This window comes from Hevea brasiliensis, chromosome 9 (assembly GCF_030052815.1).
Source record: "Hevea brasiliensis isolate MT/VB/25A 57/8 chromosome 9, ASM3005281v1, whole genome shotgun sequence".
Lineage (NCBI taxonomy): Eukaryota > Viridiplantae > Streptophyta > Magnoliopsida > Malpighiales > Euphorbiaceae > Hevea > Hevea brasiliensis.
The window spans coordinates 14,864,181-14,935,414 of NC_079501.1; the positions used below are offsets into that span (position 1 = coordinate 14,864,181).

The 71,234-nt window shown below is 33.0% G+C and overlaps 7 protein-coding genes across 15 annotated transcripts; 1 reads left to right on the forward strand and 6 right to left on the reverse strand.

The window, feature by feature from the left end:
* Positions 1–9,862: 9,862 nt before the first annotated feature.
* LOC110672819 (WUSCHEL-related homeobox 13) lies at positions 9,863–12,991 on the reverse strand. The gene is made up of 3 exons (XM_021835708.2): positions 12,523–12,991; positions 11,029–11,463; positions 9,863–10,231 (listed from the first exon to the last, which is right to left on the reverse strand). The coding sequence occupies exons 1-3, from the start codon at positions 12,761–12,763 to the stop codon at positions 10,146–10,148; spliced, it is 762 nt and encodes a 253-aa protein (XP_021691400.2). The 5' UTR covers positions 12,764–12,991; the 3' UTR covers positions 9,863–10,145.
* Positions 12,992–15,233: 2,242 nt separating this feature from the next.
* On the reverse strand, positions 15,234–19,950 carry LOC110672821 (disease resistance-like protein DSC1). 4 transcript variants are annotated; one of them, XM_058153089.1, is made up of 5 exons: positions 19,860–19,950; positions 19,249–19,754; positions 17,703–18,793; positions 17,274–17,570; positions 15,234–17,183 (listed from the first exon to the last, which is right to left on the reverse strand). In XM_058153089.1, exon 5 carries the CDS (start codon positions 16,410–16,412, stop codon positions 15,384–15,386), a length of 1,029 nt encoding a protein of 342 aa, XP_058009072.1. In that variant the 5' UTR covers positions 16,413–17,183; positions 17,274–17,570; positions 17,703–18,793; positions 19,249–19,754; positions 19,860–19,950; the 3' UTR covers positions 15,234–15,383. The 4 variants fall into 4 exon arrangements, with proteins under 4 accessions (XP_058009072.1, XP_058009071.1, XP_058009073.1 ...); XM_058153088.1 differs by having other exon boundaries at positions 19,249–19,936; XM_058153090.1 differs by having other exon boundaries at positions 15,234–17,570; positions 19,249–19,936.
* On the reverse strand, positions 16,692–18,148 carry LOC131182814 (disease resistance protein RUN1-like). The gene is made up of 2 exons (XM_058152128.1): positions 17,899–18,148; positions 16,692–16,801 (listed from the first exon to the last, which is right to left on the reverse strand). The coding sequence occupies exons 1-2, from the start codon at positions 18,146–18,148 to the stop codon at positions 16,692–16,694; spliced, it is 360 nt and encodes a 119-aa protein (XP_058008111.1).
* Positions 19,951–21,260: 1,310 nt separating the features above from the next.
* LOC110672858 (uncharacterized) lies at positions 21,261–27,191 on the reverse strand. Of its 2 annotated transcripts, XM_021835759.2 has the most exons (7): positions 26,595–26,957; positions 26,327–26,483; positions 25,204–25,407; positions 24,537–24,613; positions 22,728–24,443; positions 22,479–22,647; positions 21,261–22,101 (listed from the first exon to the last, which is right to left on the reverse strand). In XM_021835759.2, the coding sequence occupies exons 3-7, from the start codon at positions 25,283–25,285 to the stop codon at positions 21,467–21,469; spliced, it is 2,679 nt and encodes an 892-aa protein (XP_021691451.2). In that variant the 5' UTR covers positions 25,286–25,407; positions 26,327–26,483; positions 26,595–26,957; the 3' UTR covers positions 21,261–21,466. The 2 variants fall into 2 exon arrangements, with proteins under 2 accessions (XP_021691451.2, XP_058009074.1); XM_058153091.1 differs by having other exon boundaries at positions 26,327–27,191.
* A 3,789-nt stretch (positions 27,192–30,980) lies between these two features.
* LOC110672875 (uncharacterized) lies at positions 30,981–33,472 on the reverse strand. The gene is made up of 6 exons (XM_021835787.2): positions 33,317–33,472; positions 33,154–33,241; positions 32,979–33,069; positions 31,978–32,062; positions 31,738–31,894; positions 30,981–31,396 (listed from the first exon to the last, which is right to left on the reverse strand). The coding sequence occupies exons 1-6, from the start codon at positions 33,374–33,376 to the stop codon at positions 31,281–31,283; spliced, it is 597 nt and encodes a 198-aa protein (XP_021691479.2). The 5' UTR covers positions 33,377–33,472; the 3' UTR covers positions 30,981–31,280.
* An 18,995-nt stretch (positions 33,473–52,467) lies between these two features.
* On the reverse strand, positions 52,468–53,932 carry LOC110672815 (HMG1/2-like protein). 2 transcript variants are annotated; one of them, XM_021835702.2, is made up of 7 exons: positions 53,784–53,932; positions 53,628–53,682; positions 53,434–53,535; positions 53,289–53,346; positions 53,140–53,184; positions 52,938–53,018; positions 52,468–52,778 (listed from the first exon to the last, which is right to left on the reverse strand). In XM_021835702.2, the coding sequence occupies exons 2-7, from the start codon at positions 53,672–53,674 to the stop codon at positions 52,695–52,697; spliced, it is 417 nt and encodes a 138-aa protein (XP_021691394.1). In that variant the 5' UTR covers positions 53,675–53,682; positions 53,784–53,932; the 3' UTR covers positions 52,468–52,694. The 2 variants fall into 2 exon arrangements, with proteins under 2 accessions (XP_021691394.1, XP_058009075.1); XM_058153092.1 differs by having other exon boundaries at positions 53,789–53,878.
* Positions 53,933–55,924: 1,992 nt separating this feature from the next.
* LOC110672859 (protein GET1) lies at positions 55,925–61,698 on the forward strand. Of its 4 annotated transcripts, XR_002498383.2 has the most exons (10): positions 55,925–56,059; positions 56,222–56,280; positions 57,456–57,638; positions 58,400–58,479; positions 58,773–58,843; positions 59,782–59,852; positions 59,934–60,015; positions 60,265–60,314; positions 61,298–61,424; positions 61,590–61,698. XR_002498383.2 is itself a non-coding variant. In XM_021835763.2 (9 exons), the coding sequence occupies exons 3-9, from the start codon at positions 57,522–57,524 to the stop codon at positions 61,370–61,372; spliced, it is 546 nt and encodes a 181-aa protein (XP_021691455.2). In that variant the 5' UTR covers positions 55,925–56,059; positions 56,222–56,280; positions 57,456–57,521; the 3' UTR covers positions 61,373–61,486. The 4 variants fall into 4 exon arrangements, 3 of the variants coding, with proteins under 3 accessions (XP_021691455.2, XP_021691452.2, XP_021691454.2); XM_021835763.2 differs by lacking the exon at positions 61,590–61,698 and having other exon boundaries at positions 61,298–61,486; XM_021835760.2 differs by lacking the exons at positions 61,298–61,424; positions 61,590–61,698 and adding an exon at positions 60,896–61,166.
* Positions 61,699–71,234: the final 9,536 nt, after the last annotated feature.

Genomic DNA, 71,234 nt, shown 5'->3' on the forward strand with positions numbered 1-71,234 from the left:
TCTTGTTTTTATAATAAAAAAATATAATAATTGTGATATAACATTCTCATGATCAATTGTTTGTTATGTAAGAGTTTAGAGGATTCAAACCTAATTTTTCATTTCCATTTCAAATATTATGATTAAAAAAAATCAACTACCTCTCTTTTAATAACAACATTATGGTATAACTAATTTTAAAATAAAATAAAATAAAGTAATATATAATATCCAATGACATTATAGATAATTAGGATAGTAACTAGTAAGGTATTCACAAAAATCACCCTATCTAAACTCAAATTCAATTAATACTTTCAAAACTTGAACCAGCCCTAGATTCAATTAAAATTTATTTTAAACTATAAGAATTCATCTCAAATTTGATTATTATTATTTGAAAAATACTCGAATTCGTTTAATTTTGTCACGACCCAACCTATGGGCCGGACCAGCACTAAAACCTGTGCCAGCCTAAAATCCCCGAAGCCCGTAGTAAGCCTAATTATTCCTCAATCTAACTCTAAGGCCCATTTGGGCCCAATTTCAAGAATTCAACCGGACAGAGTCTGGCTATAAAATGAACCATTTAACGAAGAGTTTTTGACTCACCCGACCTGTAAACATAATATATAATCAACTGGGGAGCTCAGCTCATCCTCCATATAATCAAATGTCATAAAAATAAATGGGAGCTTGGCTCCCTCATCCAATCCAACCATACATGCTTTTAATAAGTTTACAGGTCCAACATGATAATTATATTATAGACCCAATCAAATAAATATTTCTAACGCATGCGGAATTCTAGGAGTTAACAGAATTATACAAACACTACTGACATTAATAGACGACCTGCGAGGGAGAGAGTGTAATACCCCTATGTTCGGTAGTGCGTTTTACTGTTCCGGTGACCAGTGTCAATCCGGACAGCTAGGATGCCTAGAACTACATTTAATTGTTAGTGAGGAGACATAAAATAATGAAATACAAGAAAAATAAAGGAAAATAATAGCAATGAAATGAAACTAAGTTAAACGAGCCAGCACCGCAGCGATGGGTGACCGCACAGGGAAGTTACAGCGCTGGCAATAGCCGACCCAGGACTGCAGGGAACCCTCGAATTTTAGTTTTGAGACATAATTAAAGACTTATTAAAGTATAAATTTCATTAGAAATATCAAAAAAAAAATTAATTAATTAATTAATACAAAGAAAAACGAGAAATCGAGAAAACGACAAAACTCGGTATTACCAAAAATTGGGAATATAAATTGAATAGGGGCATTTTGGTCATTTGACACCCCAAGTTGCCTTTTGACCTAAATGTCCATTAAAAATAAGTAGTATTAAATTTTAAAAATGCCATGAAAATGAGAAACTTGACACATAATGTAAATAGTGAAAAATTTGGGTGTTAATTGCAAATTAGAAAACTTAGGGTTATTTAAATGTTAATTAAGGTAAGTGGAGCACTAAGTGGATTATTTAAATGTTAGTGGACATGGAGGGCAGTACTAACCATCATCTTCAACTTTCATCTTCAACATAGCCGAATGGTTCTCTCAAGCTCTCCATCAATGGCCATTTCATGCAACCTCCCTAAACTCCACCATTTTCAACTTAAAATCCAATGCTTGCTTCACTAACTTTGCTCCCCACATCATAAGGAAGAGTTAGATAGTAATTTTAAGAAGTTTAGTGAAGTTTTGGTCAAGCTTTAAAAGTGGTAAGTGTGTATTTTTAATTCTTGTTTCATTAAACTTTGAGTGGATGTTGTGGTGAGTTGTTTTGTGGAAGAAGTTTTGAAGTTTGATGATTTAATGGTGATACACCATTTCGGCAGCCATGGGAATTCAGCATATTTAGCTTGTTTTCACCTGTAAATGGTTGTTTAAGATGTTGATGTAAGTGTTTATGTGTATAGGAATGATTTAGATAATGTATACTAAGTGTATGTGTAATGGTGCAATTGGTTTTGGAAGCTTGAAAGCAATTTGAAGGAGATGTGTTCAATGAGGTAATTCGACAACTTTAAAGTGTAGTTAAAATGTGTTGTTTCGTGGTTTGGTTTATTGAATTATGATGCTTATGGTGGCAACATGTGCATGTGTATAATTGTTTGGATTTAGACATGTAAATGAGGTATGTTCATGTGATTAAATTGTGTAAATGGACTTTGAAAAATTCTGAATTATAATGTGTATATTGAGAATGGTTACAAGCTGTCCAAAATGACCAAAATGTGTTGTTAAGTATGTTAATGGTATGGTACAAACCAGAATTGGCATGAAAGGGTTAGCTTGGTAAGTATAGAATGTATAATTGGTATATGATGAAGAATGTGTAGCAGGGCGGTGTATATTTTAGCTTAGAACCTTAAGTGTGTGACACCAATTGGTATGAGACCAATTGGAGGTAGAACTAGGCACAAAATGTGCCAACTTCCATGAAGGAAGCTTACCTAAATTCTGCTTAAAAGGTGACTTGAAAAATGAACAAATCCGGATTAGTGACTTGAAAGTGTGAAAATTGATCATTTGGGCAATAATTAGTGTTTTGACCATAACTTACTCAAAATAAGTCCAAATGACCTGAAATTTTTACCATGAATAGTTTAGACATAGATCTACAATTCTTATGGAGACACCAAAGCCCAGAAATGGCCAGAACCAAGCCAAATAGCTTGCACAAATTCAGGTATCAAAACTGGCCGAACCAAAAGTGACCTAAAAATGACCTAAGCCTTCCATTTTAGTGCATTCTGTCTAGCATTGGTAAATTAACCATATCTTGGTCTACACAACTCAGAATGACCTGCAATTTTGCCCCGCGTGCAATAAGACATAGACCTACAAGTTTATAGTTTGGAGCGAAACCCGAAAATCGAGGGAACTAGGTCGTCCGACTAGGTCAAAATAGTACACCGAAATCCGATAAATTGCAATAAAATGCAATACACTTGGAAATGAAATTGGAAACATATACCAACACTAAATGGCTATAAAATGTGATATATTGGTAATATTGGAATTGACTCACTTATAGTGCATCAAGGGTCAACATTATAAGTTGACTAATTAAATGAATTGAAGGGAATAGTACCAAGAAAATTTAGATATTGGATTTTATGGTTGGAAACAAATTCATTGAGTACTGAAACACTTTAAATTATGTGTTTCAGTTGATAAAGATATTGAGAAGCATAAAGAATATTGAGTCAAGACCTAGGAGCGACTAGGAGCGACTCAAATCAGGTTTGTGCACAACTAGTTTTTAACTGATTTTGTTCTGAATATTTCATATGATTAAATGACATGTTTTTCTTATGTATTATGTTTAACAAGCATTGGATGTAATTCAATGATTATTGAAATTGTTATAGTATGTATGAATTTAGCTTTGTAAAATGGTGTTTTCACAAGTATTAAGCATTGTTGTGGATTGAATAAATTATGTTTTAGAAAATTGTGATAGAACATGTTTTGAATTGTGATGGGCAATTTGCATGGAAAAATGCAAATTTATGATTTGAATTGTGATGAGCATAAAAATTATTGGATATTAGAATTGACTTTGAATCGAATTGTATTATGATTTATGCTCACTAAAAGGATTGTGATATTGTTTTATATCTCACTATAGATGCTTGACTAGGTTATTACCCGTCTCTCTTATTTGTTGAGAATACAATGGAGTTAGTTGTGTTTTGATTACCATGATACATGCACAGGCTTAGATTCTCCTCTTATTAGAGGTTAGATCTAAGTTTATATGTTATTGCCCTTTCGGAAGTTTCATTATTGTGATGTATACTGTGCACGATGATTCGACCTTCCTGACCATAGGGAGTTAGAATCTGATTCGACCTCTCGGACCATAGGGAGTTAGAATCACCCCGAAGATGGCCCTTTCGGATTAGTCTTGCATAGTTAGTGAGATAAAGAATGGTTTTTGAGATAAAGAATGATTTTTGAGATAAAGAATAATTTTTGAATAGTAAAGAATTTTGATTTCAAATGGAATTTATGTATAATTGATTTTATTGGAATTAATCTTTATTTCCATAAATTGTTGGAATTACCTTAAATGTTTAGTTGTGATTTGATAAATTGAAATTCGTGATCAAAGTCATTTTATACAAATGATGTATATTATTGGCAATGAATATTTTGAGTTTTGGAATTTGATGAGTATTCAGATTTCTAAATTATTTGCTGTAAATTTTATCAATGTTTATTGTACTATGTTTTAAATTATAGTTGTGCACCACTGAGTTCACCACTCAGCGATAGCTTTATATGTTGTCGCAGGTGAAAAGAGCGTAGAGCAGTTGAGTAAGCTTCTTTGAAGACACATTCAGATCAGCTCCAGGTATATCATAGGTATACCCATGTACATAGGTTTTGATGTATGCATATGATAATATGTATGAAAATTATTTGAATAGTTGTATAAAAACTCTTGTAAAATATTTTGGTATATAATTAAATGTAAATTATTATAAATGTAAATTTGAGATTTCGTTTACCTGAATAATTTTGTAATATTAATTTTGAGTCTTGTAATCAATGAAATATTTCTTTTATGATGAGATTGGTTTGAAAATAAATTGATTTGATTATTGAGATTTGAATGGGAGATAAAATGAAGTTTATTGGAGTTGTATTTGAGAAAACATATTGGGAGTGTTTTCCTTTTCAGGTTTGAAGAACTGTTTTCTCAAAATACAGCCTGCCACTCTGCCAAAATTTTGAAAAATTTTTATAATACCAGATTTTAATCGATGATTTAAATTTCACAAAAATTAATTTAAAATCCCTTGTAGTATATTTAATGGGTTATTGATAGGCGAAGTACAGTAATTCATTAGGTGTACTACGGGATCATGTTACATCTTACAAAGGAGTAGGGTGTGACAGAGAGACAGGTTAGAACTCAACAAAAAATCTCCTGTAGCCTGGAAAATAGATGAACAGGAGTGAGTGTTCGATACAGAGAGTAAAATATCAATTTTAACCATAATCTCTATAGCTATCTAAAGCTAATGCACCCTGTGGAGTGAAATGCAACATCGTCATAATTTTCATATCATAACAGCAAAAAGGTAATTTGGAGCACTCACACATTCGATAATGTCAAACAATACATATATGGGAGCTGATCCCCTATACAACCCTCTTGATCCAACCTCTGCCAGCGAAGATCTCAAGCTGGACTTTCGCTTAATAAACCAAATACGGGGTCCCAGTGAATCTCTCAAGCCGTGTCTACCTCGAAGGACCGGGTCCCAGTGAAGATCTCAAGCCGTGTCTACCCGTCCTATCCATATCCAACACCATACCACACGTACGCCAACGCACACACACTGCTTCAAATTACCACAAACAACATCCATGGCAATCCATCAATTAAGAATACAATATAAAATGTGCCTAGTATTTAACTACATAGATATATACATATAAGTGATGCATGAGCATACCTGAACATCTAATAATATTGAAATTATAATTAAAATTAATATTCTACTCACAGACTCAACCGAAGTCACTGTGGTGGCTGAGCGGAGGAGGAAGGCTGTCCCGACTCACCTGATAATTTTATTACAATTATTTAATACATTTTACTCAATACAAACTGAGAAAATACCAAAGATGTCCTAAGTCGTATCGAAAATCTGGCAGTCTCTCCTACACCTAGGACCTACCTAACCTGCAAAAGGGCTTAAAACACACTTCAATATCCACAAATCATACACCCATAACTCAATCACATCACACAGCCCCTCCTTGGCCCATCCAAACAGTCATCAATCATAATATGAAAAATTATAATTTAGTTCTTATAATTGACCCTTTTGCAAAAACTACCCAAATAAATTCTAAAAATTCTAAAACTTTGCTCTGCAGTCCTTAACAATATTACTAAGCTAATGCAAAAAGAATCATAATTTTCTGAGCTACCACGAATATTTTATGGATTTTTAATCCAATTCAAGCACTAGACAATTAAGAAAAAGTAAGGTTCGGGTTTACCTATGCCGATTCCGATCTCGGGAACGCGCTCAGGACGTCTGACAACGGTGGGGTAGCTAAAATCTCGACCCAATTCCTAGACTTTTTCGGTAGCCTGTCTGTCTGGTCGGAAATTCATAGACAGGGCAACTATCGAATTTCTGCGAATTGAAGGTACCTACACGAAGCCCACAACACGGGGGTTAGTATATAATTTTTACGAAATTTTCTAAGCTCATTTAGTGCTCGGAAAAACACTACAAAGTTTCGTGGGACCTATCGAAAAACGATGTAGGAAAATTTTGAAATTTATATTGCTGCGAAGCTCTCGACGAGTGGAGCGCTCTGGTATTCTCGGTTTTCTCGTGGGGTTCACGGTTTGCGAGAAATCTAGCCCAAAAGTCAAAATGGGCTAAAACTTCCCGGATTAAAATTGAGCAAACCGCTTGATGGATTTTGGTGTTCTTGGTGTCTATGGAAAGCTTTCGAGGTGTAGATGTGTTTTGACACAAGACCCGATCCGATCGGTGGCTGGATCGGCCGGATTTTGGCCGAGAAGGTGAAGCGTTGCAATTGCGCAGGGGAGGACTTTGCACGTTGTTTCCGACCGCCTAGAGCGCCGGTCAGCGATGAGGAATGGCTGGGGCGGTGCGCCGGCGAGGTGGGAAGGCGGCGGCAACGGCGGCGGCGGCGTGGAGAGGAGGGAGGAGAGAGAAAATGGGAGAGAGAGGAAGAGCGACAGGAACGTGCGGGGAGAAGAAAAAAGAAGAAGAAGACCGGTCCGATTCAATCGGTTCGATCCGGTTCGGTCCGGTTCGATTCGTTCGGTCTGATTCATGATACAAAATTTTAAATTTTTACTCTGCCTTGGGATAAAAAACGAGGCTAAAAAATTTTTCGAAAAAATTCTAGAAAACTCAGAAAAATTCGTAGAGTCCAAATATATTTTTAGTTTCGCCTCGTGGTCTTTAAATTAATTTTTTAAAAATAATCAAATTTTTATATTTTTGAAAAATCGAGTCCGATTTCTAAGATCCGAAAAATTTTAAATAATTTTCTAAAATTTAAATAAAATAAAATATTAATATTTATCCACAAGAAAATAAATTTAAAAATTAGGAGTGTTACAAATTTCATATATTTTAATTAAAATTTTACATTTATTAATAATTTATATTTTAAAAATTTATTAATTTTATAAAATATTTCAATTTTATTTTATATAAAAATTTATAAATATTATTATAAAAAATATATTTTATATTTAATTAAATATTTATATAAATGAATTCGAATAATATATACTTGTAAAACTTAAACTCAACTTGAGCCCGTTACGAGTATTAAATTTCAAATTCAAATCCGTCTTAAACATGATTATATACTATCCAAATCCATCATATTAAAGATCAATCAAATCGAGCACCTGTAAATATTGAACTGTTGACATTTCTCTTTATAATATTATATTTCATTTTATATCACAATAAATATATATATATATATATATATATTACCGCATATTATTAATTTAATTCCAAATAATGTAGTTTACATAAAATAAATGCATTAATATTAATTATCGAGAAAAATGTGTTAAGTGTCATTCACTTTTCTAGCTAACATTCACGCTCTGCCTCGTCACTCTCACTGTACGTGTATACTGGATCCCAAATCCACCTAGGACCCGCCATTTTTTATTCTTTGTCAGGTTTTGAAAAGAAAGAGAAGTTGAGCGTCTGCGGATTCTGAGGAAAACGTTGACGTTCTAGACGATATTCCCCTTCTCAGGCTAGCAATGGCAATGTAGTTTCATTATTCGTTTGCATTTTTTTGGAGAGCAATTTTTTTCAATAATTAAGCATTTGCGGGTAAATGTACGGCAAGTGCTTCAATTGTTTTTAGCCACTTAATGGGATTTATTAAGCCCTTGCCGGTGGCTGTTAGTAATTTGATGCTTTCCGGGATTATTCTACTCGACAAGAGTGGTCGAACAGCTAATCTTTAACAGCTTGGATCCTGGTGCTACCATGGTAATAAATAATTCTACGTCATATAAGGCAGAGCAGTTTCCTCTTTATTTCTAAGTATTGGGTACATTTTGGTCCTGGAAATATCGTCTGCATTTGCCACCAAGTAGTTGTTTTATGAGAATGACGATTATTTGTTGCCTCAGGTGTCAGTCTATGTGGTTGTTTGTCACCTGCTCTGTTAAAGTAGTGGATGATGGTCAGTAGTGATTCTTTCCGAGGTTAAAGCAGCATTGTGTGTATCTACTATGGTTAGTAATTGATGCTGTGACTCGTATGCTGTTGGTCCACGTTGGTTGGTTTGGATAAGGAATCTGTGCTAAATATTTGGCACCCGCGGATGTGTTTAACTGCCTCCAAACTTCCATCTGGGCGTCTGGGCGTAAGGGTTGTGTTGTCCTACGCTAGTTTGAGTTTGAGATAAAGTATTTGGTATCTCTCGCAGATGTGCTTGCAGGATGTGGTATCTCTCGGAATGGATTGGTGTTGTTGGAAGAAAGACATGGTACTCGCTTTGTCACTCGTTTATTTGTCAGTGTTTTGTCCTCGTTGATACATATAGATTAATTTTCAAACATTTATTTATGTACATTATGGAGCACGGCTATGTGTTGCCATTTTAAGAATTTAATTTCATAAATATACCTGTGAGAAAACATGCTTAATGCTTGGAATATCCTCAAATACGAATTGCAAATTATTTTTGTAAATTGAAATGTTGAACTTAGTAAGATGTGTTTAGACTCATAAAATCTTCAAAAATACTGATTGTAAAAAAAAGAGGTCAAAGTATTTATGTCCTCCATGATCCACATAATTCACAAAGGACTAGAGGATTTGCTGAAATAATGTTAGATTCATAGGTTGCTCATGAAAAATAGGAAAGGAGTTTACCTTTGGAGTTCAGGCAAAAGATCCTACTTTTTTAGTTGTGCAACATTTCCTTAAAAATGCTTCAAATTTTGATCCATTTTACTTGGCAAATTGTATTACTAAATATAAGCATATTTGAAGCTCATTTTCAGTAACAAAATTATGCTCCTCAACATAAATATATTAAACACAAACCAAATAAGATTATAATACACTACAGGTCTGTCTAGGGCTACGCACGGTTCTTGGGAAACCGAACCAAATAGAAAAATCATACCGAACCGACAGGAACCGCACTGAACAGAATTTATTTTGATAGTTTAATTCGATTTTGATTTTTCACTAAAAACCCAATCAGAATCATATCGAAACAAGAACCGAATTTATATATATACTTTTCTATATTTTTTTAGATGTATTATATGTTTTCAATATAATTATATATACTTATGTATGTCTATATAATTATGAACTAAATACAACATAATATTATATTTCATTTTTCTATATTTTCTTAATAATTGTAGTCATAAATATATTAAATTACATTATCATTTTTAATTATAAATAAACTATTATCTTATATTAATATATACATATATATTAATTCTTAATTATATTTATATTTTATAGTTAAATATTATATAATTAATAAACAGTTAAAATGTATATTATATGATATAATTATATTATTATATTATATAATATATTTAAACATAAATTATATATGCATCTTATAATTAAATATTATATAACTTAGGTATAGCTAAAAGATATATTATATGATATATTATATATTAATAACTCAATTCAAAACTTAAATGTTAATTCAAGTATGACTTTTTAAAGAAACAATTATATAAAATTATTTTAAGATTCGAGAACTGAACTAAAATCGTACCGAACCGAATCAGAATCGAAGAACCTAGAACTTTACCGATCGGAATCGAAACAACGAAGAACTGAATTGAAATCGTACTGAAATTTCCATTCTATTCCGGTTCTTAGGCAAACTCCAAATCGAACCGGAACCGAACACCCTTAGGTCTGTCCATTCTCCAACTTACAACAATCATCAAAACTATAACCGACTCTGCTACACTTTAACATGGTATAATCTAATAAAGAGTATAAATTGTCTTTTGTTCTCATTGTTAAGAGAACAAACTATCTTAGAAAGCCATGACTTCCCAGTAAGATAAAAATTTGTCAAACAAATTATTAGAATCAGCAGAGAAAATAAGTGTTATCCTGCCATGCCATAGTCCTCTGCCTGATCGTAATGAATGTAGCTTCCCAGCACTTCCATCTTTCCTGGTAGATGGTCATCTCCTGCATCAATTGATTTGGTAACAAACAAAAGCAACAATTCAGAATTAATATTTACCATATTCACAACCAGACCAAGTCAATTTAAAAGAACATGCAGTATTCATCCAAATCTAATAACTAAATCTCGTAGATGTCATTATACATCATTATCAATGACTTCTTTTAAAATGTAAAGGACATTTAAAAAGAATGTAGCTCTGTGTATTTTTCTACAAATAATTAACACACCAGTACTATTCAAGCGTAGTCTAATTGTTGTTGAATATACAGCATTACTCCATCAAGAAGTCATTGAACTTTCAAAAAGCAATTGTATACACTATACAATAAAAAGTTCAGATATGGTGAGGGCGCTAAAATAATAAGAGAAAGGCCCGAAGTAGAGGCAACAGGGAAGGATAAGCCATCCATGGTTTCAGCAGAAAGAATATTTTATGAAAGCAGAAGAGGATTGCAGAAAGTCAACCTAAGCTGGCCTAGGTTACTATAGTCAGTAAAAGAAAATGGAAATTTTGGTATCCGTATGGTTTACAGGTATCATTCATTGTTAGCCAAAAAAGATATGACCTGAATGCGTCAGAACTTAATCAAAAGGCAACTATATTATTCTTTCACAATGCATTAATGGTGTTCTGAAACTGCTAACTTTCCAATTTTATTTGTTAAAGTTTCACTGATTTTTCTTATCTGTTTTTATGACCATGTCTATATTGTTCCATAACATTAAAAAAGTATGTTGCTAGGTTGTATGCATGTTCAACAAAAAAAAAAATGAACAAGTTAAAAAAAATACATACTTTGATTTGGTAAAACACCCAAGAAATGCAGTTCAGAGTTTATCTCGGTGCTCTGGAAACACGAATCATCAGGCCTTGGATGGATTTGTTGAGAGTGAAATATTTCTGGTTTTGTCTTTTCATTCAGTGAGTCAACTTCTGTTTCCACTTCTGATTCAGCATTGTTAGATGACGCAACCAATTGTTTTCTTTTTGATCGTGCACGCCTGTTTTGGAACCAATTATACACATTTGATTCAGAGATTTGTCCATGTTGGCTTAGTTTGGTGGTTATCTCTTTAATCTTTTGCTTGCTTGGAGTTCCATTCCCCATATCAAAGATTCGCTCCAGAATTTGAAGCTGCAAAGGTGTCGGAGTCCACCTCTGTCTTGCAGTAATTTTGTGTCCACCAGAAGCCATTAATGGATCACAGTACAGATTTCCCAGCCTGCCTCCTGCATTCGTGAGGGTAATAAAGTCAAGATGATCTTTAACATATATCCTAGAAACATAATCACTCGTCTCTTCCACTAAATTAAACTAGCAAAGGATCATGGAGTGATATATGTTGGGATTCCAACTTTCAGCATCATCCCATACATTCATCAATCTGGATTTAAAGCATTTGGTGAGACTGGGAAAACAACTGATGTTAAAACCATGTTAGCTTGAAAAATATATAGCACATGACATTTTGGTGAAATGGAGTTTAGATTTCATAAATAATTTCCTTCCATCCACGTGGAAAAGATTTGACATTGTGTTCTAGCATGAATTGAATGCTGAAAACAGAATAGGGCTGATCTTCATTGTTCCCATTGACCTTTCAATGGGAAAAGCCATGAAAGAAGTTTAAAACAGCTAGAATTAGGAATACCAAAAACTGTAAGCAAAATTTTTCAAACATAAAATATAGTCTAATCTTCTTTGACAAACACAATTACAGAGCACTTTGCGGTTCAACGCTGAGACTGCAGCTCAACTCCCATAAGAAGTGATAAAATAAAATCAAACAAAATATATATCCAAATCTCAATTGTACAGCTACAGCATGTAGAGGTCACTTCTAGTAAATTGATAACAAATCCCAGCAAATGGAGGCAAACAAACTATCCAAATGCTAAGATTGAGGAAGCTTGGCCAGTTTTTAAGGTCTACCTGAACCCAATTGCACAAAAAAAGAACATAATTCAAATGGTACGCAAGTACACTGAAGCAACAAATCAGAGAGGCAGCTCAAAAGTTTCCAACTATATACAGACATGTACAAATTCAAAAGTAAAGATGAAATGAAACCCTAAAATGTAGAGTATTACTTCAGTGGAAAATGACAAACCCTTACACAAAAAAACCCATAAATGAACCAAAGAAAGCTGATCAAACCTTAAATTCCCCAACAGAGTCAACAGAGAGACACACAGAGAGGCACACATGAGTTTGTTATTTACATTTGTACCAAAATTAAACTACCATGACAGAGACAGAGATATATAGAGAGCGAGAGGGGTTAAGACCTGCAAGATCTTGCTGGGCAGAGAGGGTCTTGTGCATCTCAACGAGCTGCTCACAAATGGTGGCATAAACAACAATTTGCTTCCTAAGAGTTTCAAGTTGCTCATCAGTCATGACCTTAATGTACAGCATTCCATTATTTCCATTGACACTCGTGATATTATTCCCATTTCTATTTTCTCTCTGATTCTGATTTTCTTGCTGTTGATATTGATTTTCTTGATTATTTTCCCAGTCCATCATTCTTCCTCACTCAAACAACCATTAGACAAGAACCCGCTTCTCCTCTCTCTCTTTCTCACACACACAAGCACACAGAAACAAAGAAAGCAAGAGAAAAGAAAAAGAAAAGAAAATAATGAGCAGTAGAGAATGCGAAAGAACAGACAAAAGCTATGGAGAAAGAACGTGAGAATTGCACTGCTGATGGTGGTCTGGTCAAAAATATCCTCCTCGGCGTACTTTAGCATCTCCGTGCATCTCGTTTTCGTTTCTCAATGTCTAGCGGCGATAATTGTGTAAATGATTTTATTTTTTTTTTTTTTGAAAGGGTTGAAAATAAAATAAAAATAAAAATATTTTTAATAAATTTCTACTTTGAAAAAATAAAATAAAATTTTTTTAAAAAAATAAAACTAGTTTAATAGAAATGTCTGACATTTTGTTGATTCCAACTTATTTTTATATTTTATGTTTTTCTTGCAATTCTATTGTTAATTTATTTTTTAAATTAAAAAGAAAAAAAATGGAGCAGTGTATAGCAGATCCCAAAAAATACAGTAGCTGAGACAGTCGACACCAAAGCCAATGAAAACATTCTCCAACTGAAGAGAAAAATAATAAAATAATAAAACATTCTCATTTTTTTATAATCGCTTAAAGCTTAATTATGCTTATATATTTATTAAAAAATTTTAATTTAATTTATTTTTATTTTTTTAATTTAATTCTTAATTTTTAATTTTAATTTAATTTAATTTAAAAATTAAAAAATTTAAGAAATTAAACTTCATAATTTTTAAGTTTAAATCCAAAAATCAAAAAAATTTATCACAATTATAAAATTTAACTTCTCATTTTTTTTATTTAAATTAAAAAATTATAAAATTTAGCTTATAAATTTTAATTTTTTAATTAAATTAAATTTAAATTTAAATTTTTAAACTAAATTAGATAAAAGGTTAAAAATTGATTAAATTTAATTCATAAGGGTTAAATTAAAGATTTTGCCTCTATAATTATAAAAATTAGAATTTTTTAAATACACAATTACATAAATGTTACACAATTATAATTCCATATTTTTTTTTTGTAAATTTATAAACTAAATACATTAATTACATGCACATTTCACTAAATTTATCACATAATCACACAAATTCAAACATAGCTCACTTCATAAAAACTTATATATAAACATATAATTTTTTTATTGCACAAGTATCTTAATTTAATAGATTTCTGTTTATACTAAATCGACTTGTTGAGGGATAAAATATTTTTAATTAGTATCTACTTTATTAAAATAATTGATCTCATTTAATAAATAATAGTGTCAAACCACTCATTAGTAAGAGATAAAATCATCTTCATCAAGAGCTTGAAAATGTATGATCTAGGAAGAGCAAGGAAGGCCGACACCAAATATATTTATAAATTACATGCATGCGTGTAGATGAGATTAACTGTACTTGAAGCATGATCCATGACTATGGTGGGTATTGTCTTGTCTGCATTCACACCTTCAAGGTTAATTGCATATATCTTTATTCATTGTTTAGCTTTGTTAATATCTTGTTTATCTTTTATTTTTAGATGGACATTAATTTGAAAGGGCTATGTGTAACTTTACCATCGCCATCACCATTTGGCTCAAAGATGTGAGGCGACAACAAATGCAGGTCATTTTTATTTCATTAATTTCAACATTTTCTTTTTAATTTAGAATTTCATTTCTATTTTAAGTTTCTATTTTTTATTGTGTTTATTAGTCATATATCTACTCCGGAAAATGTTGAATTTAAGGAGTCTTAGAGTAAACTGTTCATTAACACAAGTCCAATCTTCTTTTTCAATGTCAATAATAATGCTAATCATGTGTAATTGGATATCACTTCCTCTTAAGACTGAAGCGGCCGAGGAAATAGTCCAAAACATGCAAATCCAGGCTTCAATATCACTATCCTTGTGGGAGTCGAACATTTATCTAGTTTCTTATCTGGAATTATGGAGTTCTGATTGTTTCATGATTGAAATTATTGAATTAGAATGTAATTTTATAAAAATTTTGCAATTTAATTTTTTGTTTTCTTTCTATTTATACTTCTTTTTCTTGAAGAAAAGATTCTTTCCGTTCAATTAGGAATAGTTCCACCTTTGTGTCTATGACGCAAGCCTGCTCTTTCTTTCATCGTTTCTACAGGATTATCACTTGTCAATGGTATTGATTACTAATTTTTGCTTCTTCAGTTCTCTTGGGCAAGCACCAGACCAAGATTACAACCTTTCAACATTCCTTGAGCTTGGCAGCTTATTGCCACGCTTCAAATTCTTTTTTGAGCTTCTGCATTTCCTCCTCTTGAGGATGTTCTGAGGGCCTTGATTTTCCAAACAAGCTATTTTACAAGGAAGAAGCTTTTCTAAACATACTTTTCATTCGGCCAAACAAGTATAGATTTTATTTTAGAGGATGATCTAGAGCTCCTATTCAAGCTCACTATAAATCCAACAACTTGAATATATAATAATTTACGATTGCCAGAGGCAAATGAGAATCCATTCGCTTTGGTTAGGTTTAAGCAACAATAAGACAGCCAGAAATTTTGAATGCCTAGATTGGCCTTGAAAGCAAATAGGCAAAATTTCAGCAAATGATATCACACACAAAGGCGTTGCACTGTAATCTTTTAAGTGCTGGTTCCCGCACTCCTTCCTGCAGATTTTCATATCCGGCAAACAGTAAGTGGATACCACACTTAATCACATCACATCTGTGTATGCGCCTTTCATTCCTATGAATAGGGTGGAATTCAAATAAGGCCTTGTAAGAAGGGCTTGCAGACCTGTACATACTTGAATCATAACACAGAAATGTATGTTCTGATTGAAGGGGCAGTTCGACCTCTTTCATGTTAACTCGATTAAACCCGCAGTAAGAATTGCGCACACACCTACGTCCAGACTTGGTTATGAAATGACAGCGACATTTAATGTCGAAAACACAAGAATCACAACCATAGCACACAACAACTGCACAGAAAGCAAAACCCATGAACATCCTTCTGTCGCAATGTCGCAAATCTGTCAACAATAATGACGACCCAATATTTTGGCAACTGAACCAAAGTGGGATTTCCTCTCCAGGGATACAGAAATTAGCTAGATTTCCAAATGAAACTTGTTCATCAGATATCTCCTCATCGTACTTGCAGAACTCTTCTGATTCCAGAGTTTCATCTGATTCCTCACCATAAGTTCCTGTAGCATGAAAAATAAGGTTTTGTAGTACCTGAAAGAGAGAAAAACAGCGAGGGGTAAAGCCACAGACCTGACCAACCAGAGATGTAGCCATGCATTGAATTCTTAGCCGAGCGTCATCCATAATCTTACTGCACGCACTCTGATCCAATTTCATGCAATTACAAAAATCAAACCACTCCAGAACAGCTCTATACTTTTTCTGACCTTCTGTGAATAACCCAGCTAGTGATCTCAGAGATATGCAGCCCCGCACATCTAAATGTTCCAGACCTGGTGGAAGTTCTGGTAAATGTTGAATTCTCTTGCAATCTCTTAGAACAAGTACAGCCAACTTAGGAAGTTGTTTGATACTTGCAGGTAGGATCTCAAAATTATTCCCACTTAAATGCCCACTTAAATGCAACTCTATCATTGATGCTAAAGAGCCCAGGTCATCGGGAATTTGAAATATACCACAATTATTCAGAACTAATTTACTCAGAGAGGTCAAACCTGTGAAAGAACACAATTCCAATTCCTGGCATCCACTACAATCAACATATTCAAGTTGGCTCAACTGACTGATGGAGGATGGCAGTCTTCTAATACCACTTTTAACTGCATAAAATCTCTTCAAACATTTAAGGTTCCCAAAGTTCTCTGGAAAGCCAATGAGGTTTACACAACTACTGATTATCAGGACTTCAAGAGACTACAGCTTGCAGATACTGTCTGGAAGCGTTACCAGTTGTGAGCATCCCTCAAGGTAAAGCAGCTGGAGATGTTTCAATTCACCAATGCTGTCTGGGAGACTCTCAAGCCCTGTGCAAGAATCCAACCACAGTTATTGAAGCTGAGAGCAAAATCCGATTGATGAGGGCACTAGATCTATTCTAGTTCCACTTAATACTAGCCGTTTTAAATTCCGTGATATCTCTGGAAAGTCTCTGATTTTTGAGCAATTCCTGCGACACAAAACTTCAAGATTTGTGGAAGGAATGCTTGGAAGACTACGGAGTTCTTTGCAGTCATTTAAATTCAAAAAAGTAAGCTTCCTCAGATATTGAATAGATTGCGGAACCTTAACCAAACTTATACAACTTTCGAGATTTAGAACCTCAAGATTTGGGGCTCTAGATAAGTCTGGAAATTCAATTAGATCCAAGCAATAGCTTAAGTTAATGAATTTCAACTTATCAAGAGGCTGTAATTAAAAGAAAATGTAAGAAAAAAATTAGTACACGTGAGAATTAAGAGGTACCCTATGTTTTATTATTAAGAGAATAAGATATACCTCAACTCCACTCCAAAGTTGTTTTATTCGACTATTAGGCATATGTAGTTGAACAAGATTTCGAGGACAAAAATTCGATGGCAAAGATTGCAATGGTTATTCATCCCAATGGAGAATTCTTAAGCTTCCAGGAAGATAATCAAGGCCCTCAGGAATGTCTATTATGCTTTTTTCTGTCCAATGATTATAAAATTTAAGAAGTTGAAGATTATGCATCCTTGCAAAGGTCGCAGAACTTAATTCCAAATCTTTAATTCTGGACATATCTAGTGAAATGCCTTTAATTTTTGGGGTCCCCTGAGATCCAAGGAAAAAAAAAAAAAAACATAAACAATAGAAACCAACAAAAGAAAAAGAATGTACGATATGTGAAGAGCAAAATAAAAAAAAATAATAAAAAAAAAGAAAGAAGATGAGTTTAGCTCTTACCAAATTATTTTTCAACACATGACATATATCTTCATGATTCCACAATCTAGTGCGTTCTTCAAGGAGTTGACTTTCCTGACAAACAATATTTTTACCCATTTGCTCCATCAAATCATGCATCTCTAACCTGCCATCCTCAACATTTATGATAGATTTATCATGAGACTATCTATTCCAGCTTTTGTAAAAAACCCACAAGCATCCAACACATCATCTACATAATTGCTATCTTCACCAGTGAAAAAACATGCAATGTGAAGAAAGATTTTCTTTTTGGTTTCATCTAGACCATCATAACTTATCCTTAAAACTTTCTGAATTTCATTGTTACCAGTATTTTGTAGTTCTCCCAATGCACTTTCCCATACTTCTGTTTTCTTTCCAAATAGATGGGAACCTAAAACTCTAAGAGCTAATGGAAGTCCTTGAGCATAGCTTACCACCATTTTTGATAGCTCCAATTACCCTTTCATAGGATGAATTTGCTTGAAGGCATGCAGGCTAAAGAGCTTGAGAGCTTCACAATCAGTCAACTTCTTGACCTCACATATGCATCCCTCAGTACAACCATTCTTAAGCACTTGTCTATCCCTGCTTGTTACAATGATTTGACTTCCTGGACCAAGAAGATTACACCCTCTTACAAAATAATCTGATTGCTCTGAACTTCTTATGTCATCAAGCACAATAAGCACTTTTTTTCCTCTGAAGCCTTCTCCTAATAGAAGAGTTTATCGAGTAGGGTGTACCTACATTTAACTTTTCTTCCCCCAATATATTACAAATAATTTCATCTCGTAAATAGAATGGCTGACAAGTTTCTAATCTTTTGCCAACATTGGAACAAAACATCGACCATCAAATTCAGCAGAGATGTGACAAAATACTTCGTCAACAAGAGTTGTTTTACCAATACCAACCATTCCCCAAATGCCTATCACATTGGATGATTCTTTACCTAACAACGACACAATTTCCTTAACTTTTGAATCAATTCCAATAAATCCATTGTCATGAGAATCACTTGGATGCAAATCATTTAATTTCTTCCAAATGTCATTCACAATTCATCAACTAATTCGGCTTCAGATCTGATAGATAGATAGATAGATAAATAAATAAAAGCAAAAGTCAAGTTAAAAACTTAAAAAAAAAAAATTTAATGATAATATGCTTGTTTTATGTTAAAGCTTTTACAATATCAACTACAAATATTATAAAATCCATCACAATTGAAACCCGCATTCAAATTTTCTTTTCTCAAATTCTAATTTATATGTCCAAGAAATCTCGAGAATTATGGTTAGGGGCCCCAAAGACATCTCTTATCAAATAACAAAATTTTATGAGATAAATTTTTGCAAACAAATTATAATTTAATAATTAAACCTTAAATTTAAAACTTTTCTCTAGGATTTTTCACTTATAATATTTAATTATCTCTATTTTTTAAAAAAATGTATAAGCTTAAACCATTAAATCAACATTATAACATGTTAAACTATGAGTGAAAAGAATTGAATTCAGAAATTCAAAACAAACTTACCTATTCCGCGAATCCCACGCTCCAATCTGGGCTATTTCCGTTAAAGCTTTGCTCCAGCCCTCAACCATGGCTAAGTAGTTCCTGAATTTTTCTCTATGCTTATCAAAAGCTACTCTACAGCTCCCTCTCTGCTCTCGAACGTCTGTTGGATCCACTTCGTAAAAAACCGGTAAAACTATCTGTCTCCTCGCTTGATAGCATTCCGATATCTTTGCAAGCTCTTCCAAACACGATGAAGAATCAGCATAGTATTCCGAGAAAATGGGCACTAAAATTCTTGATTGTTCAATAATTTCCAAAAGGGTTGGTGACATCTCGACTACTCTGTCAAGATATCTACCCATGAAGGTACGGATTCTTTTCTTGTCAAGGCAGTATAAAGATGATCTACGAATTTGTTTCGGATGTTGCCTCTAAAACTAATGAAAACATCATCCTTATACTCAGGAGCAGTCACCTGACGAGGGGCGGAAGAAGTGGAAGCCATAGAAAGTGATAACAAAAGGCTTCCGTAAACAGATTATAGACTGTGAATAGCAGAATTGCAGGACTATCAAAGGAAACAATTAATATAAATAAAAGAAATTAGGGAATCCAAAACGGGCACTTACAAACACAAGGTTTTCTTTCGCTCGTAGCAGATGATCATTTCGCAGAGGAACAAAAGCGAGACCCAAGACATGAATGGTTGGCCCAAAAAGTAAGCTTCATCCCTTTCGACAGAGTATAAGCTTTAACTTGTGCTTCAAGCTTGAGACCGCTGGGCCTCTTGACTTGAGAGCTCCAGGCCCCAGGTCTTAAGGTTTGGGCTTCTAGTTTTAAATGACCAAAGCCTTTAATTTTGGACATGTTTTATTTATTTTAAATTAAAAAAATATAACTATTTTATTTATATAAAATAAATATCAAAAATTGAAAATATTATTCATATAAAAATATTAATATTAATTTTAAATTTAGTATTAATATTAATTTTATAAATAAAAATAATCATTAATTAATAAAAACTATTATATCTTCTGGTCATATTTTTCAAAGAGTTATATGTTAAATACAATAAAATGTTATAATTTTAACTTTTAAAAATTAACAGAATTATTCTTTGTAAATTAATAAATAAAAAATTAAAATTAAATTTTTTAAAAAATAAATTTTAGTACATTTTAACAAATAATATAAGCATGGATGTGGTAGATAATGACATTATGAATTATTAACTATTAAATAATAATAAATCTCTTATTTAAAAATAAATATAAAATAAATTATGTATTCTATGAAAAAAAATTATAGGTTTTTAATGCAAAAGTTAAAAAAAAAAAATTTAAAACAAGCTAAGAATTTTAATCTCGAATATGGTAAATTTATGTTGTTAATAATAATAATAATAATAATAATAATAATAATAATAATAATAACAATAAAAGTACTTCAAAATTATGCCCAATAATATCTAATGGATAAGTATAAAATTTACATTAATTATGGTATAAAATTATTATGAAAAAAAAGTATAGATAAAATTAAAAACTAACTAATTGATAGAAAAAGAATAAGAATTACCCACAATTATTTTTACATCAATTTACCTATGATTATTAAACGTGCTTTTAATTGTTACCAGATATCTTTTAAGGTAAAAATTACACAAAGATTAGATTTAATTAAAAACAAATTCTTACTTAATTATAAAAGAAAAATGCGTTTAATAATTACAGTCATTTATCTTGAATTATTATTTAACCCATCAAATATTTAGGCTTTATTTAAACAAAATCATTTAAAAAAATTTAATTCAATTCTCACACAATTATATATTATTTTGGCGTTATTTCTATTTCTTTCAAGATAATTTTTTTAATTAAAAAATAAATATATTTTTTCACTTATTAAATTTTCAAACATGAGAATAGAAATAAAATTTAGACTCCGTTTATTTCACGAAAAATAATTTTATAGAAAATATTTTTCATATATTTGGGACACTTAACAAAATTGGCGAATAGAAAATATTTTCTAATCCGGCAATCACCTATAGAGCAAGAAAACCTGGCAATTCCCAAGTTTAGGATATAGCCATGTCAATCATTCCTACACTTGCCTCCATATTTACTCCCACTCACCAAATAATTTCATTGCTTTCAGTCTATTATGTCTAACAAGCGACCTGCTGATCATAAAAATGGCCAGTGAGAAAAATTTACTAATTCAACCACAATTACAAATGAATATCGTTCACCATTTCCTCTATTAGATCTCCCACGATCAGACATTCCATCTGTCTTCCCAATGCATTTACCTCGTCGTCGATCAAGCCGGACCAAGGAGTGGATCCCACATTCCTGGCCACCAAACCATCTAGTGAGTGGTAGGATTTGTCATCTGGGGGATATAAATACATGCGGATCATCTCCCATACACAATCCAATAGTTTCCTTCCTCGTAGAGGTGGCAGCGTGGAGGAACTTATAATCTTTCTTCTGAATCTAGACAAGGTCACAGGAGGTCCAAGTACCGTTGAAAGTGCTTCATTCAATAAGTCATATAACATTTTGTGATTTACCTCCTTCTCATTGTCATCTCTATTACTATTTTGATTATCCCTGGCCAAATTTTTACGAGATTCTTCAACTTTTTCGAACACTGAGTTAGTGATAGGCTTTGCAAGTGGATCCCATCTTGAAAAACATTTATCACATGATCCATCATACAATCCGGAAGCAACAAGCAAATTCCTTATGTATGCTTCTAGCTTATCCTCCAAATCAACCGCTATGAACTCACTAGGCTCCTGTTCAATTGTCGAGTCTTCTGGCTCATTTGACTCGAGTCGACTTAGTTGCCTCCTCAACTCTGCATAATCAACAAATAGGAACAGCTAGCTATCAGGAAAAATATGTTTCATTTCAGCTTAGCAATTTACTGAGTTGTAAATCAAGTGTACTAATTTTCAAAATAAATAAACTTAGTGTCTCAGTCTGAACATACTAATTACAAGAACTTCAAATGAATCCAAAAACTATGACAAGCAGCTAAGACTCTACAGTATGTTATTGAGGCATAACATGAGTATAAAACACGGGACAAAACAATGTAAATTATGTGCAAAACAGATAGTTCATCAAAGTCTACAATTGTTTGCCAAAATCAAGTCACAGAAAACTCAGGAGTTTATAATAAATTCATGCATACACCATCAATTGAAAGGAAGAAATCAGTTGTTTCGATACCATTCAGATTAGAGCTGATCTCTTTAAAAACCTGTGGCATTGCACTATCTTCCCTGGGAGTGACATCAGATGTTGATACTGGGCTAAGATAATCCAATGGCCTCCAGAACTCTTCTTGACCACTGCTGCACACAGATGCAGGGCTTGGAGGCACCTCAGTTGAGTTCTCCTAAGACCACACAATCGAAGATAAGTCGACTGGACAACAAAAGGAGATAGAAAATAATGAAATAAAGAATTGAATAGTACCATAACATGTTTTTCACCAAAATTCCTAATAACCGTTGGTCCGCTCATGATATCCTTTACATAATCCTGTTCAGAACCTTGTGATTCCACCATTGATTGAAGCTTTTTCCCAAATAGCCTTCCCCTAAGAGATAAACTGTACCTGAAGTTAGAAACTTTTTCTTTGATGTTAAATCTTTCTTTCTTCAGTTTTTTCAACTCCATTGTCACATTTTCAAGAGATTCATGCTTCCTCCTGATATGAGCACCAGTTAAAATGTGGCGGTCCTCAAGAAGAAGCTTACCAAATGATGTTCCTGATGCAGGAGCCGATAAAGACCTAATTAGGTTCCTAGGAGACAATTCTCTATGAAGCACTCCATCATCATCTCCATGCCTGAAAGATCTAGTTTGCATTTCTTGGTCATCTTTCACAATTTCCCAGTAGCTCGGCAAAATTCCAGCTTGTGAGTTATCTCCTAATTCTTCTAGCCTGATTTTCTCATTATCTAAAAGAGATGACCCAGAGCTGCCACTAACAACTAAAGGAACATCCAGAGAATGTGTTTCTCTCTTGAGAACATTCCTCAGTCTCTCTGACAAGAATCTCCTGGTATCCCTGTTGATGAACTCAGGAGAACCTAGTCCATTGAACTGAATCTCACTTCTATATGATCGTGTTGATTCTGATCGGAGCAGATTCATTCCAAGGTCCTGTGTAACACTTTCTCTGACATGCTTTGCTATATGCCGAGCAATTTGTTTTGGATCTGATGGCTTTTCACTAAAAGGGGTCTCAATTCCTCTTCCTCTAACTACAGAACCCCTTTTAAGTGATTTCCCTTGCAGTTCACATTTCAGCCTTTCCTTTACCTCCTCTAGGAAATCTCCTATACTACCTCTGTCCTCTAAAGTACTGGAGGAACTAGTCCAAGACTCTTCAAGGTCACAAATTCTATCAGGACCAGGCTTCAAGATCACTATCCTTGTGGGAGCAGAAGATTTATCCATTTTCTGCTCATAATTTATCAAGGAGTGCTCATAGTTTCTATTTGTGCTTCTGTTTCTTGAAGAAAAGGATTCCTTCTGTTCAGCTGGAAAGCGTTCCAGCCTATGTCTATGATGCCAATTAACTTTTTCCCGTGACCTTGCTTTTAATGCAGGACCCTTATATTCTATAGGCTTTTTACTTGTTGACATTACAGAATTTGCATTGAGTACCATTTTCTGCTTGTTGGTGTTTTCCTGAGCAAGCAACGGACCAGGATTGCTGCCAAGCTCTGCAACCTTTGAACATTCCTCAAACCTGGCTGCTTGCCATGCTTCAAATTCTTTTTTGAACTTCTGTAGTTCCTCATCTTGAGGATGTTCTCGAGACCTTGGTTTTCCAAACTTCTGGCCATTACTCCATCTGTCAACATCTCTACCTTTACTAGGGTAAAGTGAATCAAATTCCATATGCCTGGAAGAATTTGAATTGGAAGAGATATGATCAACTGAGCTCCATTCATTTTTCTCCCTTTTCAGGTGCTTTGTTACCATGCCTCCTTTCTTTTTATTAACTGGCTGAACTACAGATGCCGCATCTAATGGTAACATGTCCACACCCATCAGCCGGGCCACAATGCTTGGTGCATTTTTCCTGGTGTTAGATTGTTTGGAAATTTCCTCATTAATCAACCTCTTCATTGAAGCCTCATTTGGATAACAGCTCTTTTCAGACCAGTCTTCTTCAACCTGATGAGGGTGACACAAAACTTGTAGCCAAATTTATATGAATGCATTAGAAAAAGAAAATGAGATCTAAGGTATGTGATTCAGAATAATTACCAGTATATCCCCTGCTACACAACAGCTCTCAGAAGTTTCCACCTGCAGCTCCAAGCTATTTCGAGGAGCTTCTAATCCTGCAGAGTAGTTAAATGCGCATTATTTAACAAACTGGATAGAAAATATAATTAGTTGGCATAATTTCAGTTAATAACTCATCTAATTGTGCAAGAAATTTGCTTTATTCCTGAAACGTGGAGCAATTGTCTAAGCCTGGCACCTATTAGCTCTTAGCTCTAAAGGCACAAGGAATCAACAACTTGCAGACTAAGAAGTCCAAGATTGTCTTGGTAAGCATCAAAGGAATCAAAGGAGCGTCTCCTCTCCACTCAAATTTGGCGTACCTTAGTCAAATCCAAGCAGTAAGTTAAAATTTCTGTTTTACTGCCTACAAAACTTTGTTTTGCCATCATCGAACTCTGACTATAACAATTTAGTCCAAATTCTGTGTAAGAATCAACCAAGTAGACATCAAGGAGACGCCCAGGTTTCATAGCTCATAGTATGACAACCCTGAAACCACTAAACGAGAAAGAATCGCCCATTTGGCAGCAAGGGGGCTATCATGGTGTCTTTATGATTCAGAATTGAAAGATAGTTAACAAATTGGTGTTGCTCACTCTTCCCATATGCATGCAAGAAAATGATAATTGATAATTATACTTACCATCAACATGTCGCTTACGTGCAAGAATTTTCCTAGCCATGCGGCCCTGATTGAAGTCAAAAAAATGAAAAAATCCTCCCATGCAAGGTAAAATGGTCTACCAAAAACCTGTCATTTCCTCAGCAATGCATCTGCTTCAACCCATTAAAGCCAAAACCAAAATGATTTAATCCAATTAATATCAATACCACGCACTTTTACAACCTGCAAGGCCAACAACAATTTATCCCGATATCAGAAGCAAAAGAAAATAGAAGGAAAACCTGAATAAACTAAGATCCGCAGGTCAATCTGCAAAATATTATGGTTAAAAGTCTCATCAAGGATCAAGAACAATGATTTTTTTAACAACTTGATTTGCAGATGATAACCTCTAATTTGTATGTATTTTAGGTTTAGACTTCTCTTTCACCTTGAGCCAATTGATAGAGAATTCGCCATAAAATTAGGGAAATTAAGAATTAGCTCAGCACCCTAAAAAATTCTGAGGTTTAAACAAAATGGGAAATTCTTGAATTCATTTGCAGCAATTGTTGAGTCTTAAGTTCCAAGAAAATTTCATGCAGACATTCATGGGTAAGCCAATTTTACTTCGAACAGCGGAAGATTGAAAGAACTTTATACCACGAAAAGATCCAGAAAGAACTGAATACAATCAAAAGATCTAAATTGTTGTCTTTGCCATTTGAATTATGTAATTTCAGAAACTCAAACTCAGTCTGAATTCTTGACAAAGAATCAGAACGTATGCAGGCATATGATCTCAAAAGAAAATTCTTGAGAATAGAACAGAGCAAGTTCTTTATATTCTATAAAATGCCCATTAAAAACAGAGCAAAGCATCAATGCTCTGTTTTTGCAAGTTGAGAAAAACTTTAGAGAACAATAGAGTGAAATTCCTAATATTTCTAATTGGAAAAAAGACCAAAACCTGCACTTAATGGCTCAGTTGCGGTCACTTTCAATTATTATCTTCACAGTTTCATAAAAAAAGGCAACAGACATGAAAATAAAGAAATTTGAAACTTTAATTTCCTTTTTCTGTTCCTGTACAGTAGCTTCAAGCAGCCAAACAAGAAAAACCCAAAATACCAAAACATAAAAGAAGCATCTTCCAACGTACCTTTGAGAGAAATGGCAACAACCCAAATGCATCTCAAGAAGAAAGTGTTGAAACACCAAGTAAAAACCTGTTTCTTGGACACAGAATTACCAAGAAACGAAGTGGTAAGCGGAGAGGCAGAGGATCTTGGTTAATGAACAGAAACAGGAGCGAGAGTCTGAAAGGAGAAGAAGAAAAGTGAAAATTTCAAAGATGAAAATTGTGTAATGAAACAGGAGACCAAAAGAAGATAATAATTAAGAATTAAGAAGAATAACGATGATGATACAGGGAGAAGGCAATTGCCATTGCCTGGAATAAATGACCAGAAAGCGAAACTTCCATATGATATTTTCACTACTTTATTCTGTAATTATAGCTTTCTTTTTATATATATTATTGTTGTATTGACTGAAATATTTATTTGCATAACCCATTTTTACACTGTAATTATTGGGTTTGGATAGATCACAACTCTCACAACCTTGACTTTAGACTGGTGGCTTAGGTTGTCTTAATCTTCTAGTAGACATGTCAGTGAATAATGATGTGCTAGCTTAGTACAACAAAAATTCACTAAAACAATAAATGAAACACAAGGGTCGTAATTACAACTGGAAAGTTTTAAGGGGGGATTTGGTACGAGTCTGGTAACTTATTTGCTTCTTATATAAGAAGGGGGGAAAATTCCACAGATGAATTGAAAAGGAAAGAGAAGACTGAGAAAGAGAAAAAAAAATTGAAAGATGTGGTTGGATGGCAGTAACGAACAGCTCATGGGACAGTTGCTTGTGCGCAAGCACGACTCCTCCATTTGGCGCCACATTAAACGGGCACAAAAATGCCTGTCGCTGGCTCATGCATATGTGTGCTCGCCATCTGCTTATCTTTTTGAGTTTTGAGATCCGCAAAGAATGTGTCAGGTCTGGAGACTTTATTCTTTATTTCTGAATTCAGAGCCGCTGTTTTTGGCCTATTTCTCCAGCTTCCTCAGCCATTGTTTTGACCCCATAAAGGGAAAAAATAGAAAAACCCAAAAATTAATATGAAAAGATAAAAATTCTAACAATTAAACAATATTGACCCATATTAACGGTAATAATATATGATTGCAGCCAGCTGCACATGGCTGTTGTGTTGAAATCTCCTTTCCTTCGTTGAATACATATTCCATTTTCAACCAAATGCTTAATTAGTTTTTTGTCTGCAATTTGACATTGTTGATACTTGCAAGAAAACATCTTTGTATTTGTGGCATAAAAAAAAATGTATGTTTTCCGACTACTTTGTTTTGACATGTCAAAATTGCTGATCATCTTGATAAAATAATATGTATGGAAATCAATATATAATTGTCATAAACATATTAAATCATTTAGAGTTTAATAATATTTATGTAATTATATTCAACCAGTTCATTTTCTTGAATTTTTTTATCACTGAAGTTGTTAAAAGCGAGGTTCCCTGGCTATAAAAGGAAGAGAGAAAAGAAAAGGCAAGGTGATGATACAACTCATGAAGATTATGGATGGTACTAGCTTTAGTTGTAAAGCGACTCTTTATCTAATGACATAGAGAGAGAAAGGGGTTGGGTTAGGCACATGGTTGATACCTTGAAGAAAAATAAGAGAGAAACAAAACAAGTAAAATAGAAATAGAATGATTACAGCATATTTGACGATGCAGTGAGACGACTCTGTGCTTCAGTGCTGGGCCTCCATCTGTTGCTGTTAGGGACCAAATGTAGGCTACTTTTCACTAGAACCACGTGGTTTTGGGACTTGGGACAAGTTTTTGGTTGGCAAAGTTGCAGTTTAGCTATTATTTTTGGGGCCGCTTCTCCGTTGTTAGGGAGTCTGGTGGACCAAGTCTTTCTATTCCACAACCAAGCTTTTTGTAGGGGCATTTGCAATTTCTTTTCTATGTACTAGTTGAATTTGGGCTTCTGTATGTAATGTCCCAGATCCTGCTATTGGTTAGGCCTCTAGCCCCAGCAGTAGGCACTAATACTAGTGGTCAGGTTGTAGCTACAAAAATAGCCGAAGAGGTTACTTTGTCCTTCTTGCTAGTTGAAGTTGTCCGTTGGTGTGCCTGAGCTTTCATTTTGGGCGGTTTAATCACTTGATTAGGGACGTTGTCTTAGAAGGAGATTAGTGATTGTAGCATGTACTTTTTATGAACATGAGCCACAACTCAGGACATCTTGCATTTGGGTCTTAGAGGTGACAATGCCAAAAATTTTTTTGCAATGTTAGTATAGTGCTAATTTTTGAACTTGAAACATTATTGATGGCATTCTAAGAACAAATTTTGATAGAAGATAATCATATTGGAGCTTTCCTCTACAATTGACATGTCATGGATACATATGGAACATATTACAAGTTAAGCATTAAATCTCCATATTTCCAAACATCATTTAACAGCTGAAAGTTGGGAGACAAATCCTATATTTTCCACCTTGTGCCAGGAACAACTAACTGGGGTTCAACTTGTTGTACAGGTTTCACTAATGGATGTAAAAGGACCAACACTACTTTATCAAAAACAGATTGCAAATGAAATTTCCACTGGAATAATCTCTCTGCAGTTTCAGACCTTCAGTCGGCATTGTTTTAAGAAGAATGTTTTAGTGGTTGCAACAAAGGATTCATCAGTTTTGGCTGTTGATGTGGATACTGGAAACATGCTAAGCACTAGCACAGTGCATCCTAAGAAACCATCTGAAGTAGGCTCTAGCATTTTCATGTTTTTCTTTTATATTTAGCACATTGGTTAATGCATGCATGTGGAAGAACCTAAAATATGGTTGTTTTGAGGATTGGTCAATTTATTTTTGGCACCGTCTAAGAATTAGACTAAAATAATAACTAATTCATGCTCAACAGATCGGCAGGATGTGTTAGCTGGAGGATCAAATGTGTCAAATGATCCAGATATGAGCAAGGGGAACCCTGTTGAGGATTCACCGAAGCAGTCTTCTCTACTGATATGTTCTGAGAAAGCTGTGTATGTCGATTCATTAAATCATGTTGTTCAGGTAACCACTGATTTATTCATGTAATCACTGAAGTTTTAGGGAACAACTTGAACGGATATGCTTTATTTATTTATTTATTTGTTTATGTATTCTTCAATTCTTTATTTTGTATCAGGGAGTAAAGAAGGTTCACTACAAAAAGAAATTCCATTCCTCTTTATGTTGCTAGGCTTCAATATTCTTTGGTGCATCAGATATGTTGGCCTTGTGCTCCTCTTCGCTACTGGGAAAATTAAAATAAGGTGGTGATTTTCATAATTTATTTCTTTAGTTTCCATCACTATACTAATTCATTGATTTACATTCAAGAGTCTTGAAGCTTTTAAAAGTAGAAAAAATGCTTATGAATGAGTTGAGGGAGAAGATTAGGGGGGGAGGCACGTTTGAGAAGATATAATCGGTGCCTTGTCTATATAGCTTGAAGATGCCTAACAAAACATTCAACTAGATAAGCTCATTCATGTGAATTTGTTTTAGGCAAAATAAAACAGATGAAGGTTAAGAATGAAAAAAATATCAAGAGGAACAAGATGAGAAGGCTGGTGCCATTGATCTAATCAAGAAGAAATATGGGCAGTAAACAATGGCTTGCACTGCATGTACTTGCATCATCTGTCAATTACACAAGAGTACAGCAGCATTACTCTTTTGTCTTTGGTTGCAGGAGATAAGTACTGCCAGAATGGCTGAAAGCAAGTTGCATGAGAACGTAAAGAGTTTGCAGGTATACTTTAGAAATAATATTTCTCTATTTCACATGTAATCTCCAGATATCTTGTGAACAAGTCAAGATATCCTAGATTTACTAGTCTTGGTCATGTGATGCTGCATTATGAAAATCTCAAGGTATACAGAAACTTGGTTTATTGATGCTATCTGCCACTTAGAAGGGCGGCAAAGATTGGAAGTGGCTGTCAACTTAAATATTGATTTCAATTTGCTTATTCTTGAATTCCTTTTAGTGCTAAATTAGAGAGGATAAATAGGGTCTCAGGTTTTTCCTTTTTTTTTAATTGATTTATTAACTAGTTACATGTTAATTTCTTAATTTGACAGGGCATCAATCAAAGAGCTACAAAGGTGCAAGGCACAGCCAAGTCATACTCCGATATGGCCAGAGAGTTACTGCAGAAAGGATAAATCTAGCTCATTAACCCTATTTATAAGAAATATAGGAATGCCATATTCATTTTTTATTTATTTTTTTTTTAAATTCATAAGTTGTTTTTTCTTGTATATCCATTTAATTGTTCAGCTACTACATGGATTGATTTTAAAAAGGTTTGTGTATAGTGGTTTTCTATATGCAATTTGAACAGTAATGTAAATGGGTGTGTCCTGAACTTTTTCCCAATGTTGCCACATTTAATTTCTCCCTATCTACAGCTTCCGTTAAAAGCTTTCATAGGACTTGCAATAATATTAAACCTCTCTAAAATTCAATTCAAGGGTAACCATTATCACACAAATGTTTTGGGGCACAATAGCATATTAGGAAAGCGAAAGGAAATTTCTAAAATAATATCATGGTAAAGCATATGTAGACAAGCTAAATTTGCATCTTCCTTCAATTTACCTTCCAATTATCTTTGCCATGTATCATCCTGCTTCCATCCTCATTCCTTGAATGTTCAGTTGAAGGAATCACTCACTCAAGCCAGAATTACCCAGAGAAACTACATTATAGCAAGCATGTATACATAGAAAGAGAGACAGAGCGAAAGATTTATGGTCTCTTTTTGTGAATAGTTATGCCAAAACACTTGAAAAATAATATAATTTGAACTCTTCATCCACTTCAGCAAGGTTGTAACAACATGAGATGACAAGATCAAAGTAAACAAGAAAAGTTATCCCATCAGAAGAACACCTTGAAGATATTTGTTCCACAAGCCCTTCCAACTAGACTTTCAAGTTTCACAATGGATGCAGCATCTAATGCTTCTGCAGTGAATCTACCAACTGCTTATAGATCAGTTCTTTAACAGCATCCCTGTTACTTGGGCTTAAGGTGAAAATGGTAGCCCCTGGATGGTTCCTCAACCTTGCAACTGCAGCAATTTATAAGCCTTGATCACATAAAAATTCAGTAGAAAATGTAGGACCAGCCAACAGTTAAAATCCATGTAAGTTCTGTTACATTTTATCCCAATTTCCAAGTCTCACCCACTATTACATCCTGTTTCAAGTTTGCATGACCATAATGTCATTTTCAAGAACTGTAAGCATTTCTCAAACTATAATCTCATTTTACACCATATTTCCCGGTTCTCTTGTGAAACAGGCACTTTACTAACAACAGAAATGTGTAAAAAAAAAAGCAGACTAGCAAGTGCAATGATGGTACAAGTAATTATAACTTTTTTGCAATTGAATTATTAGGAAAATGTACCTCCAGGTATATCACGCCCAAATTTTGGAATCGGGATAGAAGCCAAAACTGGGACATTTGACTCTAGAACTTTTAGAACAGCAGGGAAGAATGATGAACTATACAACTCCATTTTTCCAACTTCATCAATGATGAAGAGATCAGCATCTTCTTTGACCTAATAACAAAAAAAAATGTCTTAATGCCCACTTTCTATTTTTATAAAAAGATAAACATAGTCATTATTAAGATCTGGCTGACCTGCAACTCAGGTAATGCCAATGACTCAAATGATGCTAAGTCAACTTTATATTTCCCAACAGTAGGCCATCTGAAAGACTCTGGGCTGAGATTGTAACAGAGAGATAATTAGTCTGACAGATAAAACAATAAGAAGCAATAGACCACTACGAAAAAAAAAAAAAAAAAAAGCATGTTTGAAACTAAAGAAAATTTGGCATGGCAGTAAATACCAACTTGAACAGCGAGTGTAAAAGGAAAGGATAACTCACCACATACTAAGAAATTTCTTTTCTTTTTTTTTTTTTAAAAAAAAAAAGCAAACCATGCATGCACAGCCATCTTGATTTCAATAGCAAGTTTGACATAATTGCTTTTGTAATGGATTTTCAACATTAGGACTCCACATGCACGAAGTGGAAACAAAATGCCAATACAACAACATTAACAATTAAGCCTTAATCTCAAAATAGTTGGAGTTTACTGTATGAATCCTTTTTTGTCATTAAACTCTATTTGAACTAATTCCACATCAGAAACAAAATGCTAATAAGTATTTAAAAAAAATAAAGACATTCATGTTAACTGAAGAAATTAGATAACAGAGAAAATCAGAAAAGTTACAGCGTCCATCCCACTCAGGAAATACACTTATTAAGCACTGCATTCCAATTGTCAAAATCACTAACCATATCGATTTTGAAAGAAAATCCCCAAGATCATCTTTTTTTAGAAGCATTAAGATTATGAAAGATGCAAGAAATTGAAATGAGACAGTCCTCGTGATGTACTGATCACTTTATGCAATTTTAACATCTTTCAGACAATATCATTCATGTTCACTAAATTACTTGCACTTGAATTCAACAGATAAATGACTAACAATTAGGTTCTAGCAAAATCATGAAGCTAACATATTTCTTTTTCCCATCTGCCTCATTAATGCAAGCATTGCAATACCAAAATAATGAACGAATCAGAAAGCTAAAAAAAGAAAAAGGAAAAAGTGAAAAGAGCGTTACGTAGAAACGGTGGTTGAGGCGAGCGGAGCTTTTTGACCGTCCAAAGTGACAACTTCGAAGCCAACCCTTTCACTTTCTTCCCTAATCTCACCTAAATTGAGCAAAACTACTCTTCATCATCGACAAATCTATCACAATAATTAGAAAAGAAAGAGAAATTATAGAAAGAGCATACGAGTGTAGAAACCCTGAATCTTCAAGTTTGGGTTAGAGGTTTTGAGGCTCTCAAAAACTCGCATAATTAGAGTGGTTTTACCCACACCCTGCAATTTCAAATTGACACAAAATGAGAGAAGAGTAAAAGAAGAAATATAGGAGTCTGATTGAAGAAAACTCACAGGAGGGCCAGTGACCAGCAAGCACTTTCCAGGAGCGGCCATGTCCCGGTCTCCGCTCATTCACTGCTCTTATTATTTTGATGCATTTTTCATTTTTGGTGTTTACTGCTCTTACTATTTTAATTACTATAATTTTACATAAACTTTTGTACAAATATTTAATTTAAATGACATCAAATAGTTTACAACAAATTAAATATATATATATATATATATATATATATATATATATAGTGTATGTAACACCCTCACCCGTCTACAGTGTAGCAGAGCAAGGCGTGTCACACGGAGTGCCAGAACACCTAATCTTATCTGATTTCATTATAGTTTTAGATTTACTTGTTCAGAAACTTTATTTCAGGTTTAGGCTATTTTTGTTTTCTATTCAAAAACTAATCATTTTAAAAAGTTCAAAAATTTTAACAAAAATTCAACAGAGTGCTGACTGTAATTTGGTCTAACAGTTCTTCTGAACCTGTTAAAAATAGTTCTCAATATACTCAACAACTCAAACTCAATAGTTTCAAAAATTTTCAAACATAATGTATTCAATACTGCATCCAGATTTCTCAGAAATCTCATCAGATTATCAACATCTCAATATTCACAAGTACAATCTCATTATAACTCAAATTCAATTCATATATTAAAATACTTGCTTTCAGTAGCTTCCATAATTCACAGGTTAATTACATGAGTTTATTTTGTATAGGATATACAAATAATTTACAATGTGCTAGGAATGAATAATATACATAACATGTATAAAATGAGCCCTATCTACATGCATTGTTGAGGAGGTGACAATCTTGAACTCTTCTAACACTTCTGCAGATCTGGACTTCAAAAACTGAAAGGCATAGCCATCTGGTTTTACCTTCAAGACTACTGAGGAAGCAATTCCATCGCGCTAAGCATTTCTGCTTAGTGGTGCAATAGTATAACAAGAAATAATATATACAATTAAAGAAAGAAATAAATCATAATTCCGATACTCAAGAATCAATTTAATTTGGTATGGTATTTCTAGTATCAACGATCTTATATACTAGTTTGTTCCTCTTTGAAAGTGCTTAGTTTATAACTTTTCAGCAATACTACCCAGTATACAAATTATTCTTACTGTATTGTATTTCAAGTCTCTACGATTCTGCAATTTAAATTTTTGTTATATTTCTTTTGCTAATCTCTTTTACTCATTCATTCAATAGTTAATTTATTTATATTGAAATTTCATTATACTTAACTTAACTTAGCTTCCTGAATTGAATAATGTTTTAAATGACTGCCCATATAGCCTATACACTGACCAGACTGGATAAATAGATATACTAGCACTGGTTATCTAGTACCTCGGGCCGTCACACCATCGGTCACAAAGTATCTCTCGGTGTGCAAACAGTGTGGCTAAAAAGCTATATAATCAATCAGGCATTAAGCCGAGTATAATAACACAATCTGTATAGCCATAGGCTATTAAAATTATAGTACGGCATAATAAGCCATAAAACACAATATGACGTAAAGTCATTTACAGAACAGCTGTCAGAATCCTATTGACATGCTAACCTATCCAAACTAGTCAACTAGGCAAATTAGGGCATAGTACAAGATTAAATATTTATTTTTAGGGTTTACTGGTCATTAATCAATTCACTGGTCAATGAAAATGTTGACCTTTTCATACATCATGCATAAGTTGATTCTAGTATCAACATGTCACAATTTATAATTCAATATGCTGTCAATATAGTGTAATTTACTATTTTTACAAGTTGGCATTCATTGCCAAATTACTTCAAGCATCATTGTATGTAAATATCAAATTCTTAATTTTTGTGTGCTAGATTGGTCTAGCTTAAAGTCCTATTTTTCTTGGTCTTTAGCTTCTGATCAAAGAAGCAAAATTGTAGCTCTATGTCTTATTGCACTCTGGTCAAAATTTCAGGTCATTCTAAGTTGTATAGACCAAGATATAGTCAATTTACTAAAGCTGGACAGATTGCATCTTTAGTGCAAAATTTGGTCAATTTTAGGTCACTTTTAGTTCTGGCAGTTTTGGTACCAGAAATTATGTAAGCTATTTGACTTGGTTCTGGTCATTTCTGGGCTTTGGTGTCTTAATAAAAATTGTAGCTCTATGTCTTATTGAGCTTTTGGCAAACTTTCAGGTCATTCTGAGTTGTATAGACCAAGATATGGTCAATTTACTAAAGCTGGACAGATTACACCTTTAATGCAAAATTTGATCAATTTTAGGTTACTTTTAGTTCTTGTAGTTTTGGTATCTAAACTTGTGCAAGCTATTTGACTTGGTTCTGGTCATTTATGGGCTTTGGTGTCTTCATAAGAATTGTAGCTCTATGTCTTATTGCATTCTAGGCAAAATTTCAGGTCATTCTGAGTTGTATAGACCAAGATATGGTCAATTTACTAAAGCTGGACAGATTGCACCTTTAGTGCAAAATTTGATCAATTTTAGGTCACTTTTAGTTTTGGCAGTTTTGGTACCCGAACTTGTGCAAGTTATTTGACTTGGTTCTGTCCATTTATGGGCTTTGGTGTCTTCATAAGAATTGTAGCTCTATGTCTAAGCTATCCATGGTAAAAATTTCAGGTCAATTGGACCTGTTTTGAGTGAGTTATAGTCATCCCAATGACTACTGTTCATATGGTCAAAAATCTGGGTTTGCAAGATTGCCATTCCGGATTTGATCATTTTTAAGGTCAGTTTCTAGGCAGAATTTTGACAATATTTCTACATGAAAGTTGGCCTATTTGGTGTCTAGTTTCACTCCCCATTGGCCTCATTCCAATTGGGTTCACAGTTTTGCACTTATGACCTAATTTATGTGCTGCCAACATACACAACCTACATTTGAATATTACACTTTCAATTTTGACAATCCTCCTCCTCCCAATCCTCCAACATTTAATCATGGCACTTCTATATATATTGTACAAAATTCCAGTATGCATTTTGGGTAGAACACTCAAGTGCTCAATGCACACAATACACCATTCAAGTTCAATATTCACTTCCACCAAAATTCAACATACCTCAATATCAATATTACACATACACTTCCATATACTCATAACTCAATATCAACTACACTGCTGCCCACAATTTAACACTATCATATTTCATTAATAAACTTCATATTCACACACACAAATTCATGATATTATAGGCTGCCAAACATGGCAGTTTGCTAAAGCATCAATGTCCATTTCAAACCCTTAATTCAAGCACTAACATGCACATACTTGAACATTAACCTACTACAACTTTCATTTGAGTTAATCAACATTAATTTCCATCCATTAAATATAAGAATAAGTCACTAACCATGCATTTTCATGGCTGCCAAAACTAAGGTTCACCAATACTCAATCATTTCCTCAATTTTTCCTAGCAATTCAACTTACCCAAAGCTCAACACAAGGATTAGTGAAGGAAAATGGAAAGATTAAGCACTAACCTTTGTTTAGAGCTTGCTAAACCTTGAAATTTCTTTTTTTTCTTGCTACCCAAAGCTTTCCCATGGTGTGGAGACAAAGTTTGATGAAGGGAACCTTGAGTTTTAAGTTGAAAAAGGGGGAGGATTGAAGCTTGCATGATGAATTCTCATGGAGGAAAAATGGAGACCTATATTCAGCCATGGAAGTGGAATTGAAGAAAATGAAATGAGTTAGTGGAGAAATCTATCCACTTTAGCCCTTTTATACCCCTTTAGGTTAATTAATATATATTATGCTCCACTAACCTTAGATTAATTAGTTTAATAATCCATTTTTAATTATTCCAAATTATACCACTCATTTTTCCTTAATTGCATTTCATGTATAATTTCATTTTTCATGAAATTTTCAAAATGTAATACTACATATTTTTAATGGACATTTAGGTCAAAAGTCAACTTGAGGTGTTAAATGACCAAAATGCCCCTCTTCAGGTTGTATTTCGAATTTTTCGGTACTACCGATTTACTACTTGTACCGCCGATTTCTTTAATTTTCGTTTTTCATTTATATTGACTCACTAAATTTTCTTTGACATTTCCAATGTCAATTACATCTCAGTAGACCTTTAATTAGGTCTCGAAAATATTTTTCAGGGCTCCCCGCGGTCCACAGCTAGTCAACGGTACTCACCGTAACTTCTCGGTGCGGTTACCCATCGCTACGGGTTCAGCTCGTTTAACTTAGTCACATTTTATCTCTTTTATTTTTTCTTAATTTTTATCATCACATATTTCATTATTTTATGCTTTCTTACAGTTAATTAAGTGTAATTCCAGACATTTCGACTTTTCGGAGTAGGCATCAGCCATCGAAACAGTAGGACGTACGGACTAGGAAATTGAGGATGTTACAGTGCATCTATCTTTGAATCACATTTTGTTATTCCCATTTTATTTTTAAAATTTCCTGCATTATTTTTTATTATAAAATTTATAAAAATAAGATAAAACTCAAGAAATAATACGGAATTTTAAAAATATAAATATAAATATAATAGCCTAGGGATAATACTTGTAATAGACCCTTAAAGTATTTAAATTTCTCTAAAAAAATAGAAATAAAAAAAAGAAAAAATATTTCTATATAATATATATATATATTCATATTTATTGATTCTACATATTTATGTATTCTAATTATTATATATATATATATATATATATATATATATATAATAATAATTAGAATACATAAATATGTAGAATCAATAAATATGAATACGTTTTTATTTAAATAGTCTATTTAATAGTTATTAACAATATATAAACAATATATAAACAATATAAAATAACCATATAATAAAATAACCATATAATTTAACTAATTTAATTATATTATATAGTTATAGTTTGTTCTAACTAAATTATAGTTTATTCTAACTAAATAGACTATATTATCTCCATATTAATAGATACGAAATTTTAAAAATATAAATATAAATATAATAGCATAGAGATAATACTTGCAATCCACTCTTAAAGTATTTAAATTCAACTTGAATTTGATATTGTCAAACCCTAATTTAATCATTTGAATTATGTTAAATTTAAATATTATTATACTCAATTAGAGTGGCTTATAACTCTAGTTGAATTTGAGCTCATTTAAGTTTTATTCAAAATTTAATTTAAGATCAATAAATAATTTTAATGGTATCCCAATTCATCCGATCAAACTCAAACATGAAAAATAAGAACTTTTTAAAATTAAAATTTTCTAATTTAACTGAACTCAAATAATACATACTTTAATATTCAATTGTATTTTAGTCTCTAGTACATGGGGAAATGTTCAAATCAACCCTATTTATGAATAAACCAGATCAAAATTGAATTAAAAATAATCCAATTTGATTTTAAGCTAAATTGATTTTTTTTATTTAAAAAAAAATTAAACAATTAAAACCGAATTAAATTCAACTAGACAAAGATTGCCGAGTCTAGTCTCTATAACCTGTTTAAAGCACGAAATCACATTCATGTTAAGCATTTTTATATGGTACATATATTGGAACAACATGAATTGCTTAGATTAGCTTCTAATATGGTTTCAGAGAATCAACATTCCACCAATTTGTAAAGCCATTGAAACACTCGATGTTCTCAGCTCTTGTTGATGTTCAAAAACAAATTCCTGTCCTAATACATCAGAAAAATGTCTTCTCCAGCCCTAATCTAATCGCCAGGTGTTAGGATGCAGACCCCTGCTTTAGTTAGTTCCTTTTTATCATTTTTTGGTACACATTAACCAATCACATCTTATCTAACATTCTTATCCATACAGCTTACGATAGCTTGGAGGACCACCCAGAAATTGAAGTTCTAACTCATCGGTGCAAAATCATGCCCCACATCTCTGTATAACCTCAACTGCATCTGCATACATGCATTTGACAAATCTATTTTCTTATGTGAATCCTGCAAAACTCAAGGCTAAAATCTGTCACGACCCAAAATTTTGTGTCGTAATCAGAGCATAATTTAAGTATTATTAAATTATGCAAGTCTTATCAGAGTATCTTGAATAAATATATTGTCACTTACTAATCCCAAAAAAATAGATAAATTCTAAATAAACAAAATACTAAATAAACATAATGAATATCCTATAAGTAAATTGCGGAGTCTTTACAGATTTCAAATAAAAACTTAAATTGTTCAATAAATTAAACTAATTATTAGCCCAAAGAAATATGAATTCGAGCATTCCATGAGAACTAGGGATGGCAACGAGTTGGATTTTGCGGGTACTTGATCCTACCTAACCCTAATAGGACGGGTTTATGTAGTATATAATCGGGTTTTGGACCGGTTCGGGTTTGAAATTTAATACCCGTGATGGATTCGGATCAAGTTCGTATTTTATATATTGAGTATCTGTTATCCGAACCCGTTTATATAAATATTTAATTAAATATAAAATATATTTTTTTTTTAATAATATTTGTAAATTTTTATATATTTTATTTTATATAAAATAAAATTCAAATATTTTTTGAAATTATTAAATTTTTAAAATATAAATTATTAATAAAAATATTTTTTTATATAGATTATTAAATAAATATATAAAATTAAACCGGTTTGGATATTTTTCGAGTAATAACAATCGGGTTTGGGACGGATTCGGATAGCTGAGAATAAATTTTAATCTGGTTTGGGACGGATTCAGATAGTTGAGAATAAATTTTAATCGGGTTTGGGACGGGTTCGGGTTTTGAGAATATTAATCGGGTTCGGGTTCGAGTTCGGGTATGGTGATTTTCGCGGGTACCCTATCCGTTGCCATCCCTAATGAGAACAAATAAAAAATTATCCTTCTCTAGAAAATAGACTAAATATTTGGATCAGCTGCAAAATTCTATTGATCTGAAACAGATAACAGACAGAGAAAACGTGGTTTGAGCTAATACTCAATGAATGATAATTACAGCACACAACGGAACAGAAATAGATAGACGCTTGATTAATTTCACAATAAATTTTCTATTCAATAAAATCATGCTCATGCTATCAAAATCATTAATAAAATAATTTCATAAAACATATATATAAAAGAAATTCATTCAATAAAATTTTATAGTACAGTACACTAGGGTGATGATACCCCACATCACCAAAGGCCAGATGGTAAGCATTTAATACCCTCACTTTAGCTAATCCGTACATTCGACTATTCCGATGTCACATTTAGTTGTATTAGAGCCTAGTTTCGATCCAAGACCTGTGAATTATATACATATAATGAAAATAACTGATAAGATTTTATTGTGAAAATATTATTGAAATTTCAAGTGGATAAATAGTAAAATACGCCAAATGGTAATAGAAACAGAGGAAACTTAATTGGTTTCTCCATAGAAAAATAATTGATATTAAAATATAACGAGAACAAAATTTTAAAATGAATAAAGTAAGATAAAATAGGGTGTTTCGGCACAGAGTGTGACTGTCACATCTTACCCCTCCGTAAGGCATAACATAATCCCGTAGTATACCTAATGAATTACCAAACTTCGTCTACTAATAACCCATTAAATGTACTACAAGGGATTTTAAACCTTTTCTTATTTCTTTTTACAGTGGTGAGCACTTTTGACAGGTGTTAAATTTTTTTTTTTTTTTAACTGAAGTGAAATCAAATAACAAATCTGAAGTATCAATAATTTCTGTGAAAATTTCGACAGAGTGCCATTTGTATTTGGAGCAAAACAGTTTTTCAAAAATTTGTAAAAAGCACTTCCAATATATTTTTTCAATCCCAAACTCCAATATGGCTAAACTCAAATCAGTGTCTTCAACACAGTTCAAACTCAATTCAATATCATTTTCAGCAATTCCAAAGATAAAGTGCAAAATAAATGAGTATTTCAAAAGCTGACATAAGAGAATTGTAATACAATATTTTGACAGGCCAAAATAATTTATAACTTTATTTTACAACTGCTTAAAACCAAGTACAATATATACATACAGTTCACATACATTATAACAAAAATTACAAGGAAGTGGTATACTCAATATATACTGCAAAATCCCAAAGCGAAGTCATAAGCAACCTACTCTGCTGCTTTATCTGTCTGTCTACCTGTGACAGCAATGAAAAATCTATCGCTGAGTAAAATTTACTCAGTAGTGCACAATAAAAATTTAAAATGTGGTATATAAAACATTTATTGACAATTCACAATTCAAATGATTCACACTTTCATGTCACAATTTTCAAAGCTCATATAACACAAATTTGATCAAACAATTTAATAAACACAGTGTTGCCAATCAATAACACAACTTAGGTTATGACACAAAATTTTCCTAATATGCCGTGTTGTACACCACGACAAGGCATACTCACCCCACTAATCGAAATCAATAAGGGAGGTGGCTAGCTAGATAATGAGTACTCATCCATACTCACCTCAGACTGGCAAGTTAGAGAGTGAGGAATATAGTCATACTCACCCAAAAAATGGAGAAGGAACATAGCAATATTGTCATGCCAAGTGTGAATCAAAACAATTCCCAATCACAATATTTAAATATTTCATACAAACCACAAATCACATTTTATCTTAAAATTTTCATTTTCAACATAGGCAACACACAAATTTTCAAATAAAATTCTCAAGGCCAAAACAATAAAAAATTATTCATAACTCATTTCTCCAAATAAATTTTCTAGTAAAAGCAGTGAATATAAAAAATATTGTGTACAGACCTGATTTGAGTCACCTCAGGCCTTGACTCAATGTTCCTTACTCTTTTCAATATCTTTTTCAATTGAAACGCACAATTTAAAGTGTTTCAGTACTCATTTAAATTATTTCTAACAATAAAATCCAATATCTAAATTTTCTTAGTACTATTCTCTTCAATTCATTTCATTAGTCAACCTATAATGTTGACCTTTAATACACACTAGGTGAATTAATTTTAATATTACCAATATGTCATATTTTATAGTCTCTAAGTGTTGGTATATGTTACCAATTTTATTTTAAAACTTATTGCATTTTATTACAATTTTTCAATTTTGATGCACTACTTTGACCTAGCTAATTGACTTATTTTTCTTTGTTTCTGGGTTTTGGTCAAAAGAACAATATTGCAGGTTTATGTCTTATTGACATTTTGACACTAATTTTAAGTCATTCTGAATTGTATAGACCAAGACATGGTCAATTTACCAGAGCTGAACAGATTGCATCTTTGGTGCAAAATTTGGTCAATTTTAGGTCAAATTCAGTTCTGACAGTTTTGGTACTCTAACTTGGGTAAGCAATTTGACTTGGTTCTGGCCATTTCTGGCCTTTGGTATCTTCATAAGAGTTGTAGTTCTATGTCTTAGCTTTCCATTGATATCAATTTGAAGTCATTTGGACCTGCTTTGAGTGAGTTATGGCCAAATGAATGGCTACTGTTCAAATGGTCAATTTTTGGGTTCTCAAAGTTTCAATTCCGGATTAGGTTATTCTTTTAGGTCACTTCTAGGCAAAATTTGGGCAGCATTTCTACATGAAAGTTGGCCTATTTTATGTCTAGTTTCACCTCCAATTGGACTCATACCAATTGGAGTCACACATTTTCATTTATGGCTTAATTTACCTACTGTTTTCAATAAACACAACCTGCACATGAAATAACACTTCCAATTGTCATTCCTCCTCCTCCCAAAACTACAATTCTGCATTCATGGCACTTCTATATCATTCATCACATCTCAATTGTGTTAATTTGGGTAGTTTATACAAGTCCTCAATGTACATTATACAACCTCAAGTCAACAAGTCAAAACCAACCTAACATATATGAAATAACTAACTAATACATAAGAATTCAACTAGCAATTTTCACCATTTACTTCCACTAATATATCAACACATTAAATTAATATTTACATTCTTGAAATTAACATTCTTCCATGGAATTCAAGGCTGCCGAAAATTGCAATTTGCCAAGGCTTTCACTACTTCATGCAAATTTCCAATTCACATGTTTAATCACATATATACATTATATTAATTTACTAACTCTTCAAATTAGTTTAATCAATCTTAATTCCCATGAAATTTATATAAGAATAACTCAATACTTCCACTTCCATGGCTGCCCAAAATTAGATATATCAATAATTCAAAACTTTAAAATTTCTTCATCAAATCACTTATCTCAAGCTAAACATAAACTTTACTTAAGAAAGGAAGAAGAAATGGATATTTACCTCTTATGAAACTTGTTAAAAACTCAAATCTCTTCTTTCTTGCTCACAAAAGCTTCCCCAAGCTAATTATGCAAAAATTAATGAAGGAAAATAATGGAAAGGAGGGTTTGAATGGAGGTGCATGAAGCTTGGAAAATGGTGCGACAATGGAGAATTTTGGGGTTCCATTTTCGGCAAAGAAGAAGAATGGGGAAGAAAAAGATGAAAGTGGCTGAATTTTTGGCATTTTATATACTTCTATGTTAGTGGGACATTCCACTAATCTCCACTAAGTATAGTTTAAACATTATAATAATCCAAGGTTCTCATAATTGCAATAATACCCTCATATTTCTTTAAATTACATTATGTGTAATATTTCTTATTTTCATGGCATTTTTAAGATTTAATACTACTTATTTTTAACAGCCATTTAGGTCAAAACTTGACTTTAAATGTCAAATGACCAAAATGCTTCTTTTCGGATTGTATTCCCAATTTTTCGGTACTGCCGATGGTCATTGACCCACCGATTTCTTTAATTTTTGTTTATTGTTTATACTAACTTATTAATTTTTCTTTGACATTTCCAATATCAATTACACCTTAGTAGACCTTTAATTCGATCCTAAAAATATTTCTTAGGGTTCTCTGCAGTCCAGGGCTAGTCAACGGTCCTTGTTGTAACTTCTCGATGCGGTCACCCATTGCTATGGGTTTAGCTTGTTTAACTTACTTTCATTTCGTCTCTTTTTTTTAAATTTTTTTGTATTTTCTTTTTATTTATTTCATCATTTTATGCCTTCTCACTATCACTGAAGTGTAGTCCCAGACATCCTGACTTGTCCGAATAGACATTAGGTCACCGAAGTAGCAAAATATACTGACTACGTAAAGTGAAGGCGTTACAGTGACATTCCTTACTTGGCTACACTGTAGTCGGGTAAAGGGTGTCACACTCGGTGCCGAAATACTCTATTTTATCTTACTTTATTCCTTTTAAAATTTTGTTTTCGTTATATTTTAATATCAATTATTTTTCTATGAAGAAACTAGTGAAGTTTCCCCTGTTTCTATTACCATTTGGCGTATTTTACTATTTACCTGCTTAAAATTTCAATAATATTTTTACAATAAAATCTCATCAGTTATTTTCATAATCTAATTATAACACCCTCACTTTAGCTAGTCCGTACATTCAACTATTTCGGAGTCACAAAGTGTACTACCAGATATTAGATACCTTCCTCATCCTGCACAGATATCAATGCATATGATATTAATGCAAACCATAAATTGTAATGATGCATGACTCAACAATGCAACTTAATACCGTGATAGTCTACACGGTAGAACTAAAATAGCGTACCAATTCAAAACAGAAAATTAATTTCCATAAATCAATCAAAATCAACTCAAAGATTTCAGATAATGAACAATAATTGACAATGTAATTCCAACAGTTTATTTCAACAATTTCAGAGAGTTAACAAGATCAAATCAATCTCAAATCAATTCCGCATAACACATCTGTAAATTCCACAATTAGATATCAATCTATATAAAAGACATTAAAAGCTTGTTCCCGAAATCCTAATGGCTCTAATATAGAGATAATTGACAAAATCAATTATTTAATCAAAATCGGAATAAATTTCAATAATGAAATAAAATTCTAGAAAATCACATATAAAATAATTGTTAAAATATTAATTTAAAATTTCATTTAATAACAAATTTAATGCTAAAAAATTTTAAAAGAGACTAAAATAGTTCCATGTACTATAATTACCACTCACCTGAAACCTCTAAAACAATAGCTAGATTCAATAAAAGAGAGACAATTTCAGCTGACAGATTGAATATTCGAATCTCCTACATATCCAAAATATAGTAAAAATTTGATCAACTAAACTAATATGACAGACCCATTGAATATATTGAAAAAAAAATTAATATAACAACAAAATATATATATATTTCGGTGGAATTCGGTGGATGAACAGCCCTCTCCCTCTCTTTTATATATATATATGTCCCACAGTAATTATGATCAACCCAATTAAATATCAATGGTCAAAGAAAAAAATAAATTTCTAGAGTAGTTATAACAATTTAAAGAAAGAAAATAAAAATTAAATTCACCCATTATTGAACAAAGAAAGAGAATTTTTATCTTAAAAACAAAATCGAAGGTGATCACTAGAGAAGTAAGAATTTAGGGATTCTCTGTACACATCAGATTATAAATTGTAAATTTATATATATATAACAATAAATGAAAGATTATGAAAATATTTGTTGAGATTATTTGGTAAAAAAAGAAGATAACACACAGGTTTTTTAGAGCACAGTTTAGCAGAAAGAGATGATTATGGTATATATATTTCAAGAGTTTTATTAGGTATAAAATGGGATAAGAGTTGTTATTGAACTGGGTTGTTCAGAATATAAATATATATTTAATATCAAAAATAATATATATATATATAATTAAATAAATAAGTAGGCCATCTAATAAAATATTCCATTTTTTTTATAAATATATTAAAATATTGTTAGCTAATTAAAATAAATAAATAAATAAAATATTGAGTTTCCACATACTTTCCCACTTAAAAGAAATTCGATCCCTCCCATGTGGCCTCACTACTTGAGTGATTGTGTTACAAGACTTTGACCAAAGCCACCTCCTTAGACCAGAGTTTCTTAATTTGTCGATCCAAAATCTTTACTGGCTGCTCCTCATATGACATATCATCCCTAAATTGTATGGTCTGAGGTTGTAAAATATGAGATAGATCTAGTACACACTTCCTAAGCATATAAAATATGGAAAACTGGATATACATGTGCAAAACTAGGTGGAAGGGCTAAATGGTAAGCAACTGCTCCAATTGTTTCCAAAATTTCAAATGGACAACAAAACGAGAACTAAGCTTCCCTTTCTTCCCAAACCTCATGATTCCTTTCATAGGTGAAACTTTCAGAAATATATGATCACGAACTATAAACTCTATATCTTTACGCTTAGGGTCAGCATAACTTTTTTGTCAACTTTGAGCAGTCAAAAGCATATTACGAATTAGCCAAACCATCTCTGAAGTTAACTGTATCAACTCTAGTCTAATAAGCCTTATTTCTCCAACTTCATCCTAACAAATCGGTGACCTACACCTTCAACCGTATAATGCCTCATATGGAACTATCTCTATACTTGCCCGATGATCCCAACAGCCACCAAAATCCATAATAAATGCACAAAACATGTCCTCTAACGTCTATATGTTCCTTTCTGACTGTCCATCTGTCTGAGGGTGAAAAGCAGTACTAAAGTCTACTCGTGTTTCCAAAGCTTTTTGGAATTTCTTCCAAAATTGAGAAGTAAACTGAGTACCACGATCAGAGACAATAGAAACTGGAACACCATGAAAACTAAAAATCTTGTCTATATATAACTATGCAAGTTTAGCAAAGTCATATGTAGTCTTCACAGGAAGGAAATGAGCAGATTCTATTAATCTGTCCACTATCACTCAAATTGCATTGTAACCACCTCATGTACTAAGTAAGCCCACAACAAAGTCCATGGCAATATGCTCCCACTCCCACTCAAGAATAAGTAACAGGTGAAGTAACCCAGATGGTCTCTGATGTTCAACCTTAACCTATTGACAAGTCAAACATTTAGCAATAAAGTCTGCAACATCCCTCTTAATGCCACCTCACCAATAATTCTCCTTTAAATCACGATACATCTTAGTTGAATCTGGGTGTACTGTGTAAGCAGAATGGTGTGCCTCCTCCATGATTTCTCTTATCAACTCATCAACATTAGGGATACAAAGTCTAGCTCTATAACAAAGAACTCCATCATCATCTAACATGAACCCTTGAGCTTGGCCTTGATGGATATTATCTATAATCTTACATAACAGAGAATCCCTCTTCTGAGCAGCCTTAATTCGATTAATCAAGATAGACCTAACTCGAAAATGTGCTAATAATGATCCACATACGATTTCATATAATTCACCAATCAGAGGCCTCCTCTTGGTAGATACTGTATGGTGCAATCATAATCCTTAACTACCAGAAGACTTCCTACTTAGAGCATTAGCCACCACATTAGTTTTTCCAGGGTGATATTGTATGGTGCAATCATAATCCTTCAGCAATTCTACCCATCTCATTTGCCTAAGATTAAGATCACGTTGGTCAAAGATGTATTTGAGACTTTTGTGGTCAGTGAAGATTTCGTAAGTCTCACCATACAGATATTGCTTTTAGATTTTCAAAGCAAAAATTACTGTAGCCATTTCCAAATCATGAGTTGGATAATTCTGCTCGTGCCTTTTCAACTGATGAGAAACATATGCAATAACCTGTCCATGCTGCATCAAAACACATCCTAAACCAATCCTAGAAGCATCACAATACACTGCATAACCCCCTGATCTAGACAAAAGAGCTAACACTGGTGTTGCAGTCAAACGAGTCTTAAGCTCTTAAAAACTTTTTTCACAAGCCTCAGACAATTGAAATTTTACATTCTTCTGTGTCATCTTAGTTAAAAGTGTTATAATACGAGAGATGTCTTGAACAAACTGTCTATAATACCCTACTAAACACAAGAAACTACGAATCTCTAACACAATTGTTGGTCTAGGCCAATGAAGCACTGTCTCAACTTTCTTCTTATCAACACACACCCCATTTTGAGAACTTGGCATATAACTTGTGTTCCTGTAAAGTCTGAAGGACAATTCTCAAATGCTGCTCATTCTCCTCTTTACTTTTGAGTACACTAGAATGTCATCGATGAATACTATAACAAATTAATCTAAGAAAGGTTTGAAAATTTCTATTCATGAGATTCATAAAAGCAATTGAAGCATTGGTAAGACCAAAAGGCATTACAAGAAATTCATAGTGTCCATACCTAGTCCTAAAGGCAGTCTTGAGTATGTCTTCCTCCTTGACCCTCAATTGGTGATACCCAGATCAAAAATCAATCTTGGAAAAACACTTTGTACCTTGAAGTTGGTCAAATGGGTCATCTATGCGTGGAAGAGGATACTTATTACTCACAATTACCTTATTCAATTGCCTATAATCAATGCACATTCTTAAGACCCATCCTTCTTTCGCACAAATAACACAGGAGCACCCCATGGAGAAACACTAAGGCGAATAAACCTCTTATGTAGTAGGTCCTGTAACTGCTCCTTCAACTTCTTTAAGTTCTACAAGTGCCATGCGATAAGGTGGCATAGATATGGGCTCAGTTCCAGGAACTAAGTCTACACTAAACTTTACCTATCGCTCCGAGGGTAAACCTGATAAATCTTCTAGAAATACATCAGGGAACTCCTTAACCACTGCAACATTATCCAAACTTGCACCTTCTACCTGAATGTCTCTAACATAAACTAAATACCCCTTATACCTCTTTCGCAATAATCGTCTAGCACTCACTGCTGAGATAAGATTACTAAAGGCTATACTACGATCTCCCTGAAATTGAAATTCTGTCTCCCCAGGAATTTTAAAGAACACAACTTTATTATGACAATCCAATGAAATGTGATAAGTGGCTAACCAGTCCATGCCTAAAATCACATTAAACTCAAATATATCCAAAGAAACAAGATCTGCAACTAATTCCCTATCTCCAATGTGAATTATACATCCCCTATACACCATATCAGTGTCTGTTGCATTACCCATAGGTGTTGATACAAATAAAAGATACTCTAACAAAGTAGGTGGTGCACTAAATCTCATGAAAAAGTATAGAGAAACAAAGGAATGGTTGTGCCCCAGTCTTAGCCATAGGCGTTTGTTCAGATGTCTGATTAATAGTTTGAGGTGGCACCTCCCTTGTTAGATCAAGGTTTACACCATTAAGACCCTTGGCCCTTACTCTCCTCTTACGTTTAATAGACTCAGACACCTATTCATTTTAATAAACTAGAATTAAATCTGAAAATGTGAATCAAATTAAGATAGGTGAAAAACTACGAAGGACGCAGATATCTAAAGCAATAATAAACTAAAAAGACGTTAAGGATCCTATGCTCCGCAAGTTTACTAGACCTAAACCCGGCTCTGATACCAACTTTGTCATGACCCAAAATTTTGTACCGTGACCGGCGCATAATTTAAGTATTCTTAAACCATGCAAACCTTATCAGAGTATCTTGAATAAATATATTGTCACTAAATAATCTCCAAAAAATAGATAAAATCCAAATAAACAAAATACCAAATAAACATAATGAATATTCTATAAGTACACTGCGGAGTCTCTACAGATTTCAAATAAAAACTTAAACTGTTCAATAAGCTAAACTAATTATTAGCCCGAGAAAATATGAATTCGAGCATACCATGAGAACAAATCAAAGATTGTCCTTCTCTAAAAAATGGACTGAATATTTAGATCAGCTAAACAATTCTACTGATCTGAAACAAATAAAAGACACAGAAAATATGGCTTTAGCTAATGCTCAGTGAATGATAATTACAGCACACAACGGAACAGGTATAGGCAGACACTTGATTAATTTCACAATAAATTTTCTATTTAATAAAATCATATTCATGCTATCAAAATCATTAATAAAATAATTTCATAAAACATATATATAAAAGAAATTCATTCAATAAAATTTTATGGTACAGTACACCAGAGTGATAATACCTCACATCACCAAAGGCCAGATGATAAGTGCAATATTAGATATTAGATACATTTCTCATCATTTACAGAAATCAATGCATATGATACTAATGTAAACCATAAATTGCAATGATGCATGACTCAACAATGCAACTTAATACCGTGATAGTCCACACGGCAGGACCAGATAGGAAATACAGATACTAGGTACAGATACCAATTCAAAATAGAAAATCAATTTCCATAAATCAATCAAAATCAACCCAAAGATTTCAGATAATGAACAATAACTGACAATGTAATTCTAAAAGTTTATTTCAACAATTTCAGAGAGTCAACAAAATCAAATCAATCTCAAATTAATTCCGTGTAGCACATCTGTAAATTCCATAATTAGATATCAATCAATATAAAAGACATTAAAAGCTTATTCCCATAATCCTAACGACTTTAATGCAGAGATAATTAACAAAATCAATTATTTAATCAAAACCAGAATAAAATTCAATAATAAAATAGAACTCAAAAATCACATGTACAATAATTATTAAAACATTGATTTAAAATTTCATTTAATAACAAATTTAATGTTAAAAAATTTTAAAAGTGACTAAAACAGTATGTAGTATAATTATCACTCACCTGAAATCTCTAAAAAAATAGCTAAATTCAATAAAAAAGAGACAATTTCAGTTGACAAATTGAATGTTCAAATCTCCTACATATCCAAAATATAATAAAATTTTAATCAACTAAACTGATATGACAGACCCATTAAATATATTGAAAAAAAAATGAATATAACAACAAAATATATATATATATATTTCAGTGGAATTCGATGGATGAACAACCCTCTCCCTCTCTTTTACATATATATATATACAACCTCTTTTACATACATATATACATAGGATCTCGATAGACGACAGACAACAACCTCTTTTACACACACACATATATATATCTCACAATAATTATGATCAACCCAATTAAATATAAAGTAAAAAAAAAATTTCTAAAATAATTGTAACAATTCAAAGAAATAAAATAAAAATTAAATTCACTCATTATTGAATAAAGAAAGAAAATTTTTACCTTAAAAATAAAATTGAATGTAATGAATAGAGAATATATATATATATCCCACAATAATTATAATCAACCCAATTAAATATCGAGTCAAAAAAAAATTCTAAAATAATCATAACAATTTAAAGAAAGAAAATAAAAATCAAATTCACTCATTATTGAACAAAGAAAGAAAATTTTTACCTTGAAAACAAAATTAAATGTAATGAATAGAAAAATAAGAATTTATGAATTCTCTGCACACATCAGATTATAAATCATAAATTTATATATATATATATATATATATATATATATATATATATATATACATATGTAACAATAAGTAAAAAATAATAAAAATATCTATTGAAAGTATTTAATAGAAAAAAAAAATAATAAACAAATTTTTAAGAACAAAATTTAACAGTAAAAAATGATTATAGTATATATATTTCAAAAATTTTATTAGATATAAAACAAAATAAGTATTATTATTAAATTGGATTATTCAAATTATAAATATATATTTAATTTTAAAAATAATATATATATAATTAAATAAATAAATAGACCATCTAATAAAATATTTTCTTTTTTTATAAATGCATTAAAATATTATTAATTAATTAAAATAAATAAATAAAGTATTGGGTTTCACAAAATCATTGCTTGCTACACTATTATTTATCAGGCAGACAACCAAACAAGAGGAAATATGAAAGTCAACAAAGCAAGTGAGGAATTATTGTATGAGCCTGGCTCATATACAATAATTTCTCTGAGCAAATTGCTGAAACTTAAGAACAAAAATTCATAAGCAAACACAAAGAATGCAATTATAGGCACTAAAATCAAACTGTAAAGAAGCATAACCCAAAAATCAAGGGTCCAAAATAACAGACACCCATATTAAACAATGGTTCATTGTCCTCCAAGTCACTGCCCCATGTAGAATGAAATGTTCTTCCAGTAGATCTCAATAAAGAGTATCAAGTACCTGGCTAGAATATACTTATTAGAGATACCTGAAACAAAAATTTCATGAGCATTTTCTTTCATCGCGGCCACGAAATATTTATATAATTGACAAGCAATAAATAAAAACGACCAACAGATGGAAGCATACACATAGAAAGAACATAATTTAAAAAGAAAATGAAGCACATGATAGAAAAGGATATATATTAAAACTCAAAATAAACAATTAAGTTTAAGGAGATTAAGTACATAGCCATGTGAGCTCCAGGAAGACTCTGAAAGGCTGGAACTAATCTCCATTTTAGTACTAAACTAGTCTAACCACATAAGGAAAGAAACTATTTAAATCTAAAAATTCAAGTCATTTTCCATAAGCAAATTCTACATCAATTGCTTCTCCCACTTTCAATCAAATTACTCATCATTTTCTTCCTCCTCCTCATCATTCACTTCAGATTTAGACTTGTCTGATTCGTCATCTGCATTTCCTCCACCAGCCTATCATATCATAATAAAAGAAACTTTTCAACAAGATTGCAAAGCAACTATTTAAAGAATAATTTATCAAAAAAAATATTTATTTAAAGAATAAAACGAAGAATGATTTAATAAAACCAATTTAACTATGGAAACTAAAAAACAACCAAGTAATATTACCATTCTTTTATTGTAAGCAGCCATGTTTTTGTTGTATTCATTCTTTCTTTTCTCTGCTTTTGCTACATAAGGAGCTTTCTCCTGATATTATTTAAAACGAAATTAAATACAAATCACATCATTCAAGAACCAGCAACCTCAAATTAAAAAAAAAAAAAATAAACTCACAACCAAAAAAGAAAAAATCCCTTAAAATACTCACAGCCTCTGACATAGATTTCCACTTATCTCCACCAGCCTTTCCGACCTGATTCATTTCAAACACATTACACCGATTTGAAAAGAAAACGATAACAAAAACTGTCATTTTCAACATTAATGAAAAAAGCAAAATTAAATTAAAATACTCACAACGGCTACAGATTTATTGTTAGGATGCTTCTCCTTATACTCCTGCCTAAATTCCTCCCTTTTATAAAAATTAAAAATAATTAACAAAAATGGCAAATACATATTTGTTGAGAATGATTCTTAAGATTTAAGAAAATCCCGTTACATGAAAACGAAGAAAGCACTTGCAGGCCTCTTTGGCTTGTTGGGGTCCTTCCCCGCCTTCTTCGACGCTTTTTGGCCGCCGCCTGCACCATTTACCTTCAACCTAACCACAAATCCAAAATTCAAAATCAAATTTATTGAAAGAGATTGCAAATCGGCATTCCATCGTATGATTCAAAAATCCAAAGCACTCACTTAGCGTCGAACTTGCTGGCATTAGCATTGGATTTCCCACCTTTCATGGCTAAACCTGTAAGAAACCCCCAAAAAAAAAAGGAACCTGTTAAAAACCAGCGAAAAATTATACGACTCGGTCCGAGTCAGCGCCGCAAAGGCTTCCACCGAGTTTACCTTACGTATTTCAGAGGCAGAAGAGGAGGAGGAGAAAGAACGAAGAGACGCTGAGACGGAGGCCTTTGAGAAAAATGCCTTTTCCCTTTTCTGTAGAGATAAGGAAAGGGATTTTATATTTTTTTTTTAAATAAAAAATAATAAAAAGAGAAATTCAAGTCTCTGGGTTTAGGCGGGATTTCAAAAATATTTTGCCACTTCATCGGTCCATCCGGCGCACGCTCTCTTTCTCTATTGGTTCTCAGCTCTCGAACCGTTCTTTGCTTTGGCTGTTTCATGGACACGTGTAGTTGTTATTATGAAATAACGTAATTAGCCTTGGATCATAACCATTCTACGTTTGTTTATTTATAGGACAGCTGCATTGGTTAACGCCGGAGTCCTGGAGGTTAGATGCGTAAAATTATCCTTTGTTTTTTTTTTGCTGATATATTTACCAATAGAACCTCTACCAATGGACCCATCCGGGCCTACACTAGATTGGGCCAAATAAAACAGTCTTAGGCCGAACTCAAACTAATACACTTGATTGGGCCCTGTAAAACATTCTAATGCCTACGTGATTTAGTAGTAAACAAGCGCAAATACAAATACCCGCGCCTTGCTACGATATGTATTTGTATGTTAATTTTATTTAACAATTTTTATATATTCATGCTATAGAAATAGTGTAACAAAATTAAAAAATTGTATATTTTGTTAAAATTATTTAGTGTAATTTCATTATTTAAATTTTAAAATATAGAGTGAAAATGATAGTTTTTTTTTTGTATTAGTGTAAAAAATGTTCAAAATGATATAATAGAAAGCATAAATAAATATTCGAGAATTGAAAGAAGCAAAGCAAAAATGTATTAATATGATAATTATAATTATAAGCTAAAATAGAATATAATCTACACATTAAAATATAATTAAATTAAATATAAATCAAATAGTATAATACCTGCTATCAACTCTTTTTTTGGAAGGCATGCAAAACGAGCAAGGATATAATATGTTATGTCAACTAATAAATTGACATTTCACAATATTATATATTTGCTCATATTTTTTACTATAAAGTCAAGAGATAAATGAATACGTGCTATTAGATTTTATTTGTCGTCCAGTAGCATTAATTTTAATATTATTTAAAAAATAATCTTTATTTATATATTTATCTAATTAAATAAAAATACTAATTATTAAATAACATTATTAAGATATTTTAAATTACATTATTGCCTTTATTATTTTAAAGATTAGTCTTTTTTTTTTATCTTTATATCATTAGGAAAAGTTTGAATTTTTTTAAAATTATAATATTTTCTATTATTAATAAATTCAAAAACTAACACCTTATAAAATTTTTAAAATTTTGAATACAAAAATGGAAATTTAGTTTCATAATAAAAGAATAATGGGTTGGTTAGTTAATAGTTTTAAAATAGTAAATATATAATATAAAATATGAAGAATTTTTAAATTTTTATAATTTATATATGAATGGTAATCAATAAAAGAAAATATTTTATTTATAAATTACTCTTAAGATTTCAATCACGAAATAATAAATTGATTTGCAAACTTTTTATTAAAGTAATTCTTAAAATTATTATTTTTATAATAATTTATATTTAGGTATACTTTTTTATTATAAAAAATTGAAGCATATTGATTTATTTCCAAAAGTTAGTCTAAAAGTTGATGTAAAATAATCTTTTAATTATTCTTAAAAATAATAAAAAAATATTAGATCTTTTAATATATTAATATAATATAATATAATTCATCTCATCTTTATTATGTATATAAACATTGAATTTTTATAATGTAAAGAAAAAAACACAAGATTTTTGTAGCTTTAGTCACATTTGTATTTTTTTTTTATCTCGAATATTCTTGGAGCATTATAATTGAAATTTAAAATAAAAATGTAGAAGTAAAGGAATTTAAGGGAGGACCATTGCCTTTTACTCTTAACCTGTTAAGGGGCTCAGGCCTCATGCTAATACTGTATAGCTAAAGAGTAAAAATATATTTTTACTGTTCTCAAGAATAGTGAAAGTGTTATGCCTCTTCATATTTTTTTAATTTTATCTCACCAATTAAAATTTGACACATGTTCTGTTTATTTTCCCATTAAACTTTGAAGGATACTATTTTGTAATTTTCTGAAAAGAAATTCCAGTGGCAGCTAAAACGGTTTTTAAAAAGGAGGAAAACGCGTGTCGGGTATGTATTTGTATAGAAACAACAAATCTCTGTGAGATCTCTCAACCTCCTAAAATCAGGTTCGCTTTTCTCCATTTTCTTTTCAATTTCCTTTTAACTTTTTGAGAATTGAACCTAGGGTTTAAACAGATTGCATTGTGGCTGTTCATTATCTATTCTCTTTTTTGTTTGTTTGTTTTTACAATACGGACATTTTTTTAAAATAATTTTCCTCTTTGCAGGTATTCTATAGTAATCTATCGGTAAAACTCCAGGTCTTGATTCTGTTAATGATCACCAGGTACTAAATTCTCTTTTTGCTTGGTCTTTCTCTATTATTGCCCGTAACTTTGCAGTTTTTTTAGCAAATATGTCAAGATTTTTGTCCTTTTTTTTTTTTTTATTTGTTTCATTTAGCTTTTTTTAATAAGCTATCAATGGGTCAATGGCACTTATTACGGAATGTCCTTTGTGGGTTTGGGTTTATTTTTGTTTTTTAAGATGTTGATGAAAATGGCTTCAAGTTGACAGGTTCAATATTTTCATAGAAGGATTTCATTGGTTTTTATCGTTCTTCATTCACTGGTTAAATTTGCATCATTAAGATTATTTTTATTAGGACTTTGGAGTTAAGATTTTAAATTTTGAAGCTATTTTAATACTTATTATGTTGCATTATATATATATTTGGTGTCATTTATAATCTTTTCTGTTGGATTGGACTGGTTAGCACTGCTGAAGATGAGAATGAAGATTAAGGATTAACAACCTTAACCTGTTAGTTAGTCTATGCCCCTCTTTGATTGTATTTTTGGGAAAATTGTATGATATTCTTTTGTAAGCTTAGTCTGAATAAGTTATGAGATAGTATCAAGCGCATTCATTTAGCTCGAGAAAGAGTCACTATATTGTGATTGGGGTGGCTGAAGTAATTTATTTTGAAACTTTTTGAGAGATTATTTCTTTGTTTTGTGAATTTCAAACTTCTATCCCATCATGTGAGAGAAGTTGCTATTATCTTTAGAGCTGCTTGAAATTTTGAAATCAAATATAAGAGATTTCTAGGCATCTCACCAAAGGTCCTACGATATCCGAATGAGGTATGGGGTTCATCATGAAATCCTATAGATGACAACTGCAAGGCTTTAAATTTCTGTAAAATTATTCATTATTGAACCATCATAAGAATATCAAGCTGAGGTCTAATTTTCAATTAAACTTGTTGGAAACTTCAAAGAAAAGATTAGGAGGTTTTGATTTTTGAGGCATCACAACTAAGTTCTTAAAAGTTAAGACATCATTTCATAGACTAGCTTTTGCATCACATATATTTATTTTTTATTTCAAGAAAGAAATTCACACAAATAATTCTAATGGGTAGTTTTAAAAAATCATATTCGATTACAATTATTACCCTTCCAGCTATAGGTCAATGTCTCACTTTTCTCTACTATTTTCTTAAATCACCATGCACAGTTGATTTCATTAAAATAGTCAATAATCTCTGCTCTAGCTGAACATAAGACCATAAAGACATTCATTATGGGAGAGGAAGAAACCCTAGGAGGAGAACAGGGAAGCTTTCTTGCAGCTCCTGTCATCTTTCTCATTGTTGTGTTTTTCCAGTTGGTCTCCAGGTGGCTTGAGCACTTAAAGAAGGTACCTTTTAGTTTAATACCATTTATCAATTTTCAACTATCATTGTATGAATTCTTCAATGTTTAATTTTTGGGGCTGTTCTTGCTTGGATTATGTGCATTCAAGCAGTATTTTGCTATTTGATTTATTCTTTAATTCTTGTACTTATATTTTACGCTCACAACCAGAAGGATTTGGATATTTATCTACACTCTAAACTTTATAGGATACATTTTGTCCCGGAGAGGAATTAAAAATTTTTTACTGTGTGGTGTACTATTTCTCCTTAATCTTAGATTTTTGTGAGTAAGAATTTCATTCTTCTATTTCAATTTCGTTGCATTATTTGCAGAGAAACAGGGACTTGTAAATAGGAAAATATTGGTCATGTGTTTTGGTACAATCAATTCTTGGATCCAGTGGTATCTGTAGAGGATGGGGAGAGAGAATTCAGATAGGAAATTGAATTTTATATTGCTCAATCATGATTTGATACAGGGGATATTTCAGCCATAATGTTAATATGAATCTTCACTATTTCCCTACTTAGACTAACATTTTGGCAAAATTAATACTAACAAAAACCTTTGCTAACTAATTGGACTCTGAAGCTTAGTTAATAACTGGATTGGTATTTTCCATCATAACATAATTCATTTTGCCACTCTTGGGAGAAAATTCTGGATCAACTTTAACCTTTTAGGCACTTTGTTTCCCTGAGAAAGGTGTTTTTTTTTTCCCCTAAGATGCTTTTTCTTAAGGGTACTATGCTTTCCTTTCAGAGAGCATCTAAGAATGCTACAGAAGTTCAGTTACGTGCGGAAATAAAGCAGCTATTGAAAGAGGCGAGCTCCTTTTCACAGTGAGTGATTCTGTTATGAACATTTCTTTTATCCATTATTTGCATTAAAAAATGGTTAGAATTTTGTAATGCTAGGCAATTTGTGCTTTTGTCAACATTGAATGCCAATTGCCAAATCCTTAGGATTTAATACATAACCAATCTTATCAAGCTCCATAAACATGTTTGAGAGCCCATAATAAAGCAGTTCCACAAGCATGTGGAGTTGACTATTTCTATTTGTTGAAATGAATTGCTACTTTGTAGGAAAATGTGTTTTTGATCTGTGTGATTGACTTCTATGTTGGTCACAGGCCATCATCTTTTGCTCAGGCTGCAAAACTTAGAAGGTTAGCAGCTGCAAAGGAGAAGGAACTTGCAAATCGTAAGGCCATTTGCAGCTGTAGTCATTAATTTTCCTTTACACTAATGCTAACATAGTTATTGCATAAGTTTACAAACCCTAATTTCTCAAGCCATCTACTTGTACTTGTTGCATATATCTGTGGAATAATTAATGATGCATTTGCAAAATAAATGGTCATGTTTTATCTTTTTCTTTCTATTAATTCTATGTCAGTAAGTGTACATCTACTATTGATATGCTTTGTGTTTGCAAACACATACCTCTGCCGGACCATAGATGTTTTGAAGTTCTAGGTCAGCAAGTGTATGCATCTTCTATTGATATGCTTAATGTTTGCAAACACATACCTCTGACAGACTATAGATGTTTTGAATTTCTTGTGTTCTTTCTCTCTCTACCTTGATCCTTAAACTACTGCTAATAGTATGGCAATTGCTTGTTATATATTGATTACGTGAGGAGTTTTTTGTTCTCTCAAGTCTCACCAATTTTGTGTCATAGCCTTCTTTAAATGATCTACTAGCAACAACTAATATTGTCGTCAAGTTTGAAACTTGATTTTCCCCAGTCATTTTGAAGCTACATCATAAATTTTCCTTTAAGTTTGGGATTAAATGAAGATTGAGATACTGTAACTTGCATTGTCAGATTAGAAAATCCAAAGTCCTGGGTCATCTTTGGCAGAGTTCTCTTTGTTGTTTGTGTCTCTGCTGTTATATGTTTTTGCATTTTCTCAAATTTTTTGAAGTTTTAGTTCTAAAGCCTGTCTTTAATTTACCCCATGAATAGAAGCAAAAGAGAGAGAGAGACTGAGAGAGAAGTTTGTGTTTGACATTGTTTTCCTAATTTGTTGTCTTGGTAATATTAGGCTTTTGTACTAGTTTAGATCTCGTAGTTTTAAGCTTTGTGTTATCCCATATGAATAGAAGCTTCTAACATCTATATTTGCCATCCAGGTGAAGAAATGCACAACAAGGAGATCAAGCTGTCTTATGATTTATACCTCAAAATAATATTTATCTTAAAGGTTGCAGTGAGTGCAATAGAGTTGCCTTCGAGTTTATTTGTTTCCTTCAATGAGGCCTTAACAAATTAATTTGGTGCACAGATTGTAACATACTTTATGTTGATTTGCTGGTTTTGGAGGACTCCTGTTGCTGCAATATCTCAGCAGTTGGTGCAGCCCTTTGGTAATCCTTTACATTCAATAATCTCTAAATTACGTCGACTTTTATCACCTTTCCCTTTAGTTTTCAGAATCATCAGTTTTGAGGTTTCTCCCTCGATAAGACTGTGGGGAGATAGGAGGAAGGACAAGAAGAAAGATTATACAATGAATGGGCAACAGGAGTGGAATTTGATTAGCAAAACAATTATACAAAATGTTTCAAATAATTTGATATTTCATTTGTGTTGACTTAATATATTTGACTTTGCAGGAAAGGTGCTATCATGGGGTGCTGGAGGTCTTTTAAAAGACAATGTATTGGTAATGTCTTTAAATTTTGTCTAACTTTACAACCCCCTTCTTGAGTTTGTGTATAAACTAGGATAAATTTTAACAATCGTCCCTGAACTTATATAATTATAACACGACAGTCCCTCAACTTAAAATTGAATCATTCTCTTCTTTATAGAGAAAATAATTTTTCACGTGTAAAGAGAATAATTTTACACTTTGTAAAAGAGATGAGAGAGCAATGCTGACTAAGTACCACGCTAGAGCTGTTAACTTCAGTGTTTAGCTAGAAAATTAATAATTGAAAGTCAGAGAGATTTTACTATGCAAAATTTAAAAGTTGAGGGAGTTTTATGTTGTATTTTAAAATTGAAGTACTGTAATATTACAATCATATTAATTTAGAGATAATTGTTGAAATTTATCTGTATAAACTGTATCACAGAGAAAGTTTTTTACTATTTAAATCAGAATGCCCATTTAACTCTCATTCAGTCGCATTACATGACAATTACATAACAGAAATATCGACAATGATTTCACATGCCCTTTGATAACCATGGAGTAAAAAAAAGAAAAATAATAGCAACTGATCTCCTAAGTAATTGCAGGACAACATGGGAAATTTCCAAATAGGACTTACCAAGCGCGACCAGTGGAATCAAAAGGATAGCACACAACGTGACACTTAATGTTTGTGAAGGAATAATGATTAGCTTTGTACATTAACCTTATTTCCCTGTAATTAATTAGTCATCCTAGAATAAAATTATGGAGAAGACTGACATATTTCCAGCCTAGACTATTACTAAAATTGTTGTGGAGATGCTATGTTTAAGAATCTAACTCGACTAAATCTTAGTTGTTGGTTTTACTTGATCTTTCTGTGGCCTAGATGAACCAGCATTTTCTCCAAGTCAGACTGCATAATAGGTGTTAAGAATTAATGGAATTTTAAGCATGTAATCAGATTGACTTGGATATTTGTTTATATTGTTTCGATGTTACTGCAGGTTGGCATTATACCGTGGTTAATATTATCTACCAAGGTTAGCAAATTTGTCAATCGAGTTTTCCAATTCCAATAGAATGAGGATTATAAATGATATGCGTACCTTCGTCAGAAGAAGGGGGAAAAAGGTAATGATGTACATGTACTTCAATTTATATTCAAATAGGGAAGGCTTATGACTTTGGCGTCATTATGTCCTCACATGTTTTGAACATTTATTGTTTTTTTTTTTTTTTCTTTTAAAACAACCTCTATTGTTTATTTAATCTCTGTAAATTCAATTATGTATGCAGTAATTGGAAAATCAGCCTCTTGTGAGTTTTAACACATTCCTTGCACTTCTGAAAAGTGAAAAACTTTAGAGCAAGAAAAGAGAAAGAAAGAGATGTCTACTGCTTTAAATTCATGTTCCCAATAATCTGTTGAATGAATCTTTCATTAGTGCAAATTTTTGTTTCGCGTGCTCTCTTTTTCTTTTTTTTACTCCAATTCTAACTTACTACTGAATATTTACACGGATGGTAGGATTGATGCAATCATCAAAATCAAGTTGATATTTATTTATATATATATGGAGAGAGAAAGAGAGAATTGTACATGCATGGAGTGTTAGAGATGTGATAGAAAATTTTATAATTAATTTATTTTTAATAAAGTAAAGTTTATTTTGTATTTATTTTATAAATAATTACTATTTTGAGTATTTAGTACGATATTAATAAGAGATAATTATTATTTTATAACTTTTAATTTTAATGTTATTTGAATACTAAAAGGAAAGTAAATTGTTAAAATTTATAAGAATAATATTTAATTTTTAGTTTTTTAATTTTTTACTAAATATATATTTAAAAGAATTAATACTGAATTATCTATTAATAATAAAGTGAATATAGAAGGCACTAGATATAATAAATAATTTGAGATACTTATGGAAAGTTCATGAATTGCATCAAAGCCTTCAAGGTTTATGAAGGACCAATATTCTGTAGGACCATGTTTGAAAAATGTGCTTATTAAAAAAAAAAAAAATTTCGTGGAGCCTTTTTTGTCCTTTTAATAAATATTTATGTTTTCACACTATATGGAGTCTTTAAAGAAAATGAAAGTGGAATATGAATTTTAGATTTTCTTATAAATTGCAAGGAATTTAAATTTTTTCTATTGAATAATTTAAATTCCAATAAAATTAATTTTATTTCCTATCAAATTATATTTAATGATAAAAAAAAATAAATTTGGAAACGTAGATATTTGTTTGCATCCTTTTTTATTCAACCACACGTGTCAAATTTCTTCATTTTTTTTCAAATTTAAAATTAAACGGTGCTGTTTCAAACTCTTTTAGAAAATAAATGAATAATAGTTATGAAGAAAAATTTTAAAAAAAGAATGATTTTTAAAATTATATTGCAAATAGAGATGGCAATAGGTACATTATCCCATCAAATTCTAATAAAATAGGTATAGGTAATATATAATTAGATTTAAAATAAATTCAAATTTTGAATTTAGGTATTTATTACTATGTTTAATGTCACGACTCAACCTATGGGCCGAACCGGCACTAGGACCTGTGCCAGCCTAAAGCCCTCGAGGCCTGTAGTAAGCCTAACTATTCACTTAACCCAACTCTAAGGCCCATTTGGGCCCAATTTCAAGAAATCAACCGGACAGAGTCCAACCATAAAATGGACCTACCAACGGGGAGTTTATGACTCACCCGACCTGTAAACACAGTAAATACTCAATTGGGGAGCTCAGCTCACCCTCCACATACTTATCAGCATAAAAATAAATGGGAGCTCAGCTCCCTCATCCAATCCATCAAACATGCATACAATATTAAGTTTACAGGTCCACAATAATAATTTAGTTTACAGACCCAAATCAAATAAACATTTCTAACACATGCGAAAATTCTAAGATTTAACAAGTTTATACAAACATTAATAATGTCACAACCCAACCTATGGGCCGGACCGGCACTAGGACCTGGGCCAGCCTAAAGCCCCCGAGGCCCATAGTAAGCCTAACTGTTCATTAACCCAACTCTAAGGCCCATTTGGGCCCAATTTCAAGAAACCAACCTGATGGACTCTCTACCATAAAGTGGACCTTTCAATGGGGAGTTTTGACTCACCCGACTGTAAACAAAATATATCATAAATTGGGAGCTCACCACCCTCCACATACTCATATCGGCATAAAAATAAATGGGAGCTCAGCTCCCTCATCCAATCCATCAAACATGCATATAATTTTACAGGTCCACATGACAATTTATATTACAGACCCGAATCATTTAAATATTTCTAACACATGCGGAAATTCTAGGAGTAAATAAAATTACAAAACTATTGATAAACAACCTGCGAAGGAGAAAAACAGGTTAACCACAATAAAATCCTCCTGTAGCCTGAGAAAAAATATTGAACAAGAGTGAGCGTTCGACTCAGAGAGTAAAATATCAATTTTAACCATAATCTCTATAACTATCTAGAACTAATGCAACCTGTGGAGTGAAATGCAACAGCAACCATATTTTCACATCATAACAACAAAAAGGTAATTTGAAGCACTCACGCACCCTGTAACATCAATCATAATATATGGGAGCTGATCCCCTATACAGCTCTCTTAAATCCAACCTGGTGCCAGCGAAGAACTCAGCTCGGACTTCCACTTAATAACCAAATCGAGGTCCCAGCGAAGAACTCAAGCCGTGTCTACCCCGAAGGACAAGGTCCCAGCGAAGATCTCAAGCCGTGTCTACCCGTCCTATCCATAGTCCACACCACATCACACGCATGCCAACGCACGCACACTGCTCCAAATTACCACAACAACATCCATGGCACGCTAACAGTTATGAATACAACATAAATCGTGCCTAGAGTTTAACTACATAAATATTTGCATATAAGTGATGCATGGGCATGCTTGAACACATAATAATATCAAAATTACAATTAAAATTAATATTTTACTCACAGACTTGACGGCAATCACTGTGGCGGCTGGGCGGAGGAAGAAGGCTGTCCCGGCTCACCTGACAATTATATTACAATTATTTAATACAAATGACCCAATACAAATCAAGAAAAGACCCAAGACGTCCTAAGTCGTGCCGAAAATCCGGCAGAGTCTCCCCTATACCTAGGACCTACCCAACCTGCAAAAGGGCTCAAAACACACTTCTATATCCACAATCCATATATCCACAACTCAATCACATCACACAGCCCCTCCTGGGCCCATCAAATCAATCATTCATCACAATATGTAAAATTTCAATTTAGTCCTTATAATTGATCATTTTTGCAAAACCGCTCAAATAAGCTCTAAAATTATAAAACTCGCCTCATGATCCTTAGAAATATTACTAAGCTATTTCAAAAAGAATCGTAATTTTCTAAGCTACCACGAATAGTTTATGGATTTTTAATCCTATTTAAGCACTAGAAAATTACGAAAAGTAAGGTTCGGGTTTACCTTTGCCGATTCCGACTTCAGAACGCGCCGATGCCTGACAATGGTGGGGTAGCCAAAACCACGATCCAATTCGGAGACTTTTCTTGTAGCTGGTCTGTCTGGACGGAAATTCACAGATCCGGACAACTGTCGACTTTTCGCGAATTGAGGATACCTACACGACGCCCAATAATAATATATACACAATCAGTGGTGTTACATTCTTCCCTTACGTAAAAATTCGCCCTCGAATTTTACACAAGGCGTAATAAAGTACATGATTACACATTGAGCAGATAAGGGTACTTGCTACGCATGTCCCGCTCGACTCCAGTGCACTCTTCCACCGATCGCTCCTCCACAAAACCTTAACCATAGGGATCTGCTTTTGATCTTAGCCGTCTCACTTGGTAGTCCACTATGGCTACAGTTGCTCCTCAAATGTCAAGTTCTCCTTTAGTTCTATTACATCCGATTGTAGTACATGAGAAGGATCGGAATGTATTTCTGAGCATAGAGATGTGAAACACGGATGAACGTGAGAAAGGTTGGGTGGTAGCTCCAACCGTAGGCAAATCGCTCCAACTCTATCAAGAACCTCAAAAGGTCCAATATACCGAGGTGCCAACTTGCCCTTCTTTCCAAATCTCATGACTCCTTCATTGGAGAAATCTTCAGAATACATAGTCGCCATCGCAAACTCCACATCCTCCGTCTGGGTCCGCATAACTCTTCTCGCCATCGAAAGTCAAGCTGGGCTGCTTCCCTGATTAAAGGAACTATCTCTGAAGTGTACTGCACTAGGTCTACATCATGTACCTTCGCTTCCCCCATTTCCGTCCAACACAGAGGAGACCTATACTTTCTTCCATATAGTACCTCATAGGGTGGCATCCCTATACTGGAGTGATAACTGTTGTTGTAGGCAAACTCCACCAAAGCTAGCTGCTCATCCCATTGACCTCCAAAATCCAAAACACTCATGCGAAGCATGTCTTCCAGTGTTTGGATTGTCCTTTCGGACTCTCCGTCTGTCTGAGGGTGGAAAGCCGTACTGAAGTTCAACTGTGTGCCAAGTGCCTCCTGCAACTTTCTCCAAAACTGAGAAGTGAATTGGGGCCCTCTGTCAGATATTATGAAAACTGGAACTCCATGCAATCTGACTATTTCTTGAATGTAGAGTCGGCGCATCAGGCAAATGTAATGTAGTCTTCACAGGCAAGAAGTGAGCTGATTTGGTCAAGCGGTCTACAATTACCCATATCGAATCATATCCTCGCGTGGTACGAGGCAACCCGATCACAAAATCCATAGTGATCATTTCCCACTTCCATTCTGGGATAGGGAGCTCTTGCAGCTTCCCTGACGGTCTCTGGTGTTCAAACTTCACCTTCTGACAAGTCAGGCACTTGGACACAAAGTCTGCTATGTCTCTCTTCATGCCATTCCACCAATAGCTATCTTTCACATCATGGTACATCTTGGTGGAACCTGGGTGAACACTGTACAGTGTATAGTGTGCCTCTCGCATGATTTCATTCCTGAGGTTGTCCACATTGGGCACACATATCCTAGAACCTTGCACTAGGGCGCTATCATTGGCAAATCCAAACTCACCACCTTCACCCTGATGTACTCTTTCTATGATCTTCATTAATTGTTGGTCTCTGCGTTGGGAAACTCTAACTCTATCTCGCAAGTCTGGCCTCACTGAAAAATGAGCCAACAAGACCCCCTCATCTAAAAGATCTAGGATTAAACCTTGATCCATCAACTCATGTACTTTCTGAATCAACGGTCTCTTCTCTGCTGAAATGTGCACCAAATCGCTGTAAGATTTTCTCGCTTAAAGCATCTGCTACTACATTGGCCTTCCTGTGGTGGTACCGATGGTGCAATCATAGTCTTCCAGAAGCTCCATCCATCTCCTCTGTCTCAAGTTTAAATACCTCTGTTGGAAGATGTACTTCAAACTCTTATAGTCGGTGTATATCTCGCACACTTCACCATACAGGTAGTGTCTCCAGATTTTTAGTGTAAAGACTACAGCCGCCATTTCCAAATCATGGGTGGGATAGTTCTGCTCATGCCTCTTCAGCTACCTTGAAGCATAAGCCACTACTTTTCCATTCCGCATCAAAACACACCCTAGGCCAACTCTGAAGGTGTCACAAAGACACGTGTATCCTTCACCGCTCATAGGTAGTGTTAACACAAAGGTGAGTTAGACACTCCTTATCCTCATCATTATAACTGACTCTATCGAGCTCTCTTCCTGTCATTTGGATCTTATCCACTTCCCTTTTCCTATTTTTGGTATTGTTGGTATCTTTTCAACCTGCTGTACTTATTCCTTAATTTTAGTCCTATCTCATCCTTACACCTTTTCCTTCAAAGATGTCTATCCCATCATCAACTTTAACTTTCTTTTTATTTCTTAGTCTTATCTTGATTACTAGTTTCATTACTTGAGAATTCTAACCCTATGATTTACTCCTACCAAAGACATTCTTCACCTTATGTAACACTTATAATTACCCATAGAGAATTTTTTTTTGTACCCCCTTTTTTCCAACTTAACTATCAGAACATTATCATTCCCTACCAGCCTTAGTAGGAAATTGCTTATCCTGGATGAATATGAGCCCCATACACTATAAGTTCCATCCGAACTAACACTACTGTAGGAAATATGTGTCATGCCTTAATTCCAAACAAGATACTTTACGTGTTCATTCTCCTTAATATAATCATATATACTGCCCATAGCTTTCTAAACTTCAACCTCAAATTACCCATCAGCAACAATTTCATCTATTGAAACTCATCCATAAATAGTACTTCATCTAGGTCATAGTTTAAAAAAATGCAAGCCTTAGTAGCTAACTCAATTTAACTCTGTCATTACTCCGATCGTCCTTTCATACTTAACACTAGGTTTGCACTTCATGTTATTCTCATATCAGAAATTGTATATGAATTGGTGCCTATCAAAATCTCAAATAACTAGGTCTCCTTGCCTCGATCTCGCTCCTTATATAACGCTCTGAATGAAAAACACGAGCTAAACTTGAAAAGAAAGAAAATATCCTCTATATTCAACTACGCCCGATTGTCCATATAATAATGTTTAAAATATGTTTCTTAGTTTTTCTCTTCAAATTTCATCATCTCCTAGCACAATTGTGCTCTACCTATAAGGTATCATCTGCATGAACCCTTTACTATACCATCGTCCTTCCTGACATAATATTTTATAATTTATTAATTTTACTTATATTCGACCTATGATTCATATCTATCATCGTTTATATTGTGCCCTTAACCCTTGTTGAATCCTGAAAGATTTCTCTCGCTAATAGATTCTTCAAACACTAATTCCACCCTTATCTATGGTCATTAATTTGATCCTTAAACTTTCTAGTGATTTATTACCATCCATACTTGTCACTTTTTATTCTACCCCTACTGTTGCTCTGTCGTTATTGTGTCACTGCAAAGTGATTCTGTTGATCACACTAAAAATGTTTGCCTGACATTCATAACGAACCTCTAACTACCTTCTCACTATCTCAAAAGTCTAACCTAAAACATATGTGTCATTATCTATCATTCTTTTCCTCTCATCATACCTATTTGATCCCTTAGACTGACTTTTATTCAACTTACTGCTTACTAACTTCTCTTTCTCTACCTATTTAGGTAGTCCGCAATACCATCGCACACCTTCTAACATTTATTCATTATTATTGTATTCCATACCTCCATCACTTTTCTCACTAATGTGGTCCCATTTTGGGTTTTCCATCCTTGTCATTCTCCTTACCAAGAATAACACTTAGCCTATCCTATATCTTAACTTTGTTCCTTTTATTATGCGCTCTTTAGGTTGTCCTTTCATTTATTTCCTTTGTCTTACCCAAAATAGAACTTGACTATTCTATCCTGGTTCCATTCTTCTTCCTAACATAATAGCCGTACTTGCTAACTATATCTTCGTAGTCTCTATCGCGTTATCATATGTCCGTGCTACTCAGATTTGGTCCTTTGACCACTCTAGCTAGTACTTCCACTAGCATTTAGATTATATTGCATCCGCAATCAATTGTCCAAACTTTCATTCGCACTTTCTTTATCCATTGGCCTTCGTGATTTATCTTTGCTAATTTATTACTCTTAACACTATTATAATTAGATTATACTATTATTTTGAATAATTTGAAATTAGAAAGGAACTCAAAGAAATTACATCATACTTTTATTATATGATCTCTATTCTTATCCTTTAGCTTACATAATACCCTTACCACCTCGAGAACTGATTCTGTAGTAATTTTATTTATTTGTTATTATTATTATTATCCATGTTTACTCAATTAGCCAAAACTTAAGGTTCCGGCACCCAAACCCGTCATCCAATTCAAAGGATTTACATCCATCGTGATCCGATTATATATGATTCCTATAATAGAACTTGCATCCTCCGAGGATACCCGAGCCGACTTCTCTCTACCACACTCTACGGTCCATCTGGGTACTATTTTGTTGGTCACCATTATTAGTAATAACTTTCGATCCCTTACGAAAGATAGGACTATACCCTAACTTGCTGCAACAAAGATACTACATTTACCACCTTGCCCAAAACCATGTCAAATTAATGACTCTCCTATCATATTATAGCTCTGTGAATCATCAATTCATAGTTCCGACTTTCCCTAGGTAGTAGGGTTGTACTTTATTTCATACTGATACACACAAGGTATACTATTCTCACTAAGTTCTAACCAAATGTTTGTCATACTGCAAAAACCATCCAAAATTCCATACTGAATACTAGATAATCTCACTCTATAGGTGTCACCTTTATTTTGCAACTAATCCGAAACCTCTGGTCTGATGGCAATTCTTATTGTAACTCTAGCTCATGCTAGGGTAACTGAGTCACTGACTCTAGTTATCACCCCACTGTGACCTCTCGATATTCTAACTCTAGACCCCTAACTAGGAGTTCCCAACTCCTCTGTAGATATAGAACTCTGTTATGGTATTACTGTACCAAAACAGAGACTGCTTGCAAACATCCCCATCATAAGCACTACAGGGAAGTACGCAGCTCTACACAATAATCTCATGTCGGTACTATAATCTACAGCTTACAGAGCAGACATCGAGAACATTGTATAGTTACTACGATACGTCCTGATAGACTAGGTCTCCTAATTTCTTATCTCTCCTGAATCTTCTATTATCACAAACTTATTATGACTGGGTCATCTACTGATGACTGCCAGTAGTGGTATCCTCATCCTTATCTAGGGCAACTGTACTTTTAAGACTCACTTTTATGTACTCGTGCCTTACACGAAATGGGCACACCATTTAAACCCATACTGACAAAAATATAACATTTCTTGGAGTACGTATCCTCATGATAGACCTCACATGTCTACTAACTCTATTTCACATTTCTGTGTACTTCACGAAAATCAAGACACTAACTGAAGTAATCTTATATTTCCCGAGGTATAACGTAGAATCTAGAAACAAAGAATTACAGGAAAAGACGAAACAGAATCCTATACTCCGCATGTGACTCCTAGTAGACTCTTCCCAACACTTTAGACAAACATTCCCTAAGAATCTGGAGCCTAAGCTCTGATACCACATTTGTCACGACCCAACCTATGGGCCGGACCGGCACTAGGACCTGGGCCAGCCTAAAGCCCCCGAGGCCCGTAGTAAGCCTAACTGTTCATTAACCCAACTCTAAGGCCCATTTGGGCCCAATTTCAAGAAACCAACCGAACAGAGTCCGGCCATAAAGTGGACCTTTCAACGGGGAGTTTTTGACTCACCCGACCTGTAAACAAAATATATCATCAATTGGGGAGCTCAGCTCACCCTCCACATACTCATATCGGCATAAAAATAAATGGGAGCTCAGCTCCCTCATCCAATCCATCAAACATGCATATAATTTCTGAGTCCACATGACAATTTATATTCTGGACCTGAATCATTTAAATATTTCTAACACATGCGGAAATTCTAGGAGTAAATAAAATTACAAAACTATTGATAAACAACCTGCGAAGGAGAAAAGCAGGTTAACCACAATAAAATCCTCCTGTAGCCTGAGAAAAAATATTGAACAGGAGTGAGCGTTCGACTCAGAGAGTAAAATATCAATTTTAACCATAATCTCTATAACTATCTAGAACTAATGCAACCTGTGGAGTGAAATGCAACAGCAACCATATTTTCACATCATAACAACAAAAAGGTAATTTGAAGCACTCACGCACCCTGTAACATCAATCATAATATATGGGAGCTGATCCCCTATACAGCTCTCTTAAATCCAACCTGGTGCCAGCGAAGAACTCAGCTCGGACTTCCACTTAATAACCAAATCGGGGTCCCAGCGAAGAACTCAAGCCGTGTCTACCCCGAAGGACCGG

Excerpts from the sequence above, each read along its gene's own strand:
- LOC110672819 (XM_021835708.2), bottom strand. The coding sequence starts at position 12,763 with ATGATGGACTGGGAAAATAATCAAGAAAATCAATATCAACAGCAAGAA. Across the intron at positions 11,464-12,522 it reads TGCCCAGCAAGATCTTGCAG|GAGGCAGGCTGGGAAATCTG; the intron begins GTCTTAACCCCT and ends TCACGAATGCAG. Across the intron at positions 10,232-11,028 it reads GGGTGTTTTACCAAATCAAA|GAGATGACCATCTACCAGGA; the intron begins GTATGTATTTTT and ends CAATTGATGCAG.
- LOC110672821 (XM_058153089.1), bottom strand. The coding sequence starts at position 16,412 with ATGATAGAGTTGCATTTAAGTGGGCATTTAAGTGGGAATAATTTTGAG.
- LOC131182814 (XM_058152128.1), bottom strand. The coding sequence starts at position 18,148 with ATGGTGGTAAGCTATGCTCAAGGACTTCCATTAGCTCTTAGAGTTTTA. Across the intron at positions 16,802-17,898 it reads AGATGATGTGTTGGATGCTT|GGCTTGAGAGTCTCCCAGAC; the intron begins GTGGGTTTTTTA and ends ATTCTTGCACAG.
- LOC110672858 (XM_058153091.1), bottom strand. The coding sequence starts at position 25,285 with ATGGGAGGATTTTTTCATTTTTTTGACTTCAATCAGGGCCGCATGGCT. Across the intron at positions 24,614-25,203 it reads ACGTAAGCGACATGTTGATG|GATTAGAAGCTCCTCGAAAT; the intron begins GTAAGTATAATT and ends ACTACTCTGCAG. Across the intron at positions 22,648-22,727 it reads TTGGTGAAAAACATGTTATG|GAGAACTCAACTGAGGTGCC; the intron begins GTACTATTCAAT and ends GTGTGGTCTTAG.
- LOC110672875 (XM_021835787.2), bottom strand. The coding sequence starts at position 33,376 with ATGAGCGGAGACCGGGACATGGCCGCTCCTGGAAAGTGCTTGCTGGTC. Across the intron at positions 33,242-33,316 it reads TGCTGGTCACTGGCCCTCCT|GGTGTGGGTAAAACCACTCT; the intron begins GTGAGTTTTCTT and ends TTGAAATTGCAG. Across the intron at positions 32,063-32,978 it reads GCCTCAACCACCGTTTCTAC|CCCAGAGTCTTTCAGATGGC; the intron begins GTAACGCTCTTT and ends TTACAATCTCAG.
- LOC110672815 (XM_021835702.2), bottom strand. The coding sequence starts at position 53,674 with ATGAAAGGTGGGAAATCCAATGCTAATGCCAGCAAGTTCGACGCTAA. Across the intron at positions 53,185-53,288 it reads ACAATAAATCTGTAGCCGTT|GTCGGAAAGGCTGGTGGAGA; the intron begins GTGAGTATTTTA and ends GAAATGAATCAG. Across the intron at positions 53,019-53,139 it reads GGAAATCTATGTCAGAGGCT|GAGAAAGCTCCTTATGTAGC; the intron begins GTGAGTATTTTA and ends AAATAATATCAG.
- LOC110672859 (XM_021835760.2), top strand. The coding sequence starts at position 57,522 with ATGGGAGAGGAAGAAACCCTAGGAGGAGAACAGGGAAGCTTTCTTGCA. Across the intron at positions 59,853-59,933 it reads AAATAATATTTATCTTAAAG|ATTGTAACATACTTTATGTT; the intron begins GTTGCAGTGAGT and ends TTTGGTGCACAG. Across the intron at positions 60,016-60,264 it reads GCAGTTGGTGCAGCCCTTTG|GAAAGGTGCTATCATGGGGT; the intron begins GTAATCCTTTAC and ends TTGACTTTGCAG.